Source organism: Achroia grisella, unplaced genomic scaffold, assembly GCF_030625045.1.
Source record: "Achroia grisella isolate CSIRO2021 unplaced genomic scaffold, CSIRO_AGI_Agris_v1 utg1920, whole genome shotgun sequence".
Classification (NCBI taxonomy): domain Eukaryota; kingdom Metazoa; phylum Arthropoda; class Insecta; order Lepidoptera; family Pyralidae; genus Achroia; species Achroia grisella.
The window spans coordinates 938322-1010371 of NW_026712695.1; the positions used below are offsets into that span (position 1 = coordinate 938322).

The 72050-nt window shown below is 31.9% G+C and overlaps 1 protein-coding gene across 1 annotated transcript; it reads left to right on the forward strand.

Moving 5' to 3' along the window:
* The first annotated feature begins 1040 nt into the window (after window positions 1-1040).
* LOC131841752 (desert hedgehog protein A) lies at window positions 1041-44636 on the forward strand. The gene is made up of 4 exons (XM_059190075.1): window positions 1041-1525; window positions 32017-32278; window positions 42849-42991; window positions 44135-44636. The coding sequence occupies exons 1-4, from the start codon at window positions 1064-1066 to the stop codon at window positions 44600-44602; spliced, it is 1335 nt and encodes a 444-aa protein (XP_059046058.1). The 5' UTR covers window positions 1041-1063; the 3' UTR covers window positions 44603-44636.
* Window positions 44637-72050: the final 27414 nt, after the last annotated feature.

Genomic DNA, 72050 nt, shown 5'->3' on the forward strand with positions numbered 1-72050 from the left:
GAAAACATTAATTCGGTAGTACGTATTTATGTAATGCTACACCGTGTTTTGGAAATTTTAATTCTTTTAGTCATCTCTATATTTATGTTTAATTTTGAAATTATAAACCGACTACATTGCTATTATAAACAATGTTTATACTATAGATTATAACTTAATACAATAACTATAATTTGTTCTTAGGATTGTAAATGTATCTACTAATTGATCGCTGTTTATAAGTTTATGAAAGATATGTTATTATGGGAAAAATATTGTTAGGGGACTAATTAATGCTAGAATTTTTGTTTGTTTATGATATCGCGGCGTACGCATCTATACCGCGCTATATGCAGCACGCGCAGAAACTCTGTACAGTTACTAGGTATATGTAACTGCAAAGAGTTTCTGTTATCACGAGTAGGGTAACAATGGCCACAGTATGGTTTACAGACATATGGGAAAGTATCATAGTTTTGATTAATTGACATTAAATATAATGATTAGACATATTCATTTTTTAATTTATTCATTTATTAATTCAAAAACCGTTTTCATAAAGAAAAGCCTTCTACAAAGAAAGCAATCATATTTATACTTACATATAAATAAAATTGGAGTGTCTGTAACATTTAAATAAGCATTTTTTACTACATTCATATGAATATAAATACGGTATATAGGTACAGAAAATATTTTTTTTTACAATTTTTGTCTATCTGTTTGTTCCGGCTAATCTCTGAAATGGCTGGACTGATTTTAACGGGACTAATTTTTAGCAGGTTGCTGATGTAATAAGGAGTAACTTAGGCTACTTTTATTTTAGAAAAATAAAGTTAAATTCCACGCGGACGAAGTCGCAGGCACAGCTAGCTTTAAATATAATAATAAATAAATATAACAGTTAATTGTGTTATTTTAAGAGTAAAAAATAAGAAATTCATGTATATATGAATACTATACATGTTGTATTATAGTGAAAGTAAAGAAGATACAACAAACAGGATAGTTAAATTTCATTAATAATATTTTTATGATTCCGGAGCATTATAAATGCTCCGGAATCCCAAGAGATTTTCGGTTGATGCGAATAAACTGCATGGTTGTGCGATGCGCGATGATACGGTGGCGGCGGTACGTAAGGGATGCAGGCTTCGAACCCGGTGGTGATCCGACGATCGCACCGGGCTTCGGAGTCGGCTCTCAGTGTCGCTTAAGTCGCGGCGCGCGTTGGTCGTGCGTCGAGCGCGCGTTCAGTGATGACTACGAGATGAGGCTGTCGGTGGTGCTACTGTGGCTGGGCGCGGCGGCGGCATGTGGCCCCGGCCGTGGCTTCAATAGCCGCCCCCCGATGCGACGTGTCGATCCCTTCGTCAACGGCCAGCACGATCCCAACACCAGTGAAAACAACAGAATGGCCAGCGGCCCTTCGGAGGGCCGCATCACCAGACACGACGAGAAGTTCAAAGACTTAGTGCCTAATTATAACCCGGACATCGACTTCAAGGATGACGAGGGTACCGGTGCTGATCGCCTGATGACACAGGTGAGTGTGTTTTACCAGTGTTTCACCCCGACTCACCTACTTACTCAAGATGTTGGGCCGACGGCAGACTGATTATATTCAACTGAAGTTTCCTATGTTATCCGAGAAGTGCATAAGGCAACCCCGTTATAGCTCTAAGTTGTCTCCGAAACAATGGTTTCATGAAACTTCTGTTATGAAAACAGCTCAGTGCGCGGCTAGGGACAATCGCTGTAAATAAACATTACGTTCGTAGAACAATGGAAACAAATTGCGGGCGTTACGGTAGCTTCGTAGCGAGTGTTTCCGAATGTAGCACTGCAATTACACAGGCTTTGTCAATAAATATTTTGACGCTGTAACTAATGGATGAATGATGAATTCTTTTCAATTTTGATGCCAGTTTCGGTAAATATATGGCTATCATAAAAGTTGGTGTCGAAGGCATTCAGTGTCATGCGCCGTCACTCACAGTGCTTTGTAAAAAGTTAAATACAACTTACGGGAAACTTATTGTTGAGGGTTAGCTCATTGTAGTGCATATTTTGGTTCGTTGCATTAGGTATAACAGCACAGACAAAGAAAACAAAGTAACCATTATTTTAATTGAATTGAATGTTACCTACATAGTTTATTATGCGGCTACTGATTCTTTCGCATTAAGTACCTATACTAACACTACCCGACGTTAAAGTTATATATTAGATAGATAGGTGTGTTTACATGTTTTTTATTTGTGTTATATAATTAATACTAAAATTTAATTTCAACTTTTTTTAATATAAAACGATAGATAAATATAAATTATAGGATTTATTATGCACGTATAACACGTTGCATACTATTCCTTGAAGTCACTTTCGGCGTTTCTCTCATCTCGCGTTTAGGTAATAACGACCACATTAGATACCTACGCAAGTCACGGCTGCTTCATGGCGCGCCTTGGGAGAAGGTGATAGGTAATTCGTAGATCGTTACCTCGTTCATGTTATACATACGGTCGACACCAAACAATAAGTATGTACTGTAGAGTAGAAATTAAAATAAACTCTACCTATCTAAAAATAATCCACTTGTCGGCAACTAAATGCATATATTTAAAAAAAATATTTGATAATAAAATGTATTTAATTAATTTGCAATAAAATCGTAGATAATGTGTTGTTGTCTTGTTTTAATAAAATAATAAATTTATTAGATTTAAAAATTTAAGAAGAATTATACAACGAATAATAAAGGGATATCGTGTTTTTTTTTGTGATCGGACCTTCTAGAAGCCTTTATGTGTTGCTTGAGTTACCTATATTTTTTAATGGAATTTGACCACTTATTGTAGACATTTTTGGTTTTTCTATTCAGGGTATTAATTAGGTACTGCACGTGGTTTATGGGTATTCTTGTCTTTTCTTACAGTAAACCCGTTAAGAGAACTAACAAATACAGATATCTATTGCTTTTTCGGTTTTAGCGGTTTCAGTGTAATAAGTAATACAGTAACATTTTTCAATGATGTGTTCCTTAAAATTATAAATCAAAGTTGTAAATTTGATCAATGAAGGTTTTATTTATTTTATATGATATACGAATACACTTATATATATTTGAGTATTTTCGTGTTTAGAACTAAAAGTTTAGCGTAATATTTTCAGCAGGTAATAATAATTTCAGGTTAGTAGACATCCGTAAACTGCTTATGTTCATACATAGCAGCCTGACCGTTCTAATGGGTTGTCAAACATAACCGCATGTTGACAAACACCCAAACAAATATTCGCCATTGTTGTCCATACAACCTGAAAGCAATGTAGGTTACCAAGACACGTGCTTCAGTATAGTCTCGTAAATACGATTGCTATTTTCTACTACTAAAAGTATTTTTACAATTAGGTATAGTTAATTCTTATATAGGTACAGTACCAAATACCAACCATCCAATTGTGATAAAATTGAAGTATGCAGGATCAACTCAGAAATAAACCTTAGAGAAAAAGATTTTATTGACAAGTGATGATTCACTACTACAAACTTACCTGACGTGACGTGCTTACGCATGTACATATATACATATTATATATGTATACACATATGTAAGGGATTTTCCGAATTTCCCACGGGAATTGTAGTTACGGGTTCGCGTGGGCGAAGCCGTGAAAACAGCTGGTAAAACATATTTTTTAGGACAATATCTGACATCATACATTTGCGTATGCTAATATATTTAAATAACTACAAAAAAATAGGTACCTAGATAAATTTGTTGATATAAAATATATAGGCATAGACTAGAAATTGGCAGAATAATTCTAAGTCTTTAAATAAATCAAATATATCAGATTTATCTATTTTTTGACTAAACTAAGGATATATCAATTATTTAAATGAAATTGCTTTCTTTTGATCTTGAACAAATTGCTCGATATTGCTCATATCTCCAGAAGTCCTGAACTCTAGATGGTAGATGGGGGAATGAAGGCCTTACAGTGTAGGGCGTTACTTTTTTTAAGAAATGTATTATTTATAGAGAATCTTGTAAACTCATAGAAAAAGTACGTATTATTGCCGACATAATATATAGTATTTTATATAAGTAAAAATGTCATTAGATTCGTTCCAGCCATTTTTCAATATTTATTGTATATATACAATATTCATAGTATAATGTAGATAATGTTCTGTATGTAAATATACAAAAACGCACATATAGGCATCTGTCTAAAATTCTGAAAAGATTCACCCACAAGTATACTTTCTCTGCAACCTATTTCGAAATGTAAATATCAACGCACAATCTGAAATAGCTTCGAAAATGTCCACCTATTGTTGGGTGCATTCGACTTGATTTAGCGATTGAGACAGGTGTTTATGCTCTAATTCAAGCCCAAGCTCGATACACTTCGATTCCAGACTATTGCAAACGATATTTCTAGTCCCGATAACCTAAATCTTAAAATAGTTGGTCGGTCTCTCAAAGGAGCCTTGTTTAAACACTTATTTGCATATAACGAAGCACGTATAGTTAATGAGATTTGCGCAGCAAATATTTTTAATAGAGTAAATAAGGCTTCGTAGAATCCAGTTATGTGTACATATAGAGATAATAATCGGCATGAGATGGGTTGTACAGACAATCAGTAAGTTGCATGTGTGTGCGTGGAAGAAAGAGCGGCGCGAATCCTCCGGCCGCGTTGGTTATGTTATGTGCCCGCGCCGCCGCCGCCGCCGCTGCCGCGCCGTGGCCGCGAGCAGCACATAGCCGCAGCCGAGCCTAGCAGCCTTGCATTCGTAAAAATCTCCAAACCGGTTCGATGCGCCTCCATTACTTTCTTTCTGCCTCCACTGTGCCTCCCATTTTAACTCGGGTCCACTTTTTATCAGGAATCGGTATCTCCGTCTAATAGTATTATTTATTTCTCATAAATAAGTAGGAATAAAAGTAAAGTTAATGCGTACGGGAGACGGTTGTTATGTTACATGCTCAAATGTTTTAAATTTACTTAAATGAGTTATGTTCGTTTCATTGGATTGCACCCATATTGCGTAATTTGATGTTGACAGCTTCCAATCTATGTAAGTAGCATAAACTTGGATGTATATAGAATACCAAAAAATATAGTACTTATGAAACTCTGCATACAACTACATACATAGAGGTGACATTTATGTCAGATATGTAGGTAGGTACTACGTCCTCTACACATCGTTTGGTATTAGAATTAGATCAAATAAAAAAAATATAGGTATAAGTAGTAGTACATGTTATTAATAAAATACTTGATTAGCGTTATGTATACTTAAGGCTATTTTAGGAGGGATTAAATTTTCCATTATAGAAGGCATAAAGCGGCTAGCCGTAGAAACCACAGAATAGGTGCGCGACCGCATTAACCTGGCTCTCCTCCGATTCCAATCGGAATTACTTGCCATTTTACGTATGTTTTTATTTAATATTTTATATTCTTGGACGCGAATAAGTCATGGACGAGAAAGGGGGTGTGGCATGCTTGCGGGGGTAGAGGGACATAAATATCTCAGTGATTTATGGGCAAGGCGGTCGCGGGATAGGTCAGCATTATTCAATTTCGTATTTGAGGCTCGAGTTACAATGAGCTTTTACTGCGGTGTGCGCGGGCAGATAGCGCGGCAATCCTGGCTGCCACACCAACTTTTGTTATCTACTTTTTTAAACCCCATTGTAATCCTGAGATTAGTTCATGTTTAATGTTTTATTAGCTTATGGAAACCTCAATGTCCTAAATTGTTTACTTTAAAATTTTGCCGACGATCATTTTTTAAGTGAGCAAATTAAACAAACATTTTATTTGACGAAATTGTGTTAATGGCACTTAATTATCGACTGTTAGGTATTATTGATTTTATTTCATTGTCCGATACGCTAAAGTGATTTAATTTGTTGGTGGCAAAGACACCGCCACTTAAATTAGATACTTTTCGGCTTATTAGCGCAGAATAAAAAACGGAATGAGCCCCGATCGCTTTATGAATAATTGACCATAATCAAATTAATCCTACAATCCTACGGTGGGTTTATTACGTTGTAAAATGTTATAAGGACCTCCTAACAGCCGCGTGTTTATTATTGGCGTCTAAGCATATTGATATCAACAGCTAATTGCATGATATTAAATTATATGTATTTATTATGCTAGTTAATCACGACAATTGTTCTAAAATAAGAGAACTAATACCTATATTACGTTTAATAATAGCAAAATTGTAGAAAACAATAGGAAATTGATTACAACTGAAACTTGATGCACCTACCTAATTAAGCCCCTGGAATTTTACAGTATTAACGAAAATAAGTCCATACTTATCAGAACAGTGATGCTGAGACTTACCTGTTTATTGCCAGTTAGGCATACGCAATCCGAAATTTTGTTTAAATAGTTATTAAATGTTATGGTTTATATAGTTTATCTCATCAGTTTATTGTTGATTGGACTTTTCCGTACACTATCACAAGGGAAACCTTTTTATATGATCTACATACAAATTGTAATGAGTAAGAATTGATATATCTCAACGAGTCGCTAAATTCATGTAAATAACTTTTACGGTGGGATTATTTACGCGGATCTACATAATCTCTGATAATCTGACATCAAACATGTTTTTACAGTTGTCACATCTAGTTCATAATATTTAATGGTTTTAATATAAAGCAAACAATAACTAGTGTGAACTTAAAGTATTTATGGTTAACTGGATTTGATGTTACAAATACAATTAGTATTTTCATTACAAAGGGATAAAGTGACTATAGTTTTGTTAGCTTTTGTAGTTTATCTTTAACCTTAACCTTTGATTTATAAATAGTAGGTATAATGATAGATGTAATAAAGATATCCATGTAAGTATAAAGTATAATAACTAAATTTCAAAATAATAAAACATAATTTTATGAATATTTTATTTTATTATGAATAACAAATTTGAGATTTCATGTGAATTCCTCTTAACATTTGCAAATAGCCTCGGAAACACTTGTTCAAATAATATTAGTAATACCATCCTGGCATGAGTTTACGTTTACTCCTTGCGATTAGTTCGAAGTAAGTACGGGTTATATCCCTTTCACTCATTTGGTGAGTGAAGAAGAGAATCGAAAAGACATTCGCTTTTTAGTGATCGAATGAAGTAAATTTTAGTCCAGAGTAGGCCTTCCTACTAACTGACAGGTCTTTGAACCTACGCATGTTTGCGGTTAGTTTTATATAGTTGCTTCTTTAGGTGGCGATGAATTAACGATTTGCATTTCTCCGACTAACGTAAACATCTGTGGTGATATATGTAAACACGGTGTGTTAATATCTGGCTGAGAATCTTAGACGCTTGGAGTACTGAAACTCGTAGCTAGACATTTCTTGCGGTCTGTTTAACTGGCTAAAGATAAATGGTATTTTCATAGTAGATTTATAAATATATAATAAATAATTTTGATATTTGCATTTTCTTTTTTATCTCTAATATTTAAATATTCAATAGACTGAATGCCTGCTTGTTGTAATACGTGGATACGTATATATACTATATAATACGTGGATAGTTAAATTTCTTTAGTTTTATAAATTTACTTTATTTATTTAACTGTAGGTACATAAACTAATATTTTATTCAAGAAGCTAAATATGTGAGTCTATATATAATAAAAGACTTGAAATCAAGAATGGCTAAGAGAATCGACTGAGTTTCGACTGCCTTCACCGGGAGAGACAATATATTTATTATATGCGACAATATATTTATTATATTTTTACTCAATGGCATTATACTACAGAATCTATTTTATATACTATACCCCACATTTGTTTATATAAGTTTTCAAGTTTCAATTGAGATGTGGAGTTTATAAAGATATTAATATTTGTTAGTAGTTATCGCTTCCTCGGTTTCAATATATTCTTGTGATAGTCAGCATCAGGTGTATTTTTGTATAATTATTTATTATCTATATGTAAATAATTATATAGAAGTACACCTGCACCTATCAAATATGAAAATCGTTGAAACATACAAACAGGCGACCTAATATATGTTTATCTTATCGACATAAACTACAATCCCTCGCAAAAGCGTGTCTGAGTAGATATGTTTTAGAATAACGTTTGTTTTAATTATTATTACAGCAAATATTTGTCACGGTACAGCTGTTGGTTCTTATCTTCGTCTTATCTGTCAAACCTCAGTCAATGCTACACATTGCCATGCAACACAGGCCATAATAAGCCACAGCAAGATCCAAGTATATTAAACTTTTCTCCTTCACTAGCTTTAATGACTGAAACCTATTCTTAGAAAGAAAGAAATAACTATAATAACGAAAACATACAATTATGAATCAATATGAATTTTACTATGTATGAAATACTCGAAGTTGTTACTGATTTATATATATTATTTAATAGTTTATAGATAGTAGTTTATATGAGATATAAATCATCACAGATCAATAAAACATAGTCCGTAAATCCTGAAGATCATATTCAAACATAGCGGATATAGGTTAAATTATTCATGAAATGATAGGTATTTATTTATAAATTAGGACATCGTGGTGAGTAGTAAGTAGTATTCTAGTCAGTTTATGTTAGTAATTTTTGTATTTAGCTGTTTTGAAAAAGTAAATATAAAAGTGATCTATACTATTAATTTTTAATAAACATTGTAAGTACACAGTTACATGTAATATGTTATGAAAAACTATGACTATAAATCATGAGACCAATTTTATTACTTTCTATTAAACTTTTAAACGACAGATACCTACTATGACCTGTATTTTAAGTTTTAATATTTAATGTTTTTATTTACTCCTATATGGCTTGACATTAATCTATTAGTACTATAATTATAACTATAATAATTTTATATTAGTACTATAATAATTTTGCATGTATAAACTATATTGTCATATACCCTAAACGAAATAAATAAATAATAGGTACGGTTTTTCAGTATACCCGGGAACTGAAAACAATGTAGGTAGATATTTACTCATATACGCGGTCGAAATCGTGGAATTTGCTCAAAGTTTACAACATGAATCATCATGAATTTTCCCATAGGAATTATCAGAAGTATTTATTTATTTATGGTTGCTTCAGTACAATAATTCCAGGTTATTCTGAAACTAGTACTATGTATTATATATTTGAATATATTTTCAATATTTTATAATACAACCACAACTAATAATTTGTCATATTGATCTATTATCTGATGATATTGCAAATGATCTCATGAATATTATTAACCAAGTACTTTTTTAGAAGTTATTATTAATTAACGTAAGTAGGTATATCTAGTCACAACATGTAATATGGTGTCTCTGTCCATTTAAGTCTGTTCTAGTGTTTTCTTATTTCAAACACTGCTAAATTTAAATTTAAATAATGATACTTTGTATAAAAGGTCAAGTACCTTTGTAACTCTTTTTCTGTGACATAATTAGTATTTTTTCAATTAGAATCTTAAAATCTTAACGATCAATTTACAGGGAAATCCGAACTCTCTTGTTGTTTTCCGAATAAAATCTGGAATTGATATCTGCTATTAACAATATACAAGTAACGAATAGGTATAGGTACGAAAATTTAAAACTACGAAATATAAAGGATCAAACTAAACATCCAGGACGTTTGTTACATCTTTTAAATATCAGAATCTCATAAATAATGTTATCATAATAAATATCCTGTTTATGTAATACAATTGTAAACAACTGTGAAAAAAGTTTAAAACAATGTTTATGATTGCGAATGTTCAAAATCCATACTACAGTGGGTATGTGCAACGTTATTAAAAAAAACCCATCTGTGATTACATTTGTGATCATGTTTACATCCGTATTTAAATCATGGTAATCCCGGCAATAAATTTGTACATATAGGTTCATCGTTAGGTATATCTAATTTATATAGACGTTTATGTTATGGCTTATATGTAGATGTAGGAACATTTACTAGTTTCAAGAATTTCACGATGTGTTAATACGTTATTGATAGATGTTAGTAATTTATTGCTTTAAAATGGTTACATATACGAGTAAGTACTTACTCTTCCTTGCTTTCGTAAGATGTTGATTCGATGCTTTTGATGTTGATATGTAGGCACCTAAATAATGTGTAGTATAGCGATTGTTTATATAAGATAGAATAACAGACGGTTTTTAAAATATTGAAGTATATTTATATTGTATAAAACGTCAATCTAATTATTTTAGTCACCCGATGGGTAGTGGTAACTGTCATAACCAATCATGGATATTGCAGATTATCCTGTAAAATGAATGACGTCCTACATATATTGCTACTTCTGAAGATTAATGAATATATATACATATAATAACTTATACTTCTATTATGTATTAATTATAAAAACCCTAAAAAATATTGTTGTTTCAAGTTTGTTAAATTCTGAAAAATAGGTCAATCACTACAGCATGTAATTCATTCGATTACATTCTATGATCAGAAAGCTGCGTATCGGAAATGACAACAATTTTTTTCTCTATTTTTGCCGGACATATAAAGTAAAGGGGTACACACATGATTTAAGTGCTCATAAAAATCAGGCAGAGCCTGTACTCGGCGTGTCGATCGGCACTTAAATCTTACACCCAATAAAAGTGCACCTCGCAAAGGCACAGGCCCGTAATTGGTCCTGCTGAACAAGATTACACTCCCAGTGCAGCGATCGCTGCGGACATACATTTACGACTCTCATTGGTCCAGTTTAATGATGTGTGACAACTCGATATGAAGAACAATAAGTCTGTAATTGGATTTTTACAATGTAGAAAATTTACATTCGTGCGCTTTAGCCGGCCACTTGTTTCGAACGGAGGTATTACCGTTCATAATTTATTAAATATGACTTATGGTATGCATTGATCTTAAAAACAAAAAGTTTTCAACACATATATTCCTTGTGTCTTTAAATGAGGTAAGGCCGCAGCGGGCTGGTTGAGATGCGCGCACGCAGGCGCCGCGGGACGCCGTTATCCCCCGCACCCCTGTGCCACCATCACCTTTATTTATATTTATTTACCTTCCCTTCATTCACCGAGGGCCGCCCTTTCGGCTCTTTTTGCCGCACCGTAATACGACCGATACAAATATTGTGAAAGAGGCTGTGGTTTGAGTGAATTTATTGTGTTACAATTTGTTCGACGACTGACGCCTGCATTCCGGTAAATTTATTTGTAGTAAAATCTCATTGAACATCACACACATACAGGTATCTTTATTTACCTTTAAAATGGAATGATATAAGTACTCCGTAGTGCATCACGATAAACTATACCTTCACAGCGTAACGTAGATAGGTAATGCCTATACAGAACTGTAAAATAAATTAAATTAAATAAGAGGATATATTTCTTCATCCACTCACTTAAAAGATACTTTATAAAGAAAATATTTTTATTATAGTACGCTATTGGTATTTTTTACTGTATCAATAACCACCCATAATATTACATAATCTATTATTTATACATATTGTAACAAAAACAATATAGATCTAAATCACTAAAAATTGTTAGGACTGAAGATCAAATCTTCACCCCATCTGAATTCTGTATCGCGGTGACGTTCACGTGCATCAGTTATCATGATAAATGGCGTATTTATTTATCCGACGAGCCTAAATAGCTATGGTAATATTGGCCCTACAACGGCACAAAAGGTAACAAAACACAAAAGTTGAAAAAGGTAAACCGCGCTATTTACAAAGTGGCTAGCGAGGACCACACAGCCACAATCGAGCCGCGCGTGCGACTCAGCCGCTTCACGATAAAAAAAAATCATTCCCAACATTGATCTTTTTTCGTTTATGAGATCTCGCATTTTGGTGGTGTGATTTGTGACATTCGGAAATGTTAATGGCACATCCGATTGATTTAGTTTTTGCACTCAAATAAAATGCTTGTTATATACCTAACATATATATTATATACCTATATATATTTCCATGACTGTTTCTATGAATCTTAAAAATCAACACAAAAATATGCCCTAAATTAAAAGTGTGAGAATAATTGATGTAAAGATCTCAACTGTAAAACGCAAAATTGCTTTGTGAAGTATGGCGGTGCGAGCACCAGCGCCGGTGTTTACGCGATCTGGCGTAAGTGCTGACGGATAAAGAACAAACCCGCAGTCTTTGACACCGCACCCGACCTCGAATGCTGCCCCAACCTATTTATAATTCAATATTAATGTTCCAATATTGTTTTACTACATTAACTTTATAATCGTAGATTTTTATTTGTATTGAAAAATTATTCATGCAAAGTTAAGTCTTTGCGAGTATCTTATAAAAATTGATAAATCTTAGTTTAAAATGTGTAAAGGTAGAAGCAATTATTTTCAAATACAATTAATTAATTATAAATTATTTTTTTATATATACGATTATACTAAGATGTCTTGTAAAAGGATTGTAAATATAGCTTTAAATCTATTTACGGTATGCGATTGCATCAATATTTCTTCCAAAGACAGCCTGGAAGTCGTTCCGCAGCGAGCGCATTATTAGATGGGTTTATATGTGCACATATGGACTACTATAGGGTTCGTGTAATTGAATGTAGGCGCGGCGGCGGGCGGCCTAACCTAATTTACATTAATGCAAACGAGGAGCATTGTTCAGGTGTGAAACGCCAGTGTCAACACGAGGCCTCTGCTCAAATAGTTTATTAGCTCCACCCAGCGGTGTTCTGGCGGACAATCCTTTGTTGCACTGACAGCTCTCTAAAAGACATGCATAGTTAACGCTTAAATATGACTATTCAACTTGCCGCACTATGTGTATATAAACAAATGACATACGACATCTAGTATACTAGGATTTTAAGAGCTTGGAAATAAAATTTACTATTAGGCATTATATAACAGAAGAATATTGCTATGTGTTCAAAAGGAATGTAATGTACTTCCTACCTACAAGATACCAAGAATACAAAAGAACTGATTGTATTACGATCAGTACCATTATAGTCAGAACATTAAATTGTTCTTCTTATGATAGTCAATTGAGCACGATATTCAGCTTTTCGTTTTCAGTTAGGGAGATATATATATCTTCGGTCCATCTAGTCAATATTTTTGCACTTACTATTTTGCGACTGTTGTCACTGTCACCGATTTGTCGTAAAATATTTGACTTTTGTGGTAGACACGTAATGATTAAAATTACCATAAGGGTTAAGTGAAACTTTGTTGTATATTAAATATATCGTATATATGTACATATATTCCCACGTGGAATCAATATGGAAAGTAATTTCAATGACAATTTCAAAAAGTACATTAACGATTTTATAGCCGCCTTACATCTGCTTTATAGGTTCGTTTAAAGAACGATTTAACGCCCATTAAAGCTTTTTGATTGTGTTAGTGTGAGATAATAATTGCATTGGAAATGGCTCCAGAGGTGACTTAGCCTGGACTGCGGTATTGCGGACAGAAACATAAGTATATCTCAGTGCACACTTTTACATACTCTATGGCCAGGTTAGGTAAATATGTCAAATTTAAATTTTAGTTAGAATATTTAATTAATAAATAAATCAACAGAGATATATCTAGATAATTCTTTATTATGTGTTTGTCTTTTTTGCATAATCAATTAATATTATACATATAGGATACATATAAGTATGTACATATATTATTTCATTAGATATTTCTTAATTGTATTGCTACTACATACGTGGTAATTTCTAATTGTCATTGCAATGATAATGAATGACTAGAATGGAATAGATGGATAACATAATTATATTAGATAGTATGTCGTGTTGAACAAATTAAATTATTTGACATATTAATTATATTTTAGAGACTTGTTTAACAATTTATTCCAAAAAAGATATTACAAAAAAGACGACACATAATTTAATCGGATCGGATGGCAATAGCATCGCCATGAATGACGTCACTCACGAGACAATGGCCGATCATAAATTATTGTGACAATCTGCCACCTCAGAAATTAATCTCCGCATGTCGAGTGTCATGTATATCGGTGGTCCGTTGGTAAACATATAAAAAATTACCGATTGAGTTCTCGCCGGAAGGTAAAGTGCATTCTTGTGTATGTTGCTTAAGTCAATTTGCGGGAATGTGCGAATATGAACGAGTCTGTTGATAATACTACATTAACCATCGAGCGTTAACGGTTATGAATCACAGTTTTAATACTTAAGAATTTGGAAATTGGAAAAATAACAAATTCTTCACTTATGTGTGAATTATTGAAATTTGAAAATAGATTAATATAATAATTAAAGACATTTCATTAAAAGTGCTTAATATGTTAAGTATACAATAATACTATAAATGGTTAGTTTAGATTCACTTATATTAAATTCACTACTCACCTATCTCTAACTAATACCGTATCCTCAATTTTATAAATATATATATTTTTAAACTAAACTGATATAGGGGTAGTTTCTTGATAGAAAATTCCTTTCAGTAATAAAATATAACATATGTTATGTTATTTATTATTAAGGTATTGATACTTTTTACGACATCAACTTTCTGTAAGCTTTAAGCCCAAATGCGGAAGTGAATTGGGTACTACAGAGCCGAATTCAGGGCTAGAAAATAACCCGAAATGTAAATAAATTTTGTTTTCTACACGAATCTGTATTCGCAGGTAATACCGTCTAATTACATTGGCGATTAAATTTAATTTCGAGTTCAGTTCATGATGTAGATAGTAGCTAATCGTGCGCAGTGCGTGGGCGTCAGTTGGAATTCATTTGTTTACTTTATTACTTACGCTGATTTGTAGAAATATAAGTATCTTCATTATATACCCATATATCTGACCGTTTTCTAGTTTGTGAAATTTGGAACTTGGTAACATGGAACGATAATTTTTATAGACTTGAGGTATACTTACACTTCATATGGTTTTATATATATTATATATAGTTTTTTCAGTCTCACGTAATTTAGGGGTCAAGCAGCTTGCTTTGGTTGTACGGTGCAAATTATAGAATAAAATTACGAGATAAGTAACTTATATCTTAGTCCTTTGGACTGACAACGCATAAATGGTATCGCGAATGTCATACGATAACTTGATGTCCGTATGTTCCTGTATATAGGCGACGGTTACTTACTATCAGTTGGGTCGCCAACTTGTCTGACTTTCCAATTACATAAAAAGAACTATTAAATATTACTAAAGTAGGTGTAACTTTGTTTATGATGTGAGTAAGTCATAACATTTAATCGTAATAGTAAACGCTAAATCACATCGTAGCCGGTACATGAATGGCGAGCGTATGTCCCTTAGCGTAGAGAGTCAAGTCATTATCAAGTACAAGGAGAGCATTATGTACGCTATTCGTATGTACATATGTAAATAATCATAATAAATTGGAAAAATTCCAATTGTTATTGTTACTTTTACCGAGGAAGCCTTTGTGAAAAACGAACGTCGTGCGTACCTCAGTCACTTTGTAAGTTTTTTTTTTCTCTTTATTTATTTAGGAGCTTAGCACAATAGCGAGCATGTTAGCTCCGTGTTGTCTTCTTAATCAATTACATAACTTCTAAACTTTAAATTACTATAAAAACAAATCTTACCTACTTTAATCTACAAATTTATAAATTAATACCGATTGTTTTGTTGCAGGTTCTGATAAAATACTCTGAAGTTTGTAAGTTGTTTTTCAATTTAAGGTCAATTTAAGTGAAATTACAGCATAAAGGAATGATATTTTAGTCTTCTGAAATGATAACGCATATGTTGTTTCACGGGCGGCACATGATTACGTCATGTCTATAGTACTGTTGATTATGGTGCTTAATGTCGGTTTGCCATTAAGGGGCCATAGCATCAAGCCATTGTAATTGGGTACATAAAGAGTTTATTCATAATATAATGAAATAAGCAGAGTTGTATATATGTATAATATTGATTAACAGATATTACTTTACTATGCTTTGACCTAACCTTTTCGATTAAACATTTATATTTTTTAAGTGGAGTGCTATTTCAAGTGCTGTTGTTAAAATCTTTCCATAAGCATATAATTGGTTTTCTTTATAGCATTATTGTTCATATTGGTTTGTATTCATGCATTGCAATTCCTCTTTACGACCAACCAATATTCTCAAACAACTGGTAACAAATACAACAACCACTATAGTGCTTATTTATTTGTATGTTATGACTTTTAGATGAAGTACATCAAATAAGAGAGGGATTAGGAGTTGAAAGAGTTATTGCTCTCGTTCAGTTCAGTTCAGTTCAGTCCATTGCTAATAGTATACATACCATGTCAGATTGCTTTCCATCTGATTCTATCATACTCCATTGGTGCCCCGCCATCGTACCTTCATCGTTGTTTGGTGCACAATTCCATTATCAACTAGGTCTTTGATCTAGTCTTAGTCTAGTCTTGGTCTAGTGGCTGTAAAAAAAGTATATTATGTGCCACTACTGTAATTTTATATCCTAACTGATATTCTATATATTGTTATATTTTATATTTATATACGTATTAATAATTATTAAACTGAAATATTTAACAATGAACTCTTTTATTTAGTACGATACATGTAAGGCTGATTGACATATGTATTACATTATTTTGTTTTGTGATATTTATAGGAATGCAGTTACGATCTGCCAATGTGAAGGCACAACCGCATACAATTTGTTCTCACGCGGCTTGTTTTTACATCCCACTTACCTACTCCCTGCCAACCACGTTATGTTGTTATCATTTCAATGATATTAAACATCAAGGGTGTTATGTTGATACATTATACCCATTTATAATATGAACGCATATGTATATTGAATTATAATATTAATATAGTCAAATATGAAATTGAGACGAATTTTTATTTTCTTACTCACGTAGTTCTAAAAACCTTTATAGATAATGCACTCATGTAAGTAATAAAATCATAATATTCGGGAATTGTTCCCATTATATAATGAGCATTTAGTTATCTAGAATACATTTATATATCATTACGTCTATTATATATATATTTCAATAACACACGCTGTAGATTTCTGAAATATAATATGCATTGTGTTAATTTTTTTCAATAATATTAAATGCAGTCCACATTATTTGGTCTAGCAACGATTGTCCATAGTAGAACAATGCTTGGTGTTACCTGTGATTAATAAACTAATGGCTATAATTGTTTCGAGGTGGTGTGTTACCGTCGTTATTTTGACTATGACCGATTGAGTTCGTGCCTTGATAAGGCACAGCCGTGCCACAGTCGTGATTTTATTTTATTGTTATATAAACTGTCGCGGGAAAGTTCCTTCCGTCTTTGCGAATGATACAATCGATTCATAAATAACATAAGTAGATTCAGCTGTGAATTCATCCTATGACAATTTGTTGGCGGTATACTTTTATAAAAATGTATCATTAACAAATAGTTAAGATAAACAGGAATTAGAAGATGCGTTTAAACGTTAGTCTCACGGGTTTTCCATTAATTTAATACCTGTGTATAACGGCGCCTAATAGCAACACAGATAAGCTGGCTCGGGAAGAAAATACTTTTGCTGCCCTATGAGACATAAATACAGAGTTATTGGTCATTGTTTTAATACAACAGCGGGCGCACCCGTCGTAACTATTAAAATGCTGGATGCGTTGAACTGAAATACGCTCGCAGATATCTGCCAATGTCCCGGCATTGTGCGCTTTGCGACATTTGTTAATAAAATACATGAAATTTCCGGCATATAACATTCAAGAACATTATTCTAAATAAAATAAACAAATATTACAGTTTATTTAATATGAAGCTACGTTTAACGTAAGTATAATCAATGTAACAATTATAGAAGTTGACGCTTTTTTGGTTTCTGGTTGCTAATCATAAATCTTTTATTATATTGTTAAAATTTAGCTAGGCATATTGATGAATACATACCTGTATGATTAAGTACAACACATCAAATTCAAATTCAAAAATCATTTATCCATGTAGGACATTTTAGCCGCTTATGAAGAGTTTTTACATTATAATTTTTTTCCCTACCGTCCAGTTCGGTATATAGACCCAATTGAGAAGAACTGGCAAAAAACTCAATTGAATTACTTTTTTTTTAATCCAGTTTATTTACAATGCATAGGTATTTATCATCTAGAAAATGATTAAGGTTTTCATAGACTCAGTATTTTGTCAAATTTAACACCATAGTGACATTTGGTTCAATATAAAATCTGTACATTTTTTGCACCTAGGTATATTAATATTTTAATATGAATAAGATTATTATGTAAATGTTAAAACTTACAAATACCTAATTAGTATTATCATAAAACCATATATTTGCGATATATGTAATTACGTATGTAGGTATTTACATGCCATAAATGTTAGTATTTCGCACTTTATATTATTCTCTATTATATTATTGTTAGGTAACCAAGATGCATTACTGCATCTTAAATATGATGAAACTTAGAACATTATATTTCGCCACCTGCAACATCTTCATTAAAGGTAAATTTTATTGCTAGTATACATTATTTATAAAATAATTCGATAATCAATTAAAAAAAACTAATTTATATATTTTTTACAAATTAAATAATAAGACAAAAACGCAACATGTATGTGGTATACTATAATTTAGTTTTTTATATATTATTACAATAAAAAATACGGAGCGTAGTCGAATTATATTTGAATCTCTCGCTCGTTATCTCAGTCAGTTTGTAAACGCAGTGTTTGTTAGCAATAAATTATCGTGTCGGAACACAAAAGATGGCATTGCGAAGTCGACACGGGCGACGCGCGGCGACCGATAAAGATCGCGTGGCGGGACCTGGGTGCATGGTCGCGCGGTCGCGACTCTTCTGTAAAATAGCAACTCTAATCCTTCAAATTATATACTTTGTGTGACATTTAATATTAATAAAACCGATATATCGTCATATCACATTGGTTTAATAATTCACTATTTTTTGCATAAATTATAAATAACCCTGTTTAAATTGAATATTAATGCAAGCCTCGTGTTTGAAGTAACCAGCCTTATTTTTCCATTAATTATCATAGTCGCATGAATGAATTCGGTCACAGAATGGCTGCATGCGACAGTATTGACGTTGTCGTGCGATTAGACGACAAGCTCGTGTATTCGGCGGTTGTCATTTTATGTCCAATTAATTTAAATAATAGCTGCTTCCCGATCCTACCTACCTGCGAGACTGCCAGCGGGCCAACGAGAAGCAACACATTCTTGGGGTACTATTTCAAAACCGTTTGAGAAAATACCTAAAGACTGAATAAATTTTAGACTTCATTGGATTCAATTTTAAATTGTATATTTATATTCTTTAAATTGTTTTTTTTTAATATGTCAATATGTACACATTAAAACGGGGAGAATATAAAATTGTTACGATTTTTTAATAACATGACGTAATTAATCGAGGGTTTAGGACTTATTGATGTTGGAGAATTGTGATCATAATTGTCCTTCTCAGCTTCTCAGGTAGCTGAACAGCTGCATTTGCTAAAAGTTCAAGATGTTCATTGATCTGCTTATTGTGGCTGTGGGGTACATTAGCATTTGTTTGCGACTCCTATGGCGACTGCTTGGTAAAACAAGCTTCAAATCTGTGTCATACATTTACACACAGTAGGTAGGTATTTCTCAAAACTCATAGCTCGAGTGAAACAATTGTATGATTCTCCAACGAGGAGTTTAGGAACAGTCAGTTCGTGTAATTATATGACATTTCACCTGAATTGATCGCATAGAGGTCGCTTATTGTGTTGGCGAAGGAGAACATTTGTCTACATTATTATTTGGGGCCGGTTTTTTCATGTACCTGCCTACATGGCGCCTAACTATTCATATTCAAATTGGAACTTCGTGTTAGGTAACTTTTAACATTTATTTACAATTGTGTAAAGCGATCATTTGGATGATAAATCTAAATGAAGCGTTATGAGTGATAAATTGGTGAATATATGTCTACAAATTGAGCAGTAAGTAAAGAGTAATATTTCTTTAGTCAATAGGTAATTTTTGATAGATATTATAAATTTTATTCATACGATTATAAATTTTATTCCTGATAAACTAATAGTTACGTTTAGTGTTTCATCGTAAATATATTGTAGCGTGTTAATTTTAGCCAATGTATATGAAAAAGTTAGGACTATACGATCTGAACTTTAGATGGTTAGTTTTGTATATCCATACATATTTTTGATAGTTATAGTGTATTTGTGTGTCATAAGCAAATTGTGATCGGGAATGATGATGCGGGAACGGTGTATCTATCCAGCCACCCGGCTTCGCACAGGTGTACGAGTACATGTATATATTATACATATAAACTTTCCTATTGAATTATTTTAGCTATTGCTAAAAATTGCATTACAATCTGTTGCGAAGTTTAAAAGATCTAACCGAATGGACAGCGGAAACGACTTTTTTTTTATACTATGTAAAGATTTACCGCTTTGACTTGTGAGAGTCAAATTATCCCATATGGCAACATACATATATGGAGATATCGCAAGAATCACTTACTCGCATATTTACCTGACATATAAAAAACATTTCAGTATCCGAAATCGGTAATCTACCTACTTACAGTGTAGTGGAAAAAATAGGTATGTAATAGATAAATACTGTGCTAAATGTATGTTCAGTTTTGATCTGATAGATGTGGAAGCCCCGCTGTGCTCCAGGGTCCGCTTTATACCGGGTTATTCATTAGCGCGATGTTCCTCCCACCGATGCTGCTTATTTTATTTTATTTATGACCGCCGTGTTGAGGTGAGACCCCAATTTCGCATGCGTCCGTGGCTTGATAATTATACACTAGCTTTGCCCGTAAACGAAGTCCATTTTATATCCAATATGAGTAAGTTCCTTCGACCGAGTGTTCTTTTGATTGGGTACCTACTAATTTGAATGTGTCAGTAAATAACTACCTGCTCATTTATAATATATAAAGGGCTCTGAAACCTTGTACTAAAGAATACTTACGTCTTTTATTATCAACATCTGTTGGCCTATTATTATATACTGTGTAAAGAGCACTATTAAAAAAAAATAAAGAAAACAATTGTTATTAAATAATACGAATAACTGCATTCATTGTTTATTTTAAGAGCGATGCCTGAGCCGTAGAGAACATATTGATAGATATGTCTATCATATAATATTTTAGATTTTTAAAGATATTAGGTTCAATGTAATTAATTATCAAAATTAAAAATATATTTAGTAAAAAGCTTTTATTTTTACATTTTCAGTTGCTTTGATTCCGGTTCTGGTAAGTCTTTAGAAACCTGAAAAATCCATATTTTTCTGTTCTAAACATAAAAAGATCCTTCACAAGAGAACGTTCTATTTTCCAGTCCAATAATATAGGTGTTTTTTTATATTGTAGTTATATTATAGGGTGCTATATTATATTGAAACTTAAACTTTTGTTGTTTATTCTACAATTTCGATATAATGATATCTACAATAATTAACCTTCTTTAAATATTGTTGGATTTATGAAGAAGCGATTTACTTCGAAGGAAACAAGACAAGAAGGTCGAATCAAGGGACGCGGTGGCAAAAAGCTCTCTCGTGTCTGCGATGTTCAGATAACCTTAAACTGGGCATTTGTTATCCTTATCTGGTGCTCGAGCGTGGCTAATGTGGCTGCAGGCAGATACCCCCGATCGATTTATGTCGTCCTGGCACCCACGACAAATTGATAATTAATTTCAAACCGTTGCTTTTGATCGCGCCGAGTTATTTGCAAGCTCGTCGCGTCCGTGAATTGTGACTACCGTTAAAGAGTCAACAATGACTGTAATCGCCTTAACACATTTATTATTACACATTTTTTATTTTTTTATTATTTATGTCGTGTATCCATTAGTGATGTTATATGTTTGATATTTATTTATTTAGAGCTTAGCACAAACATTTGCAAATACATAAACTTAAAAAAGTATTAAAATATTATAGGTATAAAATAGGTATAAGCATTTTTTTTATAATTAATTAATACATACAATTATTAATGGTACTATAACAGTTGCTACTCAGTTTTGTATCTAGGCTATAATGTTCAAACTATAGCATATAATAGGATTCTCAAGTAAGCAAACGATTAACAATTGGACTACCTATGTACATATCGATTCTCTTCTAATTCCAAAAAAAAATATCTGTTGTGCCTATTTTAACTCAAAACAAAAAGAAGCTATGGTGTTACGACAAGGTTACGACATCAGTTTAGCTTTACCACAGATAATATAATATTACATAGCTTTACTAAACACACATAATTTTCCTTATTTAGTAAGTGACTAATATTACTGTAAAGAAATTATAGGTAGTACGTATCTGTATCACTACATAATTATGATGTTTATTGCCATAATCTATTAGGCATAAACCTAATAATTATATAAATATTGTTCAATTCGTATTTTTGTGGTAACTTAGCTTTTTCAGCAGTTATTTATCCCTGACAGAGTTTGACACATTATTAAATTTAGCTTTAATGTCGTAAGTTTAAACTGGCCCTTTGTGGTTGACTAACAATAGAGTTTGACTGATGCTTGACCGGTTTAAGCATTGTTCTCAGATGAATAGCATAAATAATCTACTGCCCTTCCACCTGATGGACTGCACTTAGAATTTTTACGACATTAGAATTATTTACATACCATTGATGTAAAGAAACGTAAGGCCTGAGCTTTTGGTTGACAATCCTTTGCTCAAAAAAAGTTTATCGTGATTCAAAATACTAGTTTAGTAAAAACTAACGTACCGCTAATAAGACTTCAATTATTCAGGGTATTAACAAAAACGTCAAATTATAAATTTTATCAAACAAACACATATATGTACATTCTTCTATGTCCATTGTCAATGTGATATTTATGATATCACATTGACAATCATTCCTGCAGAATTTTTGACATATTTTTCTTGAAACATTGGGTTACATTATTGAAGTTTTCATACGAATACGTTTTTGAAAATATTAGAATATTCAAAAAGAAAGAATATTTATAAACTTCAATAATGTAACCCAATGTTTAAAAAAAAAGACGTTCCTAATATTAAGAGTCTGCTTATAATTGCAAAAAAATAGAAACGTATTTCTAGTCACATTAGTGTTGCTAAATTCCTATAAAGTACTGAAGTGGAATTGACCACGATGTGATTGTCATCATCCATGTCAAGTTCTGATTCATCTGATAAAATCTCGATAGATTGGAAATGAAATGGATTGTAAACCAATATTTTGCTGTTCTTTAAAATATATCCAGGTATATTTCAACCTTTAATATTGCTCCGAAACAAAGTTCAAAATTCGGTGGCTCTAAAACTCGTCATACACGTGGATCTCACAGTTTATTAAAAAAAAGCTGTCATCAGGTAATTCTTCAAATTACGGGTCGTATCAGTTTATATTTGGGCATCGAAAATAATTTGAAAACGTTGAACCTTTTGTGTAAGGTGAAACCTACCATGGAGGACGAGAATTAGATACGATAGTGGTCAAAGCAAAATTTCAAAGCAACTATTCTGTAGTTTATATTTGTATTATATTGTCAATGAGTTTGTCAATTTATGATATCATTGTAATATTAGTATAAATATTAAGTTATACCACATAACTAATTAGAATAGAAATAATTTATTCAATCTACTCTAATTTCTGTTCTATTTATATATGCATGACTTCCCGGTGCAGGTGTGATAGATACAATATTAAATATGGTAATGTAACACAACATAAAGATCACGTATGAAACAATTAAGTTCTGATAACAGTGTGTCAGGTCAAAAGTGTTTATAAAAACTTTAAAATAAACAATGGCATGTCCAGCTTATCGACGGTTTTCGACACAGTAGTCGTTTCACACTGATTATTTAAAAAGTAAAGGGGACATGTGTCATAAAAATATGCCTGTCAAACGACACGTCGCGTCTCGTCGCCCACAATGCATCTCTGTCTCGTAAACGCCGCTCTAATCCTTTAAAACAATGCTAATGGATCTACGTAGTGTCCACCGCGTAAGTCCTGTCAACGTATTAAATATTCGACCGATCGCCTTAACGCTTCGCTCGCCACCAATAAAGTTGACACTATATTAGAGCGGTTTATTCCTTTTCTAAACGAAATCACAAAATTGTAAATAAATATTTTATTATACGTGTTCACTGGATGCATTTTAGTGTGAACGATGAACACGGGTTCACGTCAAAACATCTTTATCGGGTTATTTGTCTTATAAAATATTATCAAGAGGCTCTTTGGGACCGTCAGCAAAAGAGGACGTATAGTGTGATACGTGTGCGACTATTGATTTTACACCCACGTGTGGTGATCACTTCTCTTCGGGACGGGGATAAACAATGAAAGCGGCGATTACATGTCAATGGCGTAACAAAGATAGTTTATCTTTCTTTGAAGATGGGAATCTTGATGAGAATAGTTTGTTAGGTGTGAAGCGTAGTGGCAGACCTTACCGAGAGTGGCGTGGAGCGCGGCGCGATCAGTGTGCGCTCATTGAGTCGTACAAAATTCGATGCGACAGCCTCTCTTACACAGTTTAGATGTATCTATCAGATAGACACACAGTTTAGATGTATCTATCAGATATTCTCAGTTATTAAATTTTATATCTATAATTTGACTTTGGAAAAATCTTTATATGTTTGTAAGCTTTTATATTTTTTGTTCAAAAAAGAACCGACTTCCCATTATTCTTTATTGAAGATCCGAATGTGATAATAAAAAAATAAATACTATTGAAAAGTGCTCTTAAATAAAGAAAACCCTACTCTGGTTGATACTTAAAAATGCTGTGCATGTAATAGGTTTCACGCTAATTTTTTGCTGTTACCAATTAACACATATAAAAATAAATGAATGTATAAAGTGCTTACCAGGTAGTTATAAAGATCATTATTATATAGTGTAAACAGTGTAGAAGCTGTCCAAGCAGGCTTTCATCCGGCCGCGTCGGTATGGGCGGCGCATTGCCTGCTGCAATCACGCACTTGTCGCGTTTTCATCACCTGCTCGCTAAAAGTGACGTAATTATGGATGCAAATCGATCAAGAGCAGTTATCAACTCAACGAGGGTTGACGTAGTAAATTAGCACTATACGCCATTAATATTTACAGCCTGTGCGAAATGTTGTTTAGTAAAAAGTGTCAGTTCCATAGGGCTGCAGATAGAGAACTAAGCATTCAAGTAATAAGACCAGCTTAATTTTAATTTTCTGTTATTTTACTTATTCAAGTATTAAATTTGTTGATTTATTTAGTATATATTTATTAAATAATGACAAATTATATTTATTAGTCTAAACCATAAATCTCATAGTTTATATGTATATGTACTTATTTAACTTTTATTATAAACTAATACTGTGAGAACAATGTTTTCTCTACCTACGTATGCATATAATTACTATCAAGGACTAGCAAACCAATTTAATATGGGTCTTATGAAAATTGCAACCTATTAAATATGTGAATTGACCTTATACCTAATAAAAATGTAAATTTGTTTAATTTGACAAATTGATTATATAAATAAGTTTTACAATGAATGCCTGTTATGTTTTGTTTAAATAAACATGATCGGTATTGAACAAAGGGTACCTAATATGATTTTGATCTATCTCGGAAGCTTGGATTCCATCGCTTATTCGGATGACTTGCAGCTAGTGGGCATGCTCTCATTGACTCCACTATTGACCCCATGTCGAACGACGTTAGTGATCACAGAAATATAAATAATGGAGCTACATACTTCCCATGGGCACTACAATGTGCTTAGTTATTTTTAAACTGTCGTGTTCAGTAGGTACCCATTATCAATATATTTAATCGGGTCGTAACCCAAATAATTTTATGGCAAATAATTATTAATATTATATATTAGGTATTTACCTCTCTCAACGTTTTGACTAGATTGCAGAGAAACTGCTGACTAGAGTACAGCATACATGTAGGTATATGTATACGCTGATAGGGCTCTAGTGGATATTGATAGAATGAGAATGAAGTCAAATCAGGTGAACCATAGTGCCGAGTACTCCAGGAATTAATTACACTAATTTCTAGCACTATATCACATTAATTTAAGCACTTGTAAATATTAGTTATTATTAGATGTACTACCTACCTTAAAATGTATCTGATCATAACAGGTCAGTCTAGACACTCTAGACATACCGTAGTATTTTTCCATAATCACATATTTATTTATAAAAGCATCAATTTACTGTTGGTACAATGTAGTACATGTTGTTAATTGATTTTCTGTTTACTAGCCGTAACCACTTTAACAATATTGACGAAAAGCATTGTTACTCGACTTCTTTTTCTAGCGTATATCTAGGTGCATATGTAAACTCCATTATAAGACACCTACTTGCTCCAGTTGAGTGAATGAAGTGTAACGTTTCATTAACAGATATCTGTAGCGCAGGCAAACACCGCATATCGGTGTCTTGTTTCAAAAGATTTTTTTGATCGAGTGAAAGGCGCCCGCGTCTCCTTAAAAGCCTTGTAGATTGTATTCGTTAGCATATATATTTAAACACAAATACGGGTTCAGTGTAGAACACTACTCGTAACTTAAAGAATTTAGTAAAATTCTTACTACTGATATAAATTAATTAAGTATTTTATCACTATATCGCTCTGTCACTTTTCTGTCATAAGTACCTAGTCAATTTATAGTGCATTGATATAAATTATTTATGACACACTCATCTTTCAACTCTTTGCTAAAGTTAACCACGTACATATATTTCAACTTGTATTAGATAAGTGCATAGGACAAGTAAATGAATGCGGTGGCGACCAGCGCATGCGCAGCGACAGCGTACTGTCGACAGCCGCATTAAGACAACAAAGGGTGATATTTTTCGTAGACAAACATTAAAGGCCTTTAAACACACAGATACAGGTGATGCACCTTCACGATGCATGCATATTTATGAAGTGTTCGACGGCTAGTTCGACACTAGGACTTATTGTAGACAAATATTGATTCAGTATTAACCTGTAGTCATAGAATGAGTAATATTGTGTATAATAACGGTGGCTTTTCATAGACAACACTTTTGGTTGCACAGTAATTAGTACATACTAAAAAATTACTAACGCGAAAGTAATTATATAGGCACTACTAATCATAGTTTTTCATCATTATAGTATTTTTAGTTTACGTGTGTAAGTACTACGTATACTCGTATTAAATGTGAAAAGTTTTATTGCTTGTTAAGTATATTATGCATGTATTGTAGTCTAGAAATTAGACCCGCAATAGTATGTATAAACAAAATGGCCGACCGGTGATTCATATAAATGTTGCGGTTTCTTCAACTATTTAGTGAATGAGCAACATTATGAGAAATCGCTACGGTTCCTCCCAGCTCTATCAGTCACCAATACGAAAAATGCTTTTGTTGCCATCGGTATAAGTTTTTACATCGCTGTATGGGTTATAATGCCACTTAACATATAATTTGCCATCGAAATCTCAAGGTTTGAGTCAACCCTATATTTTAGAAAAGTCATTATTTTCGGAAAAAAGTAATAACCTTACTCCTTATACATATATAAATAGTATTTTATTTTAGAGCATACGCCCATAATAAAATGATATTGTTATATATGTATGTTTTGTAGGAATTTAGACGAATATCGCCGCGGCGTACCTAATCGGTCATCACTCAGAGTACCTTTCACTAAGCCTTATGAAAGATAAACAAAAACATAGGTTTTTATTTGTCTTTCATTGTGTTTTATATAAGGAGATTATACCTAAATAGTTTTTTTGCATAGTCAGATGCACGAAATAATTTAAATTAAACTTTAATTACTAAATAAATAGAACGATAAAGTCTAAAAACAAATCCTGTATTTAAGTAAAATTTTAACTTCTCGTCGACTCCGTTTAAAGTCGAGTCGCTTAAAATCAAGTAGGTTCTCACGTCTCGTCTCACTTCAAACGAAGTGAAATACTAATTATTGTTTTGACTTGTTTTTGCAAACATATCTAGTTTAAACACCACTCACAAGCATATAGGTTTCCGAAACCTATCACATGAACAAAATGAACGGCCGTTCTCACAAAAAACTGCCCTTAAACTATTTGTTGTGGTTTCCATAAAAAGACAAAAAATGGAACATCAAAAACCAGTCAGCATTGGTCGGTGCTTTTCGACTCCAGTGGCCTTGTACAAAAAACGATGTGTTAAGGAATGTAAAGAGCCATTTAATTATCCTAATATATTGTTATGGTCGCAGAGGGAGGCGGTTATAAATTAACGGCGCGACCGGCCCTGTCAGAGGTGGCGAATGGTGCCGGCAAATGGAAACACTCATTTGTCTAATGTATTCAAATTTCAACCGTTTAGTACTATTTAAAACGACATTATATCTATCTAGCAATTAGAGAGAATACATGGTTCTATCGTATGAATGTATTCGCGGCCTACGGCATTGCATTCTCATATTACCGTGCCCGCTGTTTCAGTGCGATGATCCTCAGGCTTTTTATTCAATTTTTACCTCAATTCCGGCAGACGGCCTTCATTATGCGTTCGCAAGTACTTCGGTTGCCAGTCCGCCACCGGTTCAGGTAGCTTGGCGTTTCGCTTCAAAAGTTGACCTTAGGTATTGGATTCGCTTGTTAACTTTTTGTTAATCTATACGAGCTTTTGATGTTCTGTAATTTGATAATTCACGACAACGATTTTACGTAAATCGAGTTGGTGTGATAAAAACTCGTTTATTGGACGACGTTTATTGGAGGCATACGGTTGCATACCGAGCTGATATTAGTATATGTAGGTATCGAGCAGTGGGACAGGGCGAGGTGTCGGAGGCAGGGCGTCCTGCTGCGCCCGAGCATTGTGATCGACAGCTTGTTTACTAAAAATATGCATAATGAATTTATAATAGCCCGTCAGGTCCGTTGCGTTGCCACACTACCAGTACCCGTGAGTTGAATCTACTAAACATTAAATAGACAATTATCAATAGAATCAATATTAAACTAGGTAGATAAACTTGGATCTTTGAATATACACAAGAATGTCATGGTTTATTTATTTAATAATATGTTACACGTAGTCAATTCTCATACTAATTCTAAGTACATTAACTATTATATGTACCTAGATATTTTAGTACAGAACCATGAATAATCTTCAATTTATTGGTGATAGAATTTTATACAATTCTTAGTGAAATTCAAACGCCTTAGCATGTTTACTTCACAGTACGTAGGTATACTTTTATACAAGAAACGTATACTATTCTAATGAAAATGTCTCAGGGAAACATTGACGCTATAAGTCTATTAAACATAATCATGTTTGGCATTACAGCGAATAAAAAATATAATCAGGTAGATATAAACCAAAACATTTCAAGTAATAAATAAATTGGGAGTTAGTATTGCAGAAATGTGCACGTAATTATTTTCTCTTGTAACTATTAACAGAGGCTTGTTACGTAGAATTACATTGTTTAGACTATGCTGTTATTTTTAAACTCACTGAGATTGTGTAGAAAATATTCTCGTATACAAAAACTAGCCTAAACTAGTCCATGCGGTATGTAAGGTAAATTTATACAATATTTAATATAGTAAAATAAAAATCAAATGTGTCTTTCTACCACTTTTATTAAACTAATTAGTTTTACATTTTTAATAGGTAAATAAAAATGCACCTACCTATAATAATAATTATATAAAATTTTGAAAAACTGTAGAAATTAAGAAATTAGTTGCAACTCCGGTAAATTAACTAAGTATAGGTTCAAGACTGTGCTGTGCAATATCCACGCGCTCCCATGTCTATGCATAAGTGTCATTTAATATTTCCATATATATATAAATATGATGTAATAACTAAGATAATATGCGCTAATAAAATCAATTTGTAAAAAAAATTCTTCTCAGTCGGTAATTATTTCATTTTTGTTTAGTTTATTTTCTAGATTATTGATAATTAGATTCGACAAAATGGAGTTGATATGTTTGGTAACAAAAACTCCAAATTCAATTTAGATAATAAAAAAACATAATTTGAATCAAAGATAAATTATTTTGTTTACCAGTGGTATTTATATGAGCTAGTATACCTATTTTTAAAGAAAACATATTGTAAAACTTATTACGAAAGCAAGAATCCCAGTGTTATGATGGGTGCGAAGTGCCTAATTGCGGTACCGAAGTGTTCCCACGTTTAAGTGCACGAAATGTTTGAGCTTGCATTTAGCATTCGATTGTTTTAGTGCGGACCGAGACGACTGCGCGGAGCAAACATTGAGCTTCCTGAATGCGGCATTTTGGATATCAAGCCTTCCTTCATTCAAGAATACAACCGTGTCAATTATAAAAGAAAAAAGAACATTGTGTAGATACTAAATATCGTAGTAATAAGAAAATAATAATAGACTTGTTTAGAAATAGAAGAATTAAGATTAAGATACATATGTGTATGTAGGTACTTATTGTTAGATAAAAAGATAACATGTAGGTACTGTTAGTAGTTAACATGTAGATCTTTATTTTCTTAATTTTTGACTACGAATTTGTATTTATTTATAATGATTTATTTATTTATATAAATGTTAATTTTGTCGATATTTATGGTGAATTACTTTGTTTATTGTATCGTTTTGTAACCTAAAATTATCATTATTTAAATAGGTTTATTACTTTTGTTGTTATCTACCTACAGTACAAGTGGTATTTAATTAGTTAACCGTGTTTATATAAACATTTACGTACCTACTATCCATCACATGAATAGCATTTATTTAATGCATGTACTTACATGCACTAAATAACTTTTTTATTTTAACAAGTAGGTAGACATCTACCTACCTACTTGTTAAAATAAAAAAGTCTGGACATGACTTACATCATTGACTATAGTAGCTATGTGAAGTAAAATCTAGGAAAAATAATACTAAATCGACGTCAGCTGTTGTATACCGAAATCTGACACAATAAGTGTTGAACTAACAATGCGTACGAAGAGGAAAACTGAATCTCGTAACGAGATACCGTGAAAAATCTGGAATCACTAACGGAACACAAACAAACATGCATTTCTCGCAACTCTTTATTAGGTGGTTGGTATGTTCGTAGAAATAATTATGTACGGTGCTCCAAAGTATCTGTCGCGTGAATACATCGCTGCGTCGCCCATGCGGGGCGCCCGCTCGCCACGATTCGTTACGTCAATCTCTGAATTTTTTCACTAAGAAATCTGCATAGAGTGAGTTGACACCATGCGACAAAGCCGACACGCGGCGCGCTTCGCATTGTTCACGTTTCTTTATAAATATTTTGACATTGCCTTTATTTGCACCGCGATGTTTCACAAATGAAATTGTGTCGATCTTTTCATGCGGCGCGTTTTAATTTGATTTATTCCTTCACAACAAATACCCAACATCCTGTGTTGTCTGACTGGATGTCGAGCGGCGGCGTTTGTCAATTTGTTAGCACATCTATCGGTATTTTCTTTAGTAAGTGCAAACAAAACCCACCACATGTCTTTGAACTGTTCATATGTCCTAAAGTATCATTTAGACTACTCACCGCGATTAAAAAATTGAATACTATTTTATATATAAGGTGGGTGACCCAAATAAGGCTTACCTTAATTTTTTTATTATCTAACTAGCGGGTTTATAATAACAATGCACTGAAAATTTTAAATAACTATATTTATTTCTTAAACTTTATAATAAATCAAACAAAATTACTTTAGGAACAAAAATCACACTTTTGTGAATACAAATAACTAAAATGTATCTTTGTCGTTATTGGGAACCCTGTGTCTTAATAAAGAAAACACATTCAATATCTAATATATTCATTTAATTATTTATATGTCTTAAACATAAATGTAATGTAAAATTCTTCTATAAATTCCAGAGATGCAAAGAGAAATTAAATACTCTTGCGATCAGCGTAATGAACCAATGGCCGGGTGTGCGGCTGAGGGTCATCGAGGGTTGGGATGAAGAAGACTCCCACGGCGAAGATTCATTACACTACGAGGGTAGAGCGGTAGATGTTACCACCAGTGACAAAGACAAAAGCAAACTCGGCATGCTGGCGTGGCTGGCCCGCCAGGCAGGCTTCGACTGGGTCTACAATCACGGCCGGTCTTATGTGCACTGCTCAGTCAAAACAGGTATCTATCATATATAAATTGTATTTTATTTATAAATTATATTATTTTATATAATGTGCGATTCTATTCACTTCACTATATGTATCATCGTTTTATAGAACTGCGAACTTATAAACCTTTTGAATAACTTTAAAAACAGGTGTCCATAAACAGCCAGTATTAAACGAGAACTAGTCTTGTATGCTATGGTTACTGTATGATAATGCGCGTGAAGTTATTTTACGTCAACAAGCTTACATATATTCGTATTTGCATATTACTATAATCATATTTAAATTTGTCGTGGGAAATGGAGCTTATCGCGTTGAAGTCTTTTGTATGGCGCCACATTTAGTTTAAACATAATCACTTCCATGGAGCTTTAACTTAAAATATCCATGATTTTGCCATTAAAATTGAGTTAATAATACTTTTATTGACTTTTACCAATAGATAATAATAACCCAATTGGCAGAATCCCGACTCCTATTATATATTTAATCATTGCATGAACTCCAAATTTAGTTCATATTTACTACTTAGGTTTTCTTAACAGCCTGTTACTAATTCAAATCTGTGTAGTCCAGGACAATAACTGCCACTCTATAATAACAAAATATCGACTTAATATTATTCTTTTTACAAAAACATATTAAAATGTGAGCTGCAAGTATTCCTGAAATATGTTTTCGAAACATTTAGAAATCAGTTTATTTGATAATAGGAATAGCTATATGATTGTTAACATCTCGCTAGTATATAACTGTACAAATAGGTTCACGGTCTACGGGATGGGCCAAATATATAGTTGAACTTTAACGAGAAGAATGCACCACAGACAACTTCCCGCGCCCGCGCCCCGGCGGTGTCGATCAAACGGACGAACAAGCCTCTTGTTAGCATCCCTCCTTGTCTCACCCATGCCACTTTACTACTTCTGTCCCTTGTGCACACGGCCGCATCGCAGCCAATCCCCCACTTCAATAATTACGCCGGTGATTCAATGGCTACTTATATCTATACGTGTGTATACGCCATAACGATGAGAGAAGCGAGTATTTATATGTATGTGTGTGTTTTAGATATAATGGAGGCATTCCGGGGCGCTCGCATAGCTCCAATTAATTTTGCAGATGAGCCTTCAGAGTAGAAACGGTTTATGAAAGGGAAACTTTGTTATAACTAATAAACATTAGTTGTGAGCTTGATAGCTTTAATAGACTTAGTTTATTAATTTACTTTATAGTAGATATGATTTATATATAATAATTACATTTTATTTTATTTTTCAAGACGGCTCATCTAAATATTTTGTGTAACATAAATAATGTGCAATTATATTAATAATAATTTTTTTACTGATTGACTCTCTCTGATATGTTCTCGATTTTTAATGTTATCATAGATGGCAGTAATTTTTTTGTATTCAAAATATACCTGCATACATGTGTACTTGTTGCCTTAGTAGTAGTGTGTGCCTAATTTATATAAATTATTATTATATATACATATATATATATTATGGATATAATTAATATTTATATAAGCGTACATTGTTCTTCTCAGAGTGATGTCGCATCTCTGTTGGTTGCAAATGTTTATTCATGTATTCTGGTGTTTTATACAACGGCCACTACGGTATTAATTTAGAGTTTATGAATATTTAATGTTCCCGTATAGGTATGTAGCGGTCGTGGCTCTTTGTTGGTCATGCTCCGGTCAAGGTCGGGGCACGCACGAACTCCCTGCGCATGCGCATGCGCACTCTCCCGACTTACCAAGTCATATCAGTAATTTGCTAAACTCTCTTCGATAGATACTAACCTATCGTTGTATGATAAAGGGAATAAACCTACGACTAATTGAAAAAAAAATCTTATTTTAACTGCAGGCGTATATTAATTTGGCATATTAGCAAATTCTAGTCTTGCGTTGTCCAATTTTTCTTCGCAAAAATAGACAAGGAGATCTAGCAGAAAACATGAAAAGAGACAAAATCAAGGATTTAGATTTTGCTTCCTTTTAAAATGAGTTTAGCTATAACTTCAGAATTCGCAAATAACTCAATTTGAAAGACTTATTAAAGATTTTATTAATGTCTCATATCAATTTCGCTTGAATTAAACAATAGGTGCGTAATAACTGGTGCGTAAATATATTTATCTGGATTGAGATGATTATCTAAGATATACCTAGACAGGCTTACTGGATTCAAATTCTTTTTAGAATAGTTTTACAAGTGGTCCGCTCGGCTTCGCCTAGATACATATATATTCGTGTTTTTATATGTAGGTATATATTAATATAATATACAACCTATATCGCTGTAGGGATATAGATGGATGAACATAGTATATATGTATAATAAGAGTATCGTTTTAAAATATATATTTCTTAGCTAATATTTATGATAGGTTGCTTACGTCTCGTTCTAATAAACACTATCCGACAGAGACAAGGAGTGTGACCGATACGTGTTAACAATATTGGGTCGTAATTAAACTGAAGTATCGCACTAATCACAGCACCAATGAAACTATGGCTGATGTTTTTGTATCGGATCCAATTAATTGGTTCTCATTGGTCGGCGAGCGTTTCTTTTATCTGAGCTGTGCTATTTTTTTATTACCGTCCATTTAAAATATTAAATTACACTTTTACATTCATAAGAAATTAATATAATAAATTAATTACATTTTAGTCAAAAAGGTAGGTATACGTACCGATATGTTTCTATCCATACCATTAATAAATATCATAAATACAAAAGAATGTATGTTTGTCTGTTTGTTTATTATCTTTTTACGGCTAAATAGCTGAACTGACCCTAATGAAATTTTATATTAATACACATGGTAATATTAAGATCGGACATGGCTATTTTCATATCAAAAAGTAATCTGTAAGGTGTTGAAGGTTTATGCAGTCGAAGTTCGGGATAACATCGATGAATCTATAAAATCAACATTATAAATTATTTTGTGAAAAGAAGTTTTCTGTCAATTTAATTAAAATGGATTGTTGGAAATAACTAGATTGAAATTTAAACATTCATTGATTTGCCGACCTTGATGATTTAGCTGTTTAAAATACTGTCTCACCTACCGATGGTCACTAGTTCCATCAAATATAGATAAATATGTGTAGTCATAAGTATGAGAGTCATATGTATATAAACAGTTTTCTATTTAAGATCATATACCTAGACGTATAAAAATTTAAACGTATAATATAGGTATATATGGTCATTTCATCAATTTTGGTTCAATTCCTCGTACCCAGATCAATACCTTTGTGTCTTTGTAAGATACAAAAATATTGGGTATTTTCTGTACATACAAAAATAAATTAAATCAAAGCCTTAAATAACTTTCAGAATCTTTATATTATATAATAATTATCTACTTATCCATAACTATAGAAAGTAAATACCCCAGCAAAATAAAAATAAATATTACCTAATCATAATAAATAAATTAAAGAAGTTGGTTGTTCACTCATCTCAACACAAATATGAGCAGTTATGTTTATTTGATGAGAGTGATGTGTCTAGATGACATAATCTATTACCTATTGAGGTAGCAATTTGGTTATAGAATGAAGCAGGATTTTACTATAATCTTTGTGTAAATTATGTTCTATACGTAGATTCATCGTATAATAAAAGAATGCTTTTGCTTTTTCATTTCTTTTCTTATTATATAAATAAATCTTCATATTATAGATCGTTTTAAAGACATCAACGCGTTTAGTTTGCAAATAAAATGTTTGTTATGTATCTGCTATTTATGTTTATTATATTTGTTTAGTATTAAGATGTGTATGTAACATGTCAATTAGGTGTTATTCTGTAAAATATATAATGCCTGTGTTTATGTATTTCAATATACTCTTATAGGTATTGTATTGCAATACGACTATGCTAATTGGATGCATCAATACGGTTATATACGGCTGATTGTCTCCGTTTATGTTTTAGTTCATTCGTTGTTTGTTCTAAACAATGCAACATGTACTAAAGATAGTCGTACACCTATGAAACATACAGTCTATGGGGCGTGACCACGGTCACCGGGGCAGGTCATATTGCATACAACAGGACGGTCCCATCATGACAGAAAGACAAACAAATAATGTTACTCATGCAACTTCACATGGCCAATAAAAACCACAGTAAATTTTATTAAGTGCCAAAAAACGAATTCATAAGTGGCCGTGCCCACGATTTGTAGTGGCTTTTAAAATCTTTGCTCATGTTGATACGCTATAAAATGTTACGAATATGGTCTCAGTACACAGATCACACAGATTTTTTTTGTGTTTGGTATATGAACGCTAAATAATAAACTGTATTAACGCAAACATAAATTTTTCTGAAATCGACTTTAAAATCGAAACGTTAAAGTTGATGTATTAAATTTTCTAATTTTGATTTGATACATTTTACTATGAACCATGTGATATGTCAGGTGTTTAAACTTTGCTTATTATAACAAAAGACTTTAAGGCTAACATTCGCATTTTTTTTCTTTATTTAACTACAAATTTGAATATCCATGTATGTATAGGCCCGTTAGTCACTCATTAAATATATTTAATTTATTTTAACTGATTACGTATTTACATACGTTGACGTAATAAAGTTAACGAATTTATACATCTACCATGTATTCTTTATCTCATTACATGTTATTATTAAGCAGGTATATATGTATCTTCGTAGAAACAGATATCTATACATACATTTCTTACAACTTTGATTAGTAATTTATTCTAATTTTTGGATACCCAGTTTATCTCTAAATTATATTTATAATTAAAGAAAAGTAATGCAACACATGAAACGTTAGAATTCGTTGTTAAATAGTTAATAAAATTTAACCACAATTATATTTATATTATGAGTAAATTAGAAACGATTACAAAATATCACTATTTCCACGTATTTTCTCTGAATATAATTTATTAAAAAAATATTTAAAACAAAAATAAAAATGACATCCTTTTCTTGAATGATGCTATTCAAGAAAATAAGAAGTTAGGATTCTTTGATTCTTATGAGTCATCAAGATACAGTGTTATGAGATACCAGACAATGAACATCGAGTATCGGATCCCGTGACCTCATTAAAATTTATTTACATGAGCGTTATTACTGCGCTACTGAGATCTTAAACCTTTTTTTATTAAAGATTTATTTTAAGTAACAATTTATGTTTAAAGTAATAGTATGTGAATAACAATGATAAACAATTGATTTTTATTTGTAATGCTATCATATAAAATATGAATTTTGTATGAAATATAAGAAATATATTTTCAGATTTTCACTTTGTTTCTAAGTGACAGTAGTTCAATTTCAGGAGTAGGTATTATCCTTGGCTTTCGGTTTGTTAAACTCTTTACGTCTAACCCTATATATATTATATAGATTGGGTTATTGTAATCATGCAATATCCGCACAGTACCGGTTGTGATATAGAAGGAATTCGTTAAAGAATGTTGAAGGATAGAAGCGCGAGTGAGCGATGTTCGTTGAAGCGCGCCGTTCCTTGGTGGAGGCTGCATGCGAAACCCCCATGTCACCTGACACGCCACATCCCGGAAGGTTGCGGCTGGACAGCGCTACGTTCCCACACGCACCCGATGCATCTTGATCGCGTTGTCCAGTATCTACCTATTTAAGTATTAACTACCTTTTCATGTTGGTTTTATTCGATGTTAGATATCATTGGACCTTCTCATTACTTATCTAATAATCAATTTCTAAGATCTGTTGCTTAAAATCATAAGATTCGGGATATATATCGTATTGCGAATTAGATATTTTTTATTGATATTTAAAATTGTCCAATAGAGACTTCAAAAAGTAATTCTCAGTTTGTTTTTTTATAATGAAAATTAATTTTAAAATTTTAATAACTCAATGATTACTTTATAATTAAAACAATTTGTTATAACATTTCCATTTTAGGTAATTACTTTTTCTTCATCTCTGTGCTTTAGGGATCAGATGAAATGGAACAGAATTTTGCCCAGTCTCATTAATCTATATATATCGTTACATACGTGTAGATTATATGACCTATATGAATACTTACATACTTGATAGTTTTTTATGCATCATTATCACCTATCTAGTTATTATTAGTGGCATTTTTTATGTTAGAAATTCGATCGTATAATATCGCTTGACTGCATTAGGTATCTATTTCATGAATAATAAGTACTTACGTACTTACAATCGTCTATACTTATTTATAATAGGTACTTACATAAATAAGCATAGTAATTTGTATTATTTATTATTAAAGATTTATAACTTTCAAAGAACAGTGATTTATGATAATCCGAAACATAAATCCATATTACATTAGAAAGCTTCGCTTATTTGTACTTATAAATTCGCTACTAAGACTGTTCAACTCGTGTAACATCGTAAAATTGATTTCATATCTCGCTATTGCATTTCACTGTTGTTGTGTTGGTACCTAAAAGCCGACATCAAGTAGGTACATATTATGCGTCCACATGTAGGCAATTTTAAAATGCTTTTCATGTCGTATTTTTCAATTTACAATAATACTCACTAATCTAATGCATCTTTTTAATCGATATCTATGATAATTCTATGTACTGTGTTGGTACAGTTTAGGTAGTAGGTAGAGATTTCGTTGCACATTTTACTCAGTTTGCTACTGACGATAGAGTTTAATAGATGGTAGGTACAGATTCATTGTCCTTTTGTTACTAGGTACTGGTATAGTTTATTGGGAGAAAGATAGAAGTACTGGTAGAGATTTCTATGGACAAAACAAAATATATTAATTCACTCTCGTAAGGAACCTGCTATGTCGATGTAGATACCTACAGTTTTTGTCTTGAATCGTGACTCGGATCGAGCAGTTGATGGCTTCACGGCGGAAATAGATAGGTATGACATTGGTCTACTTACACAAATCTCTACCAATTCAATTATTAGAACTTATTTTATAGATATACCTAGTTGGTTTACTTCGGTCGTTGTTGTTTATAATATAGGTACTACTTTACCTTTATTAGGTTTCACATCAAGAAGAGAATCCAAACCGACAAATTATTTGATATCCAAACTATTTCCTGTATTTTCAGACGCATAGAACCCTCTATACTTACTACTTCTGCATGAATTTCTGAAAATTACATCATTATGCCGACTTTGGCTTTACAAAATATGTTGTGCAAAATGTCTAGGTATTATGTAGGTACCCTATAGGTATATATATATAATTTTTGCACTATCCAAATATTTTAACTATGTGTTGGCTAGGATTAGTTTTTATGCTATATGGTAACTTATAATTCTAGACTAGTTAATTAATTAATTTACGTATGCACAATATTTATTTTTTAAATCTTTAAAAGTGCATACCTACTTATAAGTAGCTGAATATATCGGCACATTTGCAATACTGTCATAAAGAATCACTGAAACTGATACGGTAATAAGCATTCATTTCTTTTTAAACATTGTAAGGATTGTACCCATATAACGACGACCGGCGCGGGCGCATGAATCATAGCCGGCGCGGTTTGGCATTTGCATGACCGCGCATCGACTAATTGATATTCTATACGATATAAATCTGAGTTTACCGATGCGATCAGACTTTATCAAAAAAATGCGTTCGGATTTCTAAGCGCAGATTTGTTTTTTATGTATATTCTCTGTATAATGTGTATTGCTATTCAAGGTAGTCTAATTATAGGTGAAAACAATCCGAACGGTTCCTATTGTTTACCAGAAAGTATAATGGATAATGGGAGTGGTCTCTTAGCTGCTATCTTTCGTTTTAAAAACAGGGGTTTCGATGTGATGTATCCCGATGAGCGTTGTCATCTATTGAGATGAATTATGAATAGTGTCACGTGCGTACATTTGTCGTGGTGGCGATGTGTGGTGAGTGAGGCGGCGGAGGCCGGCGGGGCACCGCGCCGCCTAGCTCTCCCGGTGGTCCTCGCGGGGCGGGGTCTCCGCGGCCACTCGGCTGCGCCGGCGCTCCGCCCCCCGCGCGCCTCTCAACCCGCACCAGCGCCCGCTCTGCTTATCGTCGCATCTTCAGCCTAACGTTACTTACGTCACTGTGAAATCGTACTTTGACCGGTTTTAAGGTCGTACCCGTAACCATTTAAAGGCTTAAGAAGGTAGGATCGCGGATTTTAATATTTTACAAGAATAAATTTAGTACGATCACTCGATTTTATGGGTACAGAAAACTAACATTATGTCGGTTATTTTGCTTACTTTATGTAAAACTTACTCTATCAATTTATTCATGAATTGCTTTCAGGGAAATCTTAATACCGGTTATGTAGGCACGTAGGTACATTGAAAGTTATAGGTAAGATACATATTTGACTATTCCTCCGAGTAGTAGATATGTAAGTACCTCCTTATTGAAGAAATAGCCAAAGTACCTAAGTAAGTTTAGATTTAATAAAAATTAATCTTACCATAAAAAATCTGTATGTTCTTATTTTAGACAACATCTTCATAGACACAATTAAATACCTACAATATTTCGATGTCCTAGTAAAATATATGTAGTTCTTTATTTTTCTTCTTTTCATATCATCAATACAAGTAGGTACCTCTTCGACACCAATGTCTATATAGTCTCTACATTTCAATAAACCCATGGTTACGGCTTAGTTATTTAAAGCTCCATCTGTTTAAAAATTTTATCTTTAAGACATCTTTTGATCTTGTATGTCTCTTAGAGTTTACAACATATTTATATTTGAGAAGATTGCCTTGCAGATCATTGTACTAGGCGCAGCAAGCAAATTCATCCCCTGTATAAGAGTTCCGGTACTCTACAAAAGATTAATAAGAATTGTTTATATACTTACTTGATATTGATATTCTGATTTCTAACGGTGGTTCAGGAAAAGAGAATGTGCAATGGAAACACTGTACCATGTCACGTTGACCTCCACGCAGTTCCCCTTGGAAATCATAGGGAAATTACTAGGTACAATAGGTTAACCGACCTCATGGTATTTAACTGATGCTCATCATATTATCCTCCAATAGCATCACGCCCTCGTAAATAACGCAGGCGAGTGAGCTATTACATTATCATGTATTAAAAAATTCTGACTGTCGTAATTATACGTTATACAAACCATGTTATATGTATGTAAAAAAGCAGTATCTGTCTGGTAAACTTTGGTTAACGTTTTTGCAATAGGTCTTCATCCCTTTGAATCAATAAACAATATTATATACAAATATATAAAATATTGCTCCAATAAATGTACATATATATATCTACTTACTATTCTGAAATGCTAGATACGATTCTTGTCCGTGATTTATTTTCTGTAAAATATATCTAAAGTGCAGATATTTCCCTTCCATATACACAAAGTCTACATAAGAGATGAGTTGCAAAAAATTCACGCAAAGGTGGCCGACACCTATTCAATGGTTCGTGTGATATATTCGCCCAACAACAAACAAACTTCGACAATATGCGCTTGACTTTGAACGAAATCTAATTTGTGTGGTTATTGTGTAATGCGATCGGGGGCCCATCTTATTGTGAATAGTTTGTGTACGAGGATTGACTGTATTTATCGGTCGGTTACACAACAAATCAAAATTTAACAAGCTCGTACAAACGACGCCAATATTGCCGCCCATCTATAGCCGCTCTGCAAAGGAACACTTTTAATGTTCATTTACGCGTGTAATTACACCACTGGCGGTAATTGTAAATAAAAGTATCTACGAGGTTTATGCGGCAAACTGTGTACTTTCCATTCTCACCACTTAATACTTACATGGTCTATTGTACCCACACATAGTCGCCAATACAGCGGCAGTACATGTCTTTCGTTAATAGTCAAAGAGATATCTTTAGGATACCATTGAATTGCACGTAAATAGACACTTTTTTTACATCGACAGAAGATTATACACAGGCACAGTTTAAGCTGGATACGGATTAAAATAAATACAATTATATATTAAACAAACAAGTTCAGAAAACTAGGGTCCAACGCTTTGTTTCTATGGGTTTATTTTTTCGAACAATGCTTTTAAAGAATTTACAAAACGGATCAAATTTGTTTATCGCTTTAAAAAGTTTGTCTATGAGCTTATAATGACGGATTTCTGGGAAATATGTTTATTGTGAGTTTCACAGGCTATACACGTTTCTGTCACGTTGGAGTCCGCTAGTTTTAAGCTTACCTGTATAAAACAGAACCTGAAGCTACTTGGCGCTTGGCGTGCCGATAACCTTCGGCTGGCAACAGCGAGCGTCTGCGATTCTCTTTTGTTTCGTATCTTATCGGATTTTAATTACAAGCGTAGAGAAATCTCGTTATTCCTTAAAGGGATATGACTGCTCCGAGCTAATTTACTATCGACCCTTGCACGATTTTATGTTCTCGACTTTATTTTATTGCTTTTGGCTTGTGTTGTATTCGTACGGCGCGTACGAATTATTTTGACATTTTTTACATTTACAATACATTTATTAGACTCAACTTATGAAAAATTTTAAATATACCTAACTTTATGAATTTTTTTAATTTACAGAATCTTCAGTTGGAACCGGCGCTGGCTGCTTTCCTTCTGGATCTGTGGTGTACACGACTAATGGGACACGTGATATATCTACAATCCGAAAGGGTGATCGCGTTTTAGCAGCAGACGATGATGGGAAACTTATATATTCTGAGGTGAGCATTCTAATCATACCAACGATACTATCTATAGGAATCTTATCAACTGAAAATTCAACAAAACCACAGTCAGTTGGGCACTATATTACTATATATCAAAGAACTAAGTTGTAATAAGATTTGTATACCTGTCATAAAACTAGCAGATAAGTAATTATTGTATTATATAGCACAAACATTCATGCTTTTTTTACAGTCATAACTTTGTAAGTCATTGTTATCTTTAAATAAAATAAATAAAATAAATAAATAAATAAACTATGTTTTTAAGATCGAAGCAGATCGATATATTATTATTAGTCTTGTATAAGCAATTACTCGAAACTTTACCTGTTTTCTTTTAATATACAAGACAGTCTGTATCTGTTCTCGATATACCTATAAGTATCTTAAGGTCAAATTCCGTTAATATCCGATCGGGTAAAGCTAACAAACAGACTGATCTGAAGGTGCCAGTCATATAGGTACATAGTATAGGACTGGCACCTTCTTATTCATAATTAGCGATTTATGTGTTAGTTCTGAAGGACTTTCATTAGTAGTACCTATTTCATGAATATTAAGAATCGATCACATGAGACTTTAACTCTATGTAGAGTATTATTTAAATTGATTTACAAAAATCAATCAACTGCTTGTTTAATTAAGAATAAAGGAAAAATATAGGAAGCAGATACAAAGATGTGTTCATTTTTGGTTTCTCTATTTTATCTTTTTTATATTTATAGATATATATACTAGCTACCCACAACCTTCCTCTTGAATCACTCTATCTAATAAAAAAACCGCTTCAAAATGATATATAGTTCGTAAGTACGATGTTTGTTACTCTTTCACGCCAAAAACTACTGAACTGATTTTGATGAAACTTTACAGTAATATAGCTTATGCATCAGAATAACACATAGGGTATATTTTTATTGAAATTTAACACACAGCTATATATATATATATATATATATATATATATATATATATTATATATATATATATATATATACTATAAGTTACTGACTATACATTTTGTTTATTAATAAAATACCAAAGTTACACACGATCTAAAAACAACACTTGTCTTACTCCATTTGTTACAACAAATTTATTGCTCAAAATAATTATTTAATGTTCTCTCTTTTTCAGGTTCTAACATTCATCGATCGAGACCCAAATGCCACAAGGCAATTTATCACAATAATTGCGGAAAACGGTGTGGCAATCTCGACAACGCCGTCTCATCTTTTACTCCTCGCAGCTGCCGACGGCTGGCGGGAATCCTTTGCGACTAACGTCCAAATCGGCGATGTCCTCTTAACAAGAGGGCCGGGGAGTGTAATGCGACCGTCGAGGGTGGTGAAAACTCGAATTACATCGAAACGTGGTGTTTACGCACCTCTAACTAAATCTGGGACTATAATAGTAGATGATGCTTTAGCGTCCTGTTATGCGCTCGTCAGGAGTCACTCGCTAGCTCACGTGGCAATGGCTCCTCTAAGATGGATGGCAGGTTGGAGTAGTTCTAAGGAGGTGTCACGTGGCGTTCATTGGTATGCTAATGCGTTGTACTCTTTCGGAGACTTAATACTGCCGTCATCGTATAAATATCAGTAGAAAATTGTAATAGTGCATGGTGCAAATTGTTAAAGTGATGAGAAACTGTAGAACGCGCGCAGGACGTGGCGAATTTGAACACCTTGTAAATATAACCAGTGTAAATAGAATCGTGAAATTGACAGACATTGTAGACTATTATATTATAATTATTCACGATACCCCATTACTTGAATTTATTTATTAAGTAGTTTTAAGACCATATTTGCAAAATTTGCATATTATATAGTTACGGTATGAATATTTGTAAATTGTGTCGGTATTGTTATTCTGCACAATGCAGAAATACTTAATGTATGCGCTTATGTTTTTTAAGTACCTAACTGTATAAATAGTTATATTAATTATTACAATTTCAATATTAGCTAATCTAGTAAAAAAAGAATCTCCATCTGACGACCTATTCAAAACGAAGTAGACATTCCACAATTGTCTTAATTTCAAACTGTCTACAAAAATATGAAATTGTGATCTTGGATGTCCTAAAATGTGCCTTAAGATATTTATTTATTGTTATTTATAAGCTAGGCATCATATATTTACAAATTGACGCAAACAATGGAATCTTTAAACGTAGAACGTAACTCTTTGATTATTGTAATAAAATACAATGCATTTATCTTTGCCTTTCACTATCACTATAGATTTATCTTCAAATTTCTTTCCTGTCTTGCTAAATATTTTATTTTTAACTTTTTGCAGCACGTTATTCATAACTAAAAGAGAAAGCGAAATGTGTTATCAACAATAAGAGTCAGTACCTATGAGTTTGAATTTTTCACTCAAAGTGGCTCTTTAAGATCGCTGTAAGATCTTGAACTGAAGTTTGGGTTCCTATAATTTGAATTTAGTGGAGTAATGTATGTATGCATTGAAGTGCAGAATTGTTTAGGAATAATTAATAATATAATTTGAATTAATTTATTACAGTATTGATAAATAGCAGTTGGACCCCTTACACAAAAATCAAATTTTAAAAGAGACTCTCAAGTCTTATGACTTGTAATAATAAATTATTTAGTAATTAGTGCTTGTATAGAACTTACCTATGTACTTACTAACAAAAGTTACTACAAGAATGTATGTACTTACCTATCGGAAAGCTTTAACTATCTAATGTATGACAACAGTAATATGCCATAAAGTTTGCCATATTAAAGTTAGTTTATAAAACATAATGACTCGTTTATACTCGTCGAATGGGACGATGAGGAATGAAGCACAAGTTAATATAAGTACTAAGTTAATTTCATGTATCTATATAATTTATTTGCAAATTAACACATGTAAACGTCTTCACATGAAATGTACCTAAGCATATTATTTAAAAGTTCATATTGAATGAAAATATGTCTATCAAAAAGTAATGCCATTATTTTCTGAATCACAAATATTTACTGATATATTAGTCTAAAGGAGGTAAAATAACTCCAAAGTGTTTATTTTACAAAATAGCTATACCTCTTATTACTTTTTGATAGATACATTGATGGATTAATTCAACTTGTAAATTAAATACAATATGTAATTATTGTGCTTTTATATTATTTATTTATTGATGTTATTTTTGTATGGATATAAAAACACCAGCTTAGAACGAGACGTATTATTTTTCCTTGCCACATTAACAGAAATAAAATAAAAACTTTTTAAACGGATCTTAACTAAGGTTATAACAATAACGCCTTTGTACCCTTATTATAACTACGATGTCAAGATTAATAAAATTTTGGCTATACGGAATAAATAAATAACAACAGTGGTTAGCAATAATGATGTAGGTAGGTATGGATAAATATTTTAGTGTTGTTCTTAATATGTAACAGAAGAATCGTAGTAGTTGATTATAGAAAATTGTCTATTTTATATAATTTTTAATATAAAATTTACTAGCTTAATGTATACACTTTGTTAGGCGGAAAAATTTACTTGTGATTGAAATAAATAAAAAATCTGTCATCACAATAATTTTTTTGTGTAGTACGAATGTACTACACAAAAATAATAGTATTAGTAGTATTAGATTTACAAAGGTAATCAATACCTGAATTCTCAGGTATTGATTACCTTTGTACTTTACATATTAGGTAGGCACTAAAATCAATCTTCGAATTCCAAATCCAGTCCCTAAAAAAAATTGATATCAGTACATCCTTATACTAATAGATATAAGAAGATATATGGTATGTATAATGTAAACGTATGGCATAGACATTGGTCTTTTGGAATTTGAACTATTTAACATAGAAATTTCTTAACACGAACACTGGCTTGCATTGTGGCGTGAATCTCATTCGGCTTTATTATGTTCATCAATTTTAAGTATGCAAAGGATTCTCTCCTATCTACGCAGACTTTAAGAAATTCAACTTAGGTAAGTAGTAAGTTCACAAATCAGCTATAATTTTTACTGGCATACGATTTGGTTTGTGTCAGTACTTGGAGAATGTTTGTATTAAAACATTTATGGCATACCTACCTACCTTATATTCTTAGAATTTGTATATTACATAGGTGTAGGTGTACTTCTTGTTGTATTAAGAAGCGACGGAGAAGAGAATAGAGACATATCTATATATTCTTAGATTTAAAATTAGTACCTACACATAGGGTTTCAATTGTGATGTTTATTATATCATACATTCAGAGAACCAGCTTATAATAAAATATCATCTAAACTAATACCAATAAACATCAACATAATATGGTGTTGTCGAGTTCTGGTTAATGTCGGAATGTGCGTATAATTTACTGCTGTCTAATATTTAGAACGCCGTAGCAGTGTGGAACATTCTCATCATTCGTTTAAATATACCTATTTGTAAGTAGATCGTGGTATATTCGCATATAGTTTATGATATTCGTATAAGAGGGGTTTTTTTTTGTAACTTGAATGCCATACAAGATTATAGACTAACCTTATAGACAATGACAACCATCTATATTAAACATGACTTAATATAATAACAGCGAGTCATGAAATCATTTATAATTTCACTACTACATCTGATATATGAAACAGAAAGCTTTATATTAATACAAAATGTAAAGTTGAACAACATTTATTTAAATGAGCAGCAGTTCTATATCATGTATCTAAACAAGTATCTTGGTTCTTCTTGACTGGATCTTCATAGGGAATGTGAATGTTAGATTAAAAAAATACTATTTAAAATTACTTCTACTGAGTTTATTTGAATAAATATTATTTTTTATACTTAAAAAGCAAGCTGGCTAAAGATGTGAAATAGACGTACCCATACCCATGCAAATGACGAGTTGTAACGAGGTAGATATGGAATATATATCTACCTACCTATGGTATTTAAATTAATATAGGTAGGTACGAAGAATAAGTAGTGCCTAATTCAGAGAGAATTAGTGAGATCTACTTTTATTAGTAGTCACTTTGCTACATATAGCCATATATATAATAAGATGGTAAGAACAATAAATCTATATATTTAAGTTTTGTAAATTTCATTCTTGAGATGAGAAACGTTTTTGCACATTTGTACTGACATATTTGCTAAAATAAGTTTAATATACATACTTCTAGGTGAAAATAAACAAAGTATGTAATGAAATGTAAAGTATAAAGTGTTTATCATCATATACAATCCCCTAGAGAAATACTGTACCTAAGTCATTTTTTTACCGACAAGTGTAAAGAAAGTTTACACCAATGCTCGACAGATGACGTTGACTTCATTTCCAATAGGCACTATGGTATACATATTGCTACACTTGTCTATTTAATTCCAGATCCATCCGACGTCTCCTCAATCTTATTCCAACGGGTATCAGAAATACAACAAAGTCGATTTTTAGATTTTTTCCAGTGTCCTCAAACTGAAGTTGTATACAGCAGACAGGAATTGGCATTTAATCGCAATATAAATTCTTTCGCGGGTTGGAGTGTTCCATAATAACCCTCATTTTCGTCAAGTGAAGTTGTAAACATCAATTACGGCTTAAAAAGCATCACAAAAAAAATATTGTCGCAATTGACAGATTAACAAACACTCATTTGTAATATAAGTAAGTATACCAACCTCTTTAGGTACATTCACAACAGCCATATGAAACTTTCTATCACGGAAAAGAAAGTAATTGAAATATATTTAAAGATTTGCAAATTTTACCTTGAAAATTACAAGATGTCATTTGAATTTGTTATTTTTCTTTTAGTGTCTGTACATTACCGCTATTGTATATTTAGTTATGTTATATAAAATCTTTCATTGATCGCACCTTCTTAGATGGTGTCAACCAAAACCACATATTCACTTACTCAAGTAGTTTTAGTCGTTACAAATTAATAGATCAGTATCCTTATCTTCCTACCTACTTCACCTGTGCGAAGCAAGCTTGTTTTGTTATATAGTTAATCAAAGAAATTATCAAGAAAGCGATGGAAACCAAATTGGTATTGGTATAATAACAGAACGAACAATAGAAGATGAATATATATTAGTTTACAAAATTTTTACTATTTAGAGTAGGTAGGTACATAAGAGTACCGAAATAAAAATAAAATTTAAAGTATAACATAATTAAGCTTTTAGGTAGTCACTTGATTGTATAAGATTTTCTTCACATAGGTATGTTATGATGTGAAAATATAAAGCGGAATGTGCATGTTACTACGATATCAACATCTATCATAGTAGTCGTTTATATAATTCTTGAAATATATATTTAGAACAATATTGAAACCATTAAGAACAATATAAATAAAATATGTATAATAGTCATACTATTATACATATTTTATAGGAAAATGTAAAGGCAATGTAGAAGTGATATTCAGATTAAGAATTTCGTTTCCGTGTGTTTATTACGCAAATTATAGATGGAACTAACAATTAAACTACAAAAGGGTAATTTTACGTAAGTATAATGGAAGAATTTAATTTAGGCGGCAGTGCTCTATCTACTTCGCTTAAATCAAAGGAAGTTTACCTCAAGACATGATATTAGCTATGTTTAATCATAGCTAATATCATGTAAAATCTTAAGATTTGCAGTAAAAATACGTATTATGTAGTAAAATTAATTTTTAAAATAACAGATAACTAAGTTTCTGTAAGGCACTTTCGAAGATTGTTTTGTTTTACGGGAAAGCAAAGTAAATTATTTAATGAACAATAAATTAAACGAAGAATAGGCCTTAAGACAAGTTGATTTTCGGAATTGTTGCCAAGCTATAATCATAGTTGATTTTATCCAATGTGTACGTACGCATCTGGTTTATGCCTTCTTTACGGCTATTGTTTCCTGTATTAATTTTTGTTGCGTCTTAAATACAACGTCGTATATTTGAGTTACAATTCAGTCTTTTTTACACAAATTTCCGACATGCCGCTGCGACCACGCGGAAATGGAAAATGGAGTAGTGAAAAGTCGTTGACACGAGATGAGCTAGACATAGCGCGGTAATGGTGTGCGTATAACAATTTAGTGCTATTGTGGACTCAGCGTAGAGCGCACGCTGAGTTTCGAACTATTTTCTCTTTCATCACATTCCAATAATAAATCTTCCTCAATATTTCAAGATATTCAAATTTTTTTTTTATAAACATATATTTACTGTGTTCTCTTGATATAATTATTACATAAATCTACAATATAAAAAATTTTAAGTTTCCCAGTTAAAATTAGTGATTGAAAATTAAAGGAGATAAATCGCTTGAGTGAAATTTATGTAAAAAACCTATTCGAAGATTATTATTACATTTTGGCTTCCAGTAAAAATATAAGGTAAAGTAATTGAACCTTAATTCCTTAGTAACGAGTGCATAGAGTTCTTTTTAATTGTATCTTTATAGATATGACTATCTCTAGTGTTAATTTTATAGAATATACCTATACAGATAGAATTTAAAGGCACTGGTTATGGTCATTTTATGATTTCATATTCGATATTATTTTTATAAAAAATATCATATTTGGATAATTTTTTTTTGTGACTATCCTGTATTGGTAAGATTTTTGGTGCTTACTTAACATCAGGTCGGGTGTCAACGTGTTTATCGTTCTCAATAGACTAAAAAAATCTTTCAGCTAATCTAAAGTAATAATATAAAAATATATTTTTTTCAAAAATAAGTAAATATTCACTATTACTTTTATAGCACATTATTTTCCGTTACAATTCCATAATTAGACATGACTTTTTCTCTCAGTAGTGGTAGTGTTTCCAATATATCTTATTCTTTTTTTAATATATACCTATCAGATTTTATTATGTTATTTATAATAATAAAAACTAATAATAATGCTATACGATGGCATAATACAAATGTTTGTTTTGTACAGAGAGCGAAATAGCACATACCAGAATCTAAACTACTACTATTTTATTGTGATCAATTAAAAAATATATGAACACATAGCTACCTACTACTAATCCAATGTGTTTTATTCATTATTTACAAACTATCATTCCATTGTTGAACGCTCTCAATTAACCTGCATCTGACTAGCAAGTTAATTAGTTTGTTAACGGCTTTTACTGACAAAAAGATCTCTTTGTAGACGGTTACAAGCCAAGCAGTGACTTAGCTATTTAGTATATACAGAATACAGAATTGAAAATAGTAAAAAATGTACACAAGTAAAGAATCAACACGACAACCACTGATGGGCATAGGTCTAATCTTTAGTCTTATCTTTCTATCCTCTTTGTGTTACCTACTATACAAAGGGTCCTCCTGATTTTGCGGTCTTAGAATATTTTATCCTGGGTTTTCGCATGGATTCTTGGGATTTCTCATGCTGCTTCACCAGGTAGCATATATTCCTCATCTCCTCTCATTATACGACCATACCATCTGAGGAACGTATGTTCTTATCGTAGGTAGCAACGCTTATGAGGGAGTTTTCCTATTATTCGCAATTATCCCGTCGCTTCCGGGGACGCACATGTGTATACATATATTATTATATATGCCCTTTTTCATTCTCCTTTGTACTTTATAATTAGAATATATTGGAGCAAAGGTTTAATAATTGGAGAAATTGTTTATTACATTTTGAGTTTATACACTAATGGTCAAAATGAATTTCACTTAGTTTTTGTGAAATTACCAACTCTTCTTTTATATTTATTTCACTATCATTATGGTCGTAAAAATTAGCGTGCAAAATATACTTGACTGCAGGTATCTATTATTAAACTATATATTGGTATATATCGGTATATATATATTATTATTATAACCGTAAACATATACCTACTACTACTGGTAGGAATATCAGGCATATGCCTGTTGCCAGGCATACCAGTTGACTACACTCTCCTTCCGTATCTAGTATGAAAATGTATACTGATATAGAATCCAGGAAATATGTCAAAATTTATTCACTTATCACGCTTAAATTAATATTGGTTCAAGTATTTGATTCTATATGTAATCTATAGATAAAATAAAGCATATTGTTACACAAAATAAAGAGAGCGTTGCAAAATTACATAAATACTCGTAGGTATACAGTGTGTACAGTATACCTACATTCAAATATTTGGTTGAATGATTAGTAGAAATTACGGATTAGCCTAATAATCCTGTCGGATATATTGTTCATAGTTCTCTGTATCAATTTATAAATTAGTCCTACCTATAATATCCACAGTTTGATTGAGATGTGGTTTCAATTGATTAATAATTTAACCCGACGGGTCAATACAAGATAACATTGGTTAGGTACTTTTCGTTAAGAGGGCCATGCTTTATCATTTGATTTTGGCCATGTATTGCATTTGCACCTTTATCTCAAAACATTAACGTATAAATGTTTTAGCAATATTTAGTAGGTAGAAGTTGTTCTTGCAAAAATCAAATAAATTAATAGGTCGGTAATTTTTTATATAATTAAAATAATCCATCTGATGGTAAGTAATCACCGTCGTCTATATGTATATACATGAACAGCACTACGACATCACATCACCATATGACCCATATGCCATTCTTGAGCTGGCATTCCTGAGGATTAAAATTACTTTTAATTTGGCTGCCTTATCTCGATTTTATCAGCTGAATTATGTGAGACTGAGGGACCCACGCCTATATCGGTGATTCTATGATAATTGAATAATACCTATAGAATCATTTAGACACTCAGTAGAAGTAGGTACAGTTCAAGAAGAGGAAACTGACGGTTTAATTATGGTAGCTAGGTACTGTATTGCTGTAGAACCCTAATACGGGTTTTTGTTTTTAATGAAAATTCAAACGTAGGCAATATTAAACAACTTCAGTAATTTGACGAGTTTGAATGGAATTGTAATGTTTAGCTTCTCGGAAGAACCTCTGTTATAAATTTATAAGTAAGTAGGTATTTACCTGAAAATGGAGGATATAATAGAGCTACTATAATTGTCATTTGGAAAAGATTGTAATTAACGATCATGTATGTATCACTTCATATTTGTAATGTATGCAGAATCTATTCTCTAACAATAGAATCCTCGAGTCTATCATATATAGCAGCTAAAATCAATTGCTTATATGTATATTTATAAGTTTATCATTTCATAAAGAACAAAAAAAGAATTCATGGCTAATTCTTGTATAAATATAAAAAATGTTTGATAATTACGTACAAAGGTAGTATAGAAATTGTACTATAATAAATAACTGAATTGACGTTCAGTTTTTACAGATTCAATTTTGTAAACGGAAGACTTGATCCCATCAAAACGCTCTATATATTTCTATCTGTTCCAACAGTTATTAACGAGAATTGCCAATAAGTTAACAAGTTACATAATTAAGCCCTTCTTATCAATACTAACCTATTATTGATCGCATTTCGTACCTGTTATTTGTTATGCTCCCATCACTACTAGTAAGCTGCTTACATTATAGTAAAAATTTAGTGTAATTTGAAATAGTTATAGCACAAGTGCTCCGGTATGCTGTATATATATATACTTATAAATTCACATTTAAATCATCATCCTACTGGGCGAGGTTTGGCTGCACTCACGTTTACCTTTTACGTCAATTAATTGTTACTTAATCTATTAGAATATGACTTTCATAAATTAATAATAGTTTTAATACCTACATTCAAATTAGTTTTAGCACCAACGTATTTGAAAGTAAATGTATTAGACAATTTAATCGAATATTTTTAATGTTTATTTACTTTAAACCAGAAACTTAGAATAAGTTATAGTACGTTAGTTACAGTAATAAGTTAGTTAAAGTACTGTATTAAGTATATTTCACATTTCTAATAGACAAAATATGTACATGATAAACGATATTATGAGTTTAGTAAAGTATTCTAATAAAGTCTTATTACAAATACCATGGAAACTCTAGTCACAGCAATTTAATTTCGCTGTATTATTCCTTGTATTTATCATATTGGGGCGTAATTTTACCGTATTTTTTCTTACTCTACTATAGTTAGTTCTATGTATTGTATACATAAATTAGATTAACATTATTACATGTGTTTTATATTATCCATACTTATTTATGCAGTTATTAAACCTATCTTAATTTTATACTTAAGCAAATGATTAGAAAACATTATGTACTTAAGCAAATACTACGTAGGTAGGTACTTACATAAAAGACAGACAAAGTTTCAGAGAGTGTTGTCTACCTACATTTGCGGTCTGCAACCCACTGTGTCACTCAAGGCGACGGCAAATGTAATTATCGAAACACTTTATCTTGGACTCGCTTACAAAGAAAGATTCTGTAACGTAATTGATGCAAGAGTTGTACTTTTTACATATTTAATGGAATAATATTAATACCTTAAAATACGAGGAATTGTCATGATAAAAATCTCATCGATATGTTTTATTTTTTTATAACTGCTTTAAGGAAAAAATAACAGCACACATAATAGGAAATGGCAACTGTCGCATCTATACACAATGAACAGCAATAAAGCATAGCTTTTGGCATGTTGTTATGGCTGGTTCTGAGGACTAAATTTTGCTACATCCCTTCATAACGGAATATAGCTGGAAAAGCAGGTAGGCAGCTGGGAGACAGAATTCAATAAGAAAGAGTTAGCCAGACTTTGAGCTTAGACTTTGTAGAAAATCTACGTCGGTAAAGTAAAGGTTTCTAACATTAAATTACAATTTACTATTTATGGATCAGTCATTGTATAAATATTATATATAGCATATAAATAATAAAGTTTGTATCCCTACATACGAAAAATACGATTACGGGTGAATATTAATATATACCATATTTGACAAAATAAAATTTTATGTGAAAGTTAATGTTTTTTATTAATATAATTAATCTGATTATTCAAACTATCCGGTTACTTGATACGGATAACACGTAATTAACTATATTAATAAACACGAAAATTTAAAAATAAATAATAAACATTAAAAAATATTAAAAAGTAATAAACATAATACCATGCGTTTGGCACACGTTGTAGGTATATATCTACACTAATTATATATAGACTATTTTGTTTATAGTCGTTAACAACAAAATAAGGTTTTGTTGGTATAGACTATAAACAAATTAGTAGTATATTTAAACGTTAAAACTTAAGTGAATCTTGGTCAAATTTCAGTCACTGGGCGACCAGTAGTGGTTATAACTTACAGAGAAGTACGTAAGTAAGTACCTACTTACGTATACTTCGCTGTTCTCTGGGTATAATTATATACCTATCTTAGCTAACCTTGTAGTCCAAAACCAATACTATTTATACACTAGATGAAAACCCGACTTCGCTTGGGTAGACATTTCTGTAGTCATCAGTTCTTAAAGAATATTAAGTAAGCAAGGCATAGATACGTAAAGCTTCGTTCATTGTGTTTAATAAATACTATAGTAAATAATAAGTGCAAAAGTATTTATACAAATAATTTTTATTTTAAATCAACATTCAAAATAAATTAACAAAACATATAACTTTTAAGTTTATTCTCTGTTAACCTCTTTGTTTTAAGCACTCTCCATTTTGCCAGATATTTAAAACCAATTACTTCATCCAAACATCTTTCCCATTATTTTTCGTCATTTACATTCTTTTTTTTATTTAGTCCGCGCGATTCTCCGGGATTTGTCGAGTTCCTAGTTTTGTCGCTCTTTCAGTACGACGACGTGGTCCACCACCGTCCTTTTCCCCTTCTTCCTCTTTTTCCTATCCATTTCCTCTTCCTTTCAACTTTCCCTCTCATCCCGCGTTAGCCATTTGCTATGCTCCCACTCTGGGGTCGAGCCCCCATAAACATGCGGAGCTTGGGGCTACAGGGACACCAAGTAGCTTAGTAATTCATTTGTAAGTGCCATACTTGGTTATAGTTTGTTCTTTAATCCGGGAGATTAAATTGACAGGTTTAAATCTCAAATTTTCAAATAATGTTACCACCTCGGCTGTATGGGCACAGTTCCCTTTGCCTTTCCGATTAAGGTTAAACAGAATCAAAAAAAATGTTACCACTGGTAGCGGGGTAGACATACCGATTTGTTTAATCGGAAACTTTTATTCTAACAAATTAGTTTTAAAGTTTAATATGACGTTTCCATAACAGAATTGTATAATTTACTTACATATACTAATGTTTCCACTACTGTCGTAGTATATACAGAATAAATATATATTTTTATCGTTTCCGTACAAATAGTAATTTGTATTAAAGTTAATTCTTACAATCAGTTAAATAATATATGACACAATGAAAAGGTCATTTGTTTTATAAAAAATGCAGTTAGTCTTTATTTTAGTGAAAAATAACAAAATCTATTTTGATACAACAACCATATATTTATAAATACCTACCTATGCTTCATTAATTTGGTGTTAATGCTTTTTAAATAAACACCCACACATTATTTCCGTAAAACCTATAAAAATGGGTAAATAACATTAATTTCCAATAGTGCCACAACCTTATTTAAAAAATACCTGGCATTATATGTGTAATAATAAAATGTGTAGAAATTGTGATTGTTATTAAGTTTTTTTTAATAAGTTCATCAGAACAGAGAAACAACATTTGACATTTATTATTATTTGACATTGGACATTGACTTTAATTTTTGTAATTTATATTGTAAAACTTTAAGTTGGTCTAAAAAGGACTTGTATTCAGAGTCGTGAAACAATTTAATAAAAAAATATTGTCAAATTTGTCTCGCAATTGGCCAATTTAAAGAAACAACACATAACAGTATACTCTTTTATCATAAAAAATTGTCTAAAACTATATTTTCGCGAAACGTCAACGCCACATGTCATATGTCACAGTTCTTTGTGATGGATCTTTGGCGCGAACGCACGCGTAGTGTTGATTGGTTGTTAGCTAGTGACATGAAAAGATTGCGACTGCAGTTTGTTTGTCAGTGTTATTAGAATTTAACGAAATACTCCATAATCCGAATTTTGCGGATATATGTTGTCGACTCGAAATAAATATTTTTTATGTTTTGTTATTCACATAAGGTTTCGTTCGAGTCTACTGTACCCCTTGACTGAATTATTAATATAGATTATATGTTTTATGTATAGGTAACAACAAACATTTATAAATATTTCCAATATATTGGTAGTGTTTACATATTATTGCTCGAGACTGAAATATACGAATAGGTTCGTGAAAGGAATAAACATTGATGGGAATGTCATATGACGAATGGGACGAGGATTGTTTCGTATTCGTCTTATGCCTCATATATTGCATTGTGTTATAGATGCTATATATATAGTGTGCACCTTCCAACTATAGTCATATTTTTAATTAGACGAAGTCAACTGACGTTTACTGTGTTATCAGTATTTGATAAAATAAAAATAGTGTTGTGACAAAGTGAATAATTGAAAAGAATCCCGAATTAATGAAATTGCCTCAATTGTCTAGTCTACTGAATAGTTAGTGTTACGAACTGCCGATATCGGGTACGGGGTTCGAATTTAAGCTGTGCTTTATACATACCAACAAGTTTTCGACAACTATGTTCCTCTAGTATCTACCTATACTGAATACAGAGTATTTGAAACATGAAGAAAAAAATTGCGAGGAAACTTTTAAGACTGTCCTATTTACAATACATCATGTAGTTAAAACTATAGATGTATAAAATATCTATATAACATAATATAGTTAGGTAATAAAAATAAAAAACTTGGCTTATTACAAAATTTGTTTTTATTCATCATCAGATAAAAAAATCATTGTTACTTTCGGTGACATTAATTATAAATCTGTCTGAAAAATTGACAATAATTTATCTTTGAAACAGTGTTTTGGTCCACGTTTCTCCAGAGACTTAAATTGTTCATTTTCTTTGTATTCTTTTAATACATTGTAGACTGAGGTCACACCAATTCCCAAAAAGTTAGCTTTTTTGAAATACATTATTTTTTTTCGGGAGCCTCAATAGGTAATAGTGATGCAACTTTCTCCTCAAATACGTGTTTGTAGACGTTTTGTATCATAAGTTTTTCGGTAACGCTTAAAGCAATCCGTGGTCTCTTCTTTCTTGGAGACAAGCTTTGGCTTGACATGCATGGTTGAGGATCCATTTCCATCCATCCATGAGGAGGATACATTGGTACGAAACAATATAGCAAATATACAATATACACTATTACAACTATTACAACAAACACAACAGAAGGAAAAGTTTGTCAAAAACAATAACAAAACAGTGTGAGCGCAAAAAAAAGCATTCGTGCTCTCAGACCAGAGGTTAGAAGCCGAATTACGAACAAAATAACGACCGACGCTCGCGACGTTGATCTGTGTTGGCACTAGTGGCTACTAGTGCCACAGCGCGCTTTGTAATAAGCCGTCAAATAACTGATTGTAGTTACATAACACTAGTAACTTATATCAGAGCACTTTCATACAACTTTATTGTAAAATAGAAATAATATTATTTTGTAGTTTGAAATGATTAACTATTCACACTCATTGTTCATTCATCTGACCGAGAACTGAACGCATCACTATTACTTTAAATATGGCAACATTATTTCATAACGTGACATTAGCTACTGTCAGTTAGCTTCGTCTAATTAAAAATACGACTATATGTGATATGTTTCATTCTTCTCAAATTAGAGTAAATAAAATGATGCATAAAGTTAGCAAGTGTAACAAATGACGAAAAATTTAATCAATTCTTGTATAAACTAGAGTCAATGGACGTCTTAGATGCAAACACAAGGATGTCCACTATGTATTATACATTGGCAAACCTATTTGATTGATTATGTTTAGGATCGTACTCAAGTTATCATGTTAGTGACACTTTCTGACAAAAACACTTTGCTCTTCATAAGGTTTTAGTAGATATTATTTATACTTACTATATGAAATAATGTTTGATCAGTAGAGAAATAGATCCATAAGATGTTACGGAAGAGAATTGAAGCTCAATGACATTTCTCCGTTACATTCCGCTAATATTTGTTTCAATTGAAGTACCATGGTAGATAGAAGTAGATGGAGTTATTAATTTTGATATATATCTATATTATTATATGTTTGTATATTTTAGAAATCTGATCGACAACAAAAATCTTCGGGTGTAAGTTGATGTACTTGGTCGATGGAAAAACGACTTGTTTAGTATAAATAGTTTATTTTGTTAATATAATATTACGAATGTACAATATAGTTTTTTTGACAATATATATTTTTCATCTTAAAGCGGCGATCGAGTGAGTAGTGATGTGCCAGTGTCACCAACAAACTCCTCCTCACAACACTATTACTAGATTGTGATGCCCAGACAACTTCTCAGTTGTGATAGTCTTGGTCCTGGTAGTCCTTTAGTGAGTAAGTCAGCTTCCATCGTTTTTGTGTCCATATATTTTACTTGGATCACTCCCTCTTTAACACTATCACGAATAAAGTGTAGTTTTAAATCGATATGTTTCGACTTCGATGTGATTATCGGATTCTCACTCAACTTTAGCGCAGCTTGGTTGTCATTAAATATTACAACAGTTTGTTGCGAGATGCCCAAGTCTTCAAATAGTATTTTTAAGTAGATTGCCTCTTTAGCAGCTTCAGACAATAAGACATATTCAGCTTCGGCTGTTGAAAGTGCTACACACTTTTGTTTTCTTGATGACCAACTAATACATGAGCCAGCATATTTAAAGCAATATCCAGAAAATGATTTTCTGTCCATTTTATCTGCACCCAGTCAGCATCTGCCAGTCCATATAAATTATTTGAGCATTTCTTTTCAAATCTTAAACCAATAGTTTTTGTACCTTTCAAATATCTGAGAATTCTTTTTGCGCATTTAAAATGTTCTTCATCATAGCTATCATTGAATTGAGATAGATAACTTACGGAGTACATAATATCAGGTCTAGTAGCTACGGCGCAATACATCAGTGTACCAATCAAGTTTTGATACGGTAATTCTCGTTTTTTCTCTTTATTAGGTTTTAATGTCAAACCGGGTTCGATAGGTGTGACAGCAGCTTTACATTGTCCCATTTTGAATTTATTTAAAATAATATCTATGTATTTTTCTTGACATAATTTTATTGAATCTCCTTGGTAACTGATATCTATACCAATTAATCTATTTGGTTTACCTAAGTCTTTCAATTCAAATTTTGTGGCTAAAACATTTTTGATTGTGTTTAGCGTTTTTGAACATGAGTAAGCAATGAGTATGTCGTCTACATATATAGCAACTATGATTTTCACTCCTCCTTTCGCTAGTATGTAAACGCATGGATCTGCTTTCGATGGTTCAAAATGTAATGCTTTCAGTTCATTATCTAGTTTTATGAACCATTGTCTTCCAGATTGTTTTAACCCATATAGAGCTTTTTTAAGTAAACAAATCTTTTCATTATTATCAGATTTTAAATCTTCAAGCATTTTCTTAGCTTTATTGTATATTATCATGTCATTTTTATCTATTTCGTCTATCATAATTTCCATTAAATATTCTTCAAGACAGTCAGGAATTTTCATACTTATATTTTCATCTAATTCGCCATTTAAATAAGCAGTAGTGACGTCCATTTGATTAAGTTGTAATCCTTCTTGTACAGATAAACTTAGTACTGATCTAATTGAGCTTAATTTGGCAACTGGAGCAAATGTTTCATTACAGTCAATCCCTGGTCTTTGGGTAAAACCTCTCGCTACAAGTCTTGCCTTTTTTATTTCTGTATCATTAGGATACATTTTCTTTTTTAATATCATTTTATGATCAATGACTTTTGCGTCTTTTGCTTTTTTCATTATCTCCCATGTACCATTTTTTACATGAGCTCTGATTTCAGCTTTTATGGCGTCACGCCAATCCTAATTTTTTTCTTCTTCACATAGGTATGTCATTTCATATATATTTTCATTGAGTTCTTGTACATTATTCAGAACGTAATCATTATATCGCGATGGTAGTCTTCTCTGCCTACGCGATGTATGCATATTATCTTGATTAACTTGTGAAGTCTGATTGTCATCTGTTTCATTTCGCTCTTCATCACTTGTTGAGATCTTTATATTTGATTGTGTATGTTCATTAGGTATCTCTAATATTGGTGTGGAGCTGGTAGACGGTAAAACAGGTAAGTTTTTATTATTATTATTTATATTTTCCATTTCAATAATTATATTTTCATTTTTATTTTCAGGTAGGAGTTTTTCTTCGTTATTGAAGATATCAAAGTCATCACTTGTTTCACTTTCATAGTACATTTTATTTATGAATGTTACATCTCTACTAATATTTACTTCATTTTTATTTGGTATGTAAATTCTGTAGCCTCTTGAACTTTTAGCGTATCCAACAAATACTCCTTCAATTGCTTTCGGTGAGAACTTTCCCCTTCGTTTCTTTATCAGAACAAAAGCTTTTGTACCAAAAATGCGTAAATGATTTGCTGACGGTACTCGTCCCATCCATTTCATAAACGGTGTTTCTTATTGTAAGGCTTTAGAAGGACTTCTATTTATAAGATAGTTCGCTGTGAAAATAGCTTCTGCCCATAACGAATTAGGAACTTTTGATGCTATAATCATGCAACGGGCTTTATCGAGTAGAGATCTATTTTTTCTTTCGCTTACTCCATTATGTTGTGGCGTATATGGTGTCGAGAGTCGTCTCACGATGCCATTATCTTTTAAGAATTGTTCAAATTCTTTTCCACAATATTCTGTTCCGTTATCGGATTGTAATGATTTGATCTTTTTATTCCAAAAGTTTTCTACTTTATTTTTATATTCTATAAATATTTCTAATACTTCATTTTTTTGTTTTAAGAAATATATGCAACAATATCTAGTATAATCATCAATAAATGTCACAAAGTATCTGGAACCAGCCAATGATTCATGTGGCATAGGCCCACAAACATCCGAGTGTATTATTTGTAGAGGTTCATTTGTTTTTATAGCTTCATGACTTTGGAATGGTAGCCTGGTCAGCTTTCCTTTTATGCATGTTTCACACGGGTCTAGTTTTCCATTTGTCAATTGTATACCTCTTATCAAATTTTCTTTGTGTAAAACTTTCATATCATTTTCATTTAAGTGACCTAGTTTCTGATGCCACATAGCATTCTTTTCATTTTTTATTGCATAAGCTGTGTTATTTTTGTCACATTTTACATAATATAATCCATTATATTTTTCAGCAGTAAGTAGTATATCACCTTCATTGTTTTTTATTAATGCCTTTTTCTTTGTAAATAATACAGAATTACCTTTATCAGTGATCTTACTAACGGATATTAAGTTTTCAGATATATCAGGTACATATAATGTGTCAGCGTGATTGCATTTATCACCATCTACCTTAATTGTTACTTTTCCTTTACCTTTTACGTTAGCGGTGTGAAAGTTAGATGCCAACTTTAGCTATCTAGTTTCTGATGATAGGTTTGTAAATTTTTCTTTTTGATAGGTAATGTGTGATGTGCATCCACTGTCCAATACCCAAGAATCTGTATCAATGTTTTCTTTACAAAGTGATAAACATACATTTAATGTTTTTTCTGATTTTTTGTCTTTATTATAATTACTACTTTTATTATATTTATTGTACTTTTTCTTACTCCAGCAGCTTTCAGTGGAATGGCCCTTTTTGTTACAGTTTTCACATTTTATTTGTTTCAGATTTTTATTATTTCTGCTGTAAAATGCTCCATCGGATCTCTCTAGTTTGTTAACTTGTTTTCTAGCTTCACCTTCTTCGAGTATTTTTACTTTTAAGTCTTCCGGATTTGGTAATGTATCCCTAGATTCTATTGCAATTCTAAAGTTTTCATATGCACTAGGAAGGCTGTATAACATCATAATACTCAATAGTTCTGGATGTATTTTGACTACTATATCGGCTAGTTTATCGACTATGTCTAGGAATTCATTCAAATGATCGCGAATATCGCTTTGAGAGTCCATTTTTTGTAAAACTAATTTTTTTAGGAGGGTTGCTTTTCTAGCGGGACCTGAACTTTGATAAGATGATTTCAGTTTATCCCAAATCTCTTTTGATGTCTTACATGTTTTTATTTGTTTTAATTCTGATGGAGATATTAGTAATAATATTTCCGATTTTGCCATCATATCGGATTTTTGAAATGCTGCGATAGTTTGGGGACATGCATCTGTTTCTAGGGAAATTTGTCCACTAACATATTCCCATAAATCGGCTTTTATAAGCACTGCTTGTGCCTGGAGACACCATGTATCATAATTGCTTTTATGTAATGGTTCGATTCTATACGTTGCCATTTTTTATATTATATGTTTCTATTTATTTCATAACTTTGTTGAATTTTCTTACCATACGCTCTGCTACCATTTGATGTACTTGGTCGATGGAAAAACGACTTGTTTAGTATAAATAGTTTATTTTGTTAATATAATATTACGAATGTACAATATAGTTTTTTTGACAATATATATTTTTCATCTTAAAGCGGCGATCGAGTGAGTAGTGATGTGCCAGTGTCACCAACATAAGTTTATATAACCAAATTAAATAAAAATAAGACACGGCAACGATATGATCGCACCAAATTCAAGCATACGAAGTTTGACTTATGAACCTTCTTTTATAATTCTGGTACATCAATAATTCCCTACTTCATAACATCCCAATAATAAGTAAGTAAAAAAATGTACCTTGTTTTACGGTAAAAAAAATATAATAATATTAAGTACATACGAATGTAGATAACTTAATATAAAAATACAATACAATAAAATAGAACATCAACAAACTGCCTACGAGGACATTTTTCTGTAGCAAAGAAAATAGACTTTCCTGAGAGCAGTGAATATGTTCTTGCACCAATTGTCTTATAAGGAAAATGCTTTTATACTTCAGACTGTTGCCCTTCAAATTAAATATAGAACCTCGTTGCAAATTGATATTAACTCGGAATCAAGTCGCTACGTCAGTGTTCAAACAGAAACATTCCTTGCTGCTTATTCATAAGAAAAATGTTATTAAGCCGAAAATTATTACGTACGTGACGAATTGCTTCATTGGAAGCATACTTTATTAATGTAGATATTTACTTATAGAAATATTAATTATCATAGAACAATTATTCTACAGTACCTATTGTTATTTCGCTATTATGTTTATGCTTTATAAAAATATATGTATTATCAAAAATTTGTCATTATGACAAGGCAGAAAGAAATGAGTAGGTAAGCATCGTCCTTTAGTCAATAAAATTTAGTCGGTAGTAATGAATAATTTATATCCATTACCTACTCATTTCTTTCTGCCTTGTCATAATGACAAATTTTTGTAAAATTTCAGAAACTGAACAGATTCAATGTGTTTTAAATAAAGATACCTAAGTACTGTCCATTTGCTGCAGGTACTATAATATCCCCAACAGCAAACAGTCACTAGACATTATTGTGATTGGCATGCCAAATGCGTACCTAATACATACCGACGTCATCATTACCTTGACTTTATTCTATTATTTAGGGTCGACGCAGTTGTCTTCTTCCACAGGTCCCTATCAGCCATCATCTCTGAGCTTACTCTCATTTTATACATATATGTTTTGCACAATCCGTCAATCTTTCTTCGGTCGTCCTTTCTCTTTACATCCATCTATACATATTAAAAACCTTTTAAAAATCGTGTTCTCGCTCCATAATATATACAAATTATTAAAAATCTAATTATTTCGTCATAATGTAATGCTAGTTTGCCCGTGTATAGGTACATATGTACAAGTATAATATATCTGTAATATACTATAGTTTACTTATATTATTTTGTGAGAAAATGTAACTATAAATTTTCCTCTCCGTTATATGTCATGCTTTTATTCCCTGAAATCCTTTCTATGCCAGCAATATAGTTGGCTACTTTACATTGTCGTCAGGGGATTAACTCGTATTTGTATGCATAGGTACTTAAAGAAGAAAGAACCATCGTAGCCACAGATATAAGTAGAGATTGAAGGTACAAATATAAATTCATATGTTATAAAAACAAGTGAATCACTAGTACCTTACATACATACCTATCTGTGGAATTTATTACACTCATTTTTAACAAACCTAAATTAACATTAATATATTATTGCACACATACTCGTACAAATGGTTATGATTCTGTTGTTTTCCAACTACTCGAATAATTCGATATTTTTTTTCGGAGCCAAAAATAGACACAGAATGAAACAAACACATGAAGTTGTAATATCTAATTTAATTCATAGGTATCTATGACCTTGGCAGATTGATTGATCTTGTCTTAGTTGTCCAGGAATGGGATCTTCAATACATTAATTATATTAACCAAGGGTATGCACAATATAGAAAAATATTTTAATAGCCTAATTTAAAAAAAAAATATTACAATCGAGTTTCTTGTATTTATAACATGATATATCATACATATGTATATGAATAAATGATTATGAATTTGACATATTGGCTTGATACCGCGAGCGTTAAGCCGTCAAAAATAGCTACTTTAAAAATATATTCTGTGTATAAACATATTTAAATAAGCTGTAATAACATGTTATTTTCTTTAGATAAATGAGTAGAGGACGTGAAGAGAAATTGAAAGATTTCATATAAAATTCGACGTCCATATTTCAGTGCGCTTGGACTGTCCAAACAAACTGGAATGCTCCAGTTAAAATCCGCCATTGTTTGTATAAGAACCGTCCATAGTTTATTTTAAGGAGCTAACGTAAAAGTTTTATGACCAAGTAAAATTCGAACAATTTGATAGAGATATCTACAATATATCAAGTGAGATAAGTACAATATATCTACATGGTCATAATATATCTATAAATATATTAATGGTAAACATTTTTTTTCTATTGTCGAATCTGTAACAAATAACGTGCTATAATGAAGAAGATTAGTAAATTTAGCTGCTAACTGTAGATATCGGCATTTTTAAGCATCGCTGATATAAAAAGTATCCTAACTAAACTCACAGCTTTTAAAATTGCTTAAAGATGTGGGTATAAGCATTTTCATTTATCAAAATTTTATTCAGTAGGTATTAAGTAGAATAATCGCTAGTAAGTACATTATATTAATAGTTCCTGTAAATTCTATACCAATCTGGACTTTTTATAGATTAAACCAAGATGGCAAAACGATGCAAAAGAGTTGATGACTCTTTCTGCAACTCCTGTCGGCAAATATCGTGTAACATATATCTACATGGAAAATGAAATGAGAAAAAAATATCTATACAAGTCAGAATTGGCAAATAAGAGCATACTGTGTGATTACGTATAATATTACGATGATGTACAAACCTACGTATCTATCCACATGGGGTGGATTGTGGTTACGATAATACCTATTACATATAGGTAGATAAATGACTATATTACGTAATACTTTACGAGCAATTCGCAATAACATAGTGTAAATATTGTGCAAAGTGCACTGGAAAAAACTCGTAACTTGATACGTACGATTAAATATTGGATTACTGCAAATATCACAGAACATTGGCAATAAATGCGCCGACTGAATGTCTACCATTTTCTTGTGTTTTACGATCATAAGAATAGTAAAATAAACGAGGTCAATAGGTTGTGTGCAGCACATAAAAGAAGAGTTAACACTTATTCACGGTAATGTTCTCATCAGGGATGTCAACCGTACGAGAATCCTCATAAAAACACGAGGTTTTTATCCTTCTGTACGAGTACAAGGTTTTAACCTACAGATACATTACAAGGTTGTAAGAGATGAGAGTCAAAATATGATAATATAAGAGAATTTATCATTAATTAATATATATATGTATATAATAAAATTAATTTTTGAAGCTAAGTGTTAGCAATAAGTTTGACAACTTTCATAACTTTTTGTCACAATCATCTAAGTTCAACTTATTCAAATGTAATTCTTTTTACACTGATATATAGAAAATATTTAACAATATATAACTTCCGATATAGGTAAATTACCTACTACTACCTATAACGTGCCTTTCTACCGACCTACATCATCGCAGAGCCCAAACTAATAATAAAGTTTGGCATAGAAAACTTAGAAAGAAAAAGATAAAGGGTATTTGAAAACTCCAATTCCCAAGATAAAAATGAGGTGTATATTTTAAGAAGGATACCCTTTTTAGAAAACTGTTAATCTTTTATTCATCTATAAAAATATGTACCTATGTATATGTATTTATAACCTTTTAATTTTTTTTAATTTTATTACCCAAATCAGTATAGTATCTTATTTTTATTTAATAAGAGCAACTAATGTTAGAGAAAATATTAAAGTTAGTGTTTTCCTGTGTATAATGAAATAATAGCTAGATTGGTTAAACCGCTTCTATAGGTTGACTAGACATAGCCGGACATAGCTATACATTTGTACCTAATTACTTATTAAATGTTTAAATGTACCTTAATTTATTAACTACCTAAATGTCAATTAACACATATCATTAATATGTTAATATATCCTAGTACTTTATTATTTAATAAAAAAAAATATTTTTATATAAAAATATTTTTTTAATAATTAATTCAGTGTCTAGCTTGAATCTTACAAGAAACTAGCTTTCGATCCAATCCATCACTTGGCGTCGTATCTGGAGGTCGTTTGTGGCGTACCGCGTCATCAGCCTGAACAAAACACAACAATCTATTTATGACCTACTGTGTACTCACAGTTCGGTACACAATTTCACCACTTTCCGTGGATTTCCGTTAACCCTTAAGAGTAAAGACCTATTTTTTTATGTATTGTTTAGGTTAAGAGCCAATTCATATAAAATAAATAATATTATCACGGTATATTATATTTAGCGTGTTTCTTTTTTATGGCCATTGTACGGCCCATCAGCAGACGGTCAGAACAGCGCCTACATCAGAACAGTCGCCTATCATTAACTATTATTTACCCTGAAAATAGTTACCGTATACGGCAATTACATTATTAAATAGACAAACTGTAGAGTCTTGAACAGAATTTCTATCCTAACGACAACCTTTTGATCTTTAAGGATCCACTTTGTTACGTATTGCGGAAAATGAACCAATTTAATGAAAACAAGTAGGCTGGAAATATAAGTACCTATCTATCTACGGTCCGCTTATCAACTGCTTGTATAGTCCGCCAATATCATAAATCTATGTATAGAATTAATTCAGTACCTTTAAAGAAGAGTATGTTATCAATTATTAGATTAATTGAGATATACCTATGTAATTGCATTAAATAGTTAGGCATTGTTAGAAACGCTAGTTATTTTACTTGAGATAAATGTGCCTTATTGCACCGTGACACTAAAGTCAAATTGAGCTTTACACTATTTTTTGCAATTATGTGCAAATATAATTTAACGCTAAGTTTGGGAAAAGTGTTATAAATATTTTGAAAATTACCTAACAACTGACAATTTTAGTTTTGTTTATAGGTACCTAAATTATAGTGAAATTAGCTAATGTAATATATAGTTAAAAATAGATTATTAATATAATGAAAGGAGGCTGTTGTATATTAACAGCCTATAATAAAAGATAAATAAATTTTAGGGCCATGTGTGGTCCGTTTTCAAAGGTCTACCCTTACACAGATAACATAATATTACGAGTAATAACTTCAGGGGTAATATTATTATAGATCAGTGGTAGTTGGGATAAATAGGGTCAGCGGCGGTACACTGTAAAATCGGCACCGATTTTGCTGTACACAAGGCGATCTAGGAAGCGAACCAGTACGCTCGTTACCTGATTCAATAGTGCCTTAGATTAGTAAAGAACATTTACTAAATGACATATTGTATGTCTACCGATATTATATCAGTGAATATCAGAAACACTCATGTCTTAGTATCTATAGTCCTAGCGAGGTAAAAAGACATAGGAAATTAGTTAATGTCTAATTATATTAGGACACGAATAGGTATGAATATGAATATGTCCAGAACGCCTTCACTGCAAAAGCAATTAAAAGTTTTCTAACACAATATAGTTTTAGTCTAAAATACTACAGCCTGTGCTACAGCGTATGCATGATGTACGTCGATGTATCGATCGATGCTCCGAAGTACATTCCAACTAATCAGCACTTCGTAAATTAGTTTCTGCAATGTGTGTGTATGTATAGGTACTTAAGTATCTAATCTATGAGCGTAACATAAAATTGACTTACATGCATCTATTAAAATTAGGGTGATAGGTGTCTAATACTTTAATGTAACAAATAGAGTAGGTACCTATTGATAAAAAAAATAAAAGATGCTATCTACCAATTTTTTTTTAATATTAAAAGCTTTTAATATTCGTATACTTACGTGATTTCATCACTTTCGTCTGAATAAGGAAGTCTCATTTATACCCTTCGCATAAGCAAAATACATCAAATCAGGGCTATTTTATTTATTAAAAGAAATTTCATTTGTCCTAACTATTCTCTCCAAACCGTTTTATAAACGTGAACATTTCAGATGTTCTAATAGCTGTTTAAATGCTGTGGAAAAGTGGAATCATAGTCACATAGCATGGTAGTTGGCTATAGGAAGTGAGGGATTGATGCGTTCAGTAGGTAGATATGTCTTGAGAGTGACCTTTATTCTATTCCTAACGATTTGTATATCATCAGCATATGCTGATGATATACAAATCGTTACTCGATCGAGCCAAAAGCTAAACAAGAAAGATAAAAGACAGTCAACATCCAATAAGTACAATGTTATACATGTTTTAGGCTTTTTTCTGTAAAATAACAGTACGGAAAGTGATTCCTTGATTGAATCATAAAATAACAATAATAATATAAATATACCGCTGTTTCTCCGCTTACTTTTCCGAAACCATGGAATCTATTTTTATACGATTGATAACTGTGAATTGTTGTACTTACTTAAAGCACAGATAATATAATACCTATTAGGTACATAGTTAGAGGTAGATTGGTAGACATTGCTGGTATCATAAATATAATAAACGCCACGCACACGACCTCTGTCACATACACTGTAATCTATCATCCACATAATTTTGCCGAATACCTACTCGTGAACAAATCTACATATACTTTTTTGTTTTTTTAAGTACCTAATTTGAATGACAAAGAGGATGATGCACCGCCTAGTGTTAAGTGGCAAATATTGCCTACATGAAGAGCCACGGACATCGCTTCCATCACGTGACATCCATTGTTGGTAGCCCTCACGCTTTGAAATATCCGGGGACTAAGATGTTATGCCTCCGTACACTGTAATTATACTAGACATTGGCTTATCTCACTATCCAACCGAATTACTTATACTGTAATTTTTCTATGATTATCACATGAAGAATACAACGCGCGAAATACAGTTATGAAATAAATCTGTTAGACACATAAATACGTTGTACGTGTCTAAACAAAGGTTTAGTGTATCGAGTTATAAATCGTATTGTATGGCAACAAGTACTTTTAATCACATCATTGAAGACATGAAAAATTATAACATACCTTACTTCAAACGTACTCTTTTTTAATAAACCTTATTACTCCTAAGTCATTTTTTGACCGGAAAGGACCGACAAGGAAGCTTGAAATTTATTTAGATACAATTTATTATTGTACATGCGTTAGTTATCGGATTGTTTCTTAATCAACGTTATAAATATATTTAATTTTGGGTATGTGTAAAAATTAAGTGAATATAGTAGTTTAATACTTAAAGAATATTTAAAATCATGTTTTCCATAACATCTTGTACTGTACCCGAAATCATTCACAAATTACTTATTATTATTTTCAGATGAGGCTCCAGTGAATGCCGAGAATGGGCCGCAGCTCGGCCGCAGTGGACTCCAACGGAGAGCTAAGGGTACTGCTGGTGGTCACTGTCGTGGTTGGGCTGCTGCTTATGTTATCACTACTCATGTGTTATGCATGTGTCCTTAAAAGATTATGCTGCGGCACTCCTAGGGAACGAACTAAGAATGTTGGATGTGCAAGAAGAACCGAAAGCTATCCGATGGGAGACGTAACTTTACTATCACAACCCACTGAAAGTGAACGGGTTTAGACATTATAATCTTTACATAGTATCAAGTCGCCGCTGCTGTCTGTATGCTCTTTTAAACTACATATGGTTTTCAGTTTTCAGCAATACAATAAGAAGGCTTATATGTATAACGCATATATTATTATTATATTACAGTACAGTAAACCGAGAAAATCAAAGAATTGTAATGCACCCTTGTAAAGTCGAGACACTAGTGTATAATAAGTTTATAATTATATAAATCATTCGATGAAGTTTTTATATGACGATTATTGAAATGCTAAATCGGTAGATACATTTTTTATGTATAATACTTTTACTTAAAGTATTTTATGCCACGTTCAGTTTGTCTTTATAAAATGACAATCTTTATTATTTTTGCTATATGTATTTAAAAATAATAACACTTATGTTTGTGAAACAGAATTATATTTTATACAAATATGTAATATGCATTTTATATTATAATGCAAATTATTTATACAAGGCACTGATATTGTCGTTGTACAATCCGTATTAAATATGTAAATAATATAATAATCTTTTAATTGATTATAGTAGACTAATTAATTATAATAACAATCGTGTTACATCACATAATCAATATTTGTAACAGTAAAAACAATAAACCATATATACATAGTATTTATTTTCTATACGAACAAAGTAACAACAGAAATGGATAATTTATTTATAAAACTATTTATTAATAGCTAATAATTTACTTACTGTTATATGAATCTAATCATATTTAATATAAACTCATAAATTCTTATTTTTAATTACAGCACGTCAACTCTTCGTACACATTTGCGTACTCTAAAGAGATAAGACGTATGATAGCGTTTTATAATACTAGTAATTTAGTATTACGTGCCTTTCAATGTATGCAGTATCAACGTAGCAACGGGTATTTTAAAACGATTAAAATCGATTCCAGGGAGGAATTCTTGCCGCTACATTATCTCTTGAAC

What these genes read in the sequence shown, in the direction of transcription:
- LOC131841752 (XM_059190075.1), top strand. Translation starts at nt 1,064, where the DNA reads ATGCGAATAAACTGCATGGTTGTGCGATGCGCGATGATACGGTGGCGG. An exon ending in CTGATCGCCTGATGACACAG is followed by an intron (nt 1,526 to 32,016) that starts GTGAGTGTGTTT and finishes TATAAATTCCAG; the next exon opens with AGATGCAAAGAGAAATTAAA. An exon ending in GCACTGCTCAGTCAAAACAG is followed by an intron (nt 32,279 to 42,848) that starts GTATCTATCATA and finishes TTTAATTTACAG; the next exon opens with AATCTTCAGTTGGAACCGGC.